General features: G+C 41.3%; 1 protein-coding gene and 1 long non-coding RNA gene across 3 annotated transcripts; one reads left to right on the forward strand and one right to left on the reverse strand.

The window, feature by feature from the left end:
* The first annotated feature begins 12,970 nt into the window (after positions 1-12,970).
* On the forward strand, positions 12,971-41,389 carry NREP (neuronal regeneration related protein). The gene is made up of 4 exons (XM_019450511.2): positions 12,971-13,312; positions 14,629-14,692; positions 35,279-35,356; positions 39,654-41,389. Exons 2-4 carry the CDS (start codon positions 14,690-14,692, stop codon positions 39,777-39,779), a joined length of 207 nt encoding a protein of 68 aa, XP_019306056.2. The 5' UTR covers positions 12,971-13,312; positions 14,629-14,689; the 3' UTR covers positions 39,780-41,389.
* Positions 26,413-31,988, reverse strand: LOC109267607 (uncharacterized). Of its 2 annotated transcripts, XR_008423781.1 has the most exons (3): positions 31,752-31,988; positions 27,724-30,277; positions 26,449-27,489 (listed from the first exon to the last, which is right to left on the reverse strand). It is a non-coding gene; the product is annotated as an uncharacterized LOC109267607 (long non-coding RNA). The 2 variants fall into 2 exon arrangements; XR_008423780.1 differs by lacking the exon at positions 31,752-31,988 and having other exon boundaries at positions 26,413-27,489; positions 27,724-30,717.
* Positions 41,390-72,089: the final 30,700 nt, after the last annotated feature.

A 72,089-nucleotide genomic window follows, 5' to 3' on the forward strand; every position in this document is an offset into this window, starting at 1 on the left:
ACTTGGTTGCTAACACTGAGGCTTTTCACCTTTTCCTAGATGTGGAGCCAGACCAAGTAGGCTCAATCCCCATCCATCACCTCTGACTGTTTATCAGGAGTGCAAAAGAGAGACCCTTGACCAAGTAGAGTGCAAGTGAGATGATAATTTTACAAGTCAGCACAGTTGGAGGGCAACTAAAGAAATGCATTTAAGCAGGAGATCCCATTTGTAAATTTTCACACAACCATTCCATTCCAAGCTTTAAAGTCATAGGATTTTTACAATGTTAGAACCAGAAGGGATTTGGAGACACTTCTAGTCCAAACTCCTTGTCTTACAGACCATGGAATTCCTAATAATTCCATTTCCTCTAAAACCTATCCTTTAATGGTGACATTTTACAGTGGCCTTCATAACTAAGCTATTGTAACAACAGATAGATATTTTTAAATCATTCTGCAATCCTGGTTCATTTGCTTCAATTGTTGAGCTGAAACTGAAGTCGTGCAGCATGTTCTTAGGGACTGGGGTGTAATTTTTGGTTTACATTAGAAGGATGGGGAAATACTAAATTTTGATGGCATGATAAAACCCTGCTTCTAAATTTTCCATTGGCAGATATAGCTATGTAAGGAATATATATTCACTTGTGCATGCATATGTATGCATGTTTGTGTGTATAAAAGTTGTGTGTAAAAGAGAATGAAGCTTCTGGCCAGTCAGTCCTGCTTTCAAATCCTGTCTCTTGTCATTTAGTAACTGTGTGTGCTCTCAGGCAAATTGTTTACTCAGTAATCCCGTATCTGTTAAAATGTATTAAAATCTGTTACAATGAGTTAAAGAATGTCTAACTCAAAGAATTTGTGGAAGTTTAAGGGAGATTATGCAGGTGAATGTGCTAACACAGAACCTCTAAAAACATATACATTAGTAGCTGCCCCTCTTATGACTTATGTCCCCCCTCATGTGTCTTTACCTACTGCTTACATGCAGTCTGCATCATTTCATTCTTTCTAAATGAAGCATCGGTGCTATTCCCCTAACAGCTAGAGGAAAAGAAAACAAGGCATTAACATGGATGAGAGATAGAAGTTTGAAGACTTTTTTGTTCTTCAAGCGAAACCAAAATTTTCCGTATTGAATGTTTCTTTCCTGGGAGAAAAATGGTTCTGTGCATGAGCTTTGGAAAATATTTTGAAAGAAGTCATTCAAGTCAAGCTGGCCCACTTTTTTCTCTTGCTTGCCCAGGGAGAGGGGATTGGGAATAATTCATTATCTTTTCTTCCTGACATCCAGTCAGATTAGCATCAACTCAACTTCAACTTTGGCACTAAATCATACTTGAGTTTGGTATGGTTAAGGATTAAAAAAATAATTATAATGCCTCAAATAAATTCTAAAGTTAAGCATGCCTTGGGGTGACTGGGTGGCTCAGTTGGTTGGGCACCCACGTTTGGCTCAGATCATGATCTTCACAGTTTGTGAATTCAAGTCCCATGTCGGGCTCTGTGCTGACAGCTCGGAGCCTGGAGCCTGCTTCGGATTCTCTGTCTCCCTCTCTCTCTGCCCCTCCCTCACTCATGGCCTGTCTGTCTCTCTCTCTCTCAAAAATAAGTAAAACATTAAAAAATTTTAAAGTTAAGATATGTCTTGATAACCTAAGGAGGGAAACCATAGTTTGTATAATTCTCCACAAATTCTGTGCATCTTTGAAGTTGAATATTGATGATGGAACAAACATTTAGTAAAACTTCGTTATTGTGAACTTATTAGACTCTTTTTTTAAAATTTTTTTTAATGTTTATTTATTTTTGAGACAGAGAGAGACAGAGCATGAGCAGGGGAGGGGCAGAGAGAGAGGGAGACACAGAATCGGAAGCGGGCTCCAGGCTCTGAGCTGTCAGCACAGAGCCCGACACGGGGCTCGAACTCACAGAGTGTGAGATCATGACCTGAGCTGAAGTCGGACGCTCAACCAACTGAGCCACCCAGACGCCCCTGAACTTATTAGACTCTTGAAACTATTTTAAAAAAAATTTTTTTAATGTTTATTGATTTCTGAGACAGAGACAGAGCATGAGTGGGGGAGGGGCAATACAGTGTGATATGTGCTAAACTAGAAGAATGCCTGCCTTTCTGATCTCATCTTCACTACTCTTTTCTCTTACTCATTACACTCCAGCCATATGATCTCAATCACACTCTTCTTATGCCTTAAATACCCCATAGATTGATGCCATAGTACCTTTGCACTTGCCTTCCTCCCCTCTGATAGAATGCTCACCATCTATATCTTTCAGTTACTGGCTCCATCTCATTTTGCAGGTCTTAGAGCTCAAGTGCCAGCTCCAAAACACCTTTCCTAAATATCCTTTCCCCCACCCTGCCCCCAGCCATTCTTTGGCGCATCATTTAAAACATTTTTTTCTTTATCTTATAATTTGTTGATTTGCATCATGAATTGTGATTGTGATTATAGAATTAAGTTCCATTAGGACAGTGCCAGAGTCTGTCTTGTTCACTGTTCTAGCTCCAGTGCTTAGCACTTTCCTTTGTGCCCAATAAGAAGGTGCTCAACAAATACTTAGTCAAATGAACAGTGCCATGAGGTATCACAGGCACCATCGGGGAAGCTCCACACAGGAGGTCATGTTTTACTTGAGGCTTGAAGGGTGCTGTTTAAGATAAAGGATTAACACCAACCAGAGACTGATCAGAACAGTGAGTTGAAGAAGGTTTCCACCTAGAGTGAGTGAATGCATGGAACTGTGACCATTTGCATAAACAGAGAACTGAAGCTATTCAAAGACTTTGAAGAAAATGATAATTTCAGGTTGGGATAAGGTGAGTGTATGATGCCCATGGGACATTCAGGTAGGGATGCATCAGGGACTCTTAGTCAAAAGAGCTAGGTCTGTATAGGAGATGGAGATTTCTGCTACTTTTTACCTTGTGAGGCCACCAAGAGAGTTGCCAGTGTGCTAACTACTCCTAAGCATAGATCCTTCAGGGACTACTTTAATAAATAAGTTCTTTTTTTGTAATCTACAGCACATTTTATGAAAATTATGGAAAATGTGCTGAAGCTAGTCTTTAAAACAGCGAGCTAGGCTTTTGGAAGGTTCAATCTTTATCTCGTTAATTTGTCTCATAAAATCTTCCTTTCATACATGTTACAAAAATACAGTTCTGTCTAATCTCTGTGTAGCCTAACTCAAGTTGAAGCATCAAAATTGTTGACTGCTTAGATTCGCAAGGATGTGATGGTATATCACCAACAGAGGCTCTGTTCCTGTGTATCCTTAAATCCCTGGAGTAGGGTAGATGTTAAAGTAAATTACAATTTGTGGAAAGTGGACGGAAAGAATTCAGGACATTTAAAACTGCAAAACTGTAAATTTGTTGACAGAGGAATGAAAAAGTTTCTGAACTTAACAACCAGTGAAGAATTACCACCCAAAGGATTTATGACAGAAAGAAATGTAACCCCTGCCCCTCATCAGACTCTTCCAGGAAAAGGCACTTATTCACCCCTTTCCTGGGCCTTTGGCTCTTGTCTCCCATTCAAACTAGAAAAGCACCCAACTCCATGGAGGAGAAATCAATGAACTGCTCATTTGAACTTGAGGTTTTGGGGAAGAAGCAACAGAACTCCAGGGGGAGAGACAAGGCTGAAAATACCCAGTAGACAATGAGGGAGGCAGACCCAAGAAGAGAAGTTTTCAGATGTCTGTCCTGGGCGGATTCAGTGTTGGGGAGGATAACAGAGCACCACCTTGCACGCCCTTCTACACTTGTGTTCTCGATTGCCTGAAGATTTCTCTCTTTAGTGAGGAGCTGAGGTGTCTTACCCTTTCAGTTCTTCAGGGTACAGTTGAGAGATTACAGTGCTTTAAGGCGCTGACCTTTTGGTGCAAACTTAGGCAAGTCCATGCAAAAGAAAACCTGGCAATTTGTCCTGGAACTGTCCTGATTTCAGCTTCTCAAGTGCACATTCTCAGAATTCTCAGGGAAGTCTCATGGGCTCTCCTAATCACAGAGTCAAATTCTCACTATTTTATTATAATGCCTTTGAGGATCTACAAAAATAAAACTTTACACAGTTTAAAAGAAATGATTAGGACACCTTTTCTAACTCCAGTAAGGTGTTGAATTTAGAACGAAAGGGCTACATACAAGGCCAAAGCCAAGGTGAACATGAAGTCATGATATGTGTGCACTTTTAAAGGAGCTATAATAATAGGTGTGTATGTAAATGAATACATGTGTGTGGAAGGCGGGAAGAGAATCTTGGTTTTTCAGGGGTGTTTCCTGACAGTTTGTCATTACCAGTATGGAGTGGAGTAACTAGCACATGGTGTCATTCAAAACCATTTTTGAAATAAATTGATCACCTCAGAGGATCACAAGCTGTTTTAGGGACAGTTTAGGTGCCATTTCAATAAACTGTTCTTCCTGAAGAACCATCTCATTTCTGTAAATCACAAAAATGTATGGGGTAGAAGAAGGAAGACGAGTCTGTGAAAACATGAGAGAGGAAGCCAGAGAGTATGGCCAAGAAATTAGGGGAAGCCGAAGAGTGAAGGACTAACCAGTGTCCATCGGATCTGGGTTCAAGTCCCAGCTGTACTATTTACACTGTGCTGAGCGGAGGGCTTACCCTCTCTCTACCTCAGTTTTTCATCTGTGAGATGAGAATGTCACAGAATCGATATAAGGACTACATAAGCCAACTGCCTGCACATGAGTTGTGCTTGTTTCGAATGCTATGTTCTGTAAAACGGTGGGCTTTCAGCGAAAAGTAATGCAATCTAGTCATGATTTAGACAGGCTAATCAATGTTGCTAACTGAGCTGTGATCCTAAGTGACTCCCTTTGTTTTTGCTACCTATTCCCCAATCTTATGTGTATATGTTTTAAAAGTACAACAAATATATGTGATATTATTAGTTAAGCCTAAGCACCTTCATTATTCTTTGCATGTGTATTTCTATGAATTCCAGGGGAATCTGTATCTGAAGCTTCTGACAAGGGCTTACCTTCTTGACTACATCCACAAGGAGAAGAGGTACATTACCCCAAATTCGAAAAGCAGAAGTTCATTCTAAAGGCAAAGAATCTTCTGTCTTCCAATCAGCTGTTTCTCTCTTTGGTCAGTCTCCTCCTTTCGTCTCCAGTGAGTGGTCAGGTGAGGAAGGTGCCTCAGTGACAGTGCCCTAAACTCTAATCCTGGGTATCTCAGGCTGTATTAAAGTCTGGAGAATGGGACAGAATTTTGCTCAGCTCACAAGGTGCTTGAGTTAATTTCAAAATGAGAGCTAGTATGTACAGAATGTTGTAAACACAGCACAAGATCAAGGGATATTTACATCTAGGGACATTTTGTTACTCTACCTCTTGAATGATAAACACCACCTTCATATCATGTAATAGTATATAGTTTGTCAGTTTCTTAGAGCACAATTCTGTACTTCCCTAGTGCTGTGGAGAATACTCGTTGATTACTTTAATCAGTTTTAAAATTCAGAATTTCCCACGGAAAAAAAAAACATTCTTCTTTGTTAAGGGTAATTAGCTAACACACACACACACACACACACACACACACACACACACACACACGGGTGCACACACATTGGGATTTTAAAATAGTTTCCTTTTACTTGTTTTGGAACAGCATTCACCACCGGTATTATTTTTAAAGTTTTGCATCACCATTCAGATAACTTTTAAGGCAAGCAGAAGGCTAATTTTTAAAATGTGTTTCATATGATCTGTTTTGCCTGGTAGGATAATCTGGATAAATCTTCCTTTGAGACATTCCTTCCATTTATCTCTTTGTTTCTGCAACAGCTAGCTTGTTCCTCACCTCCAGGAGGGCTCACTTGACTTTTCCAGGGATTTTCAATTATTTCCAGATGTTGGACAAAATACAAGATTGAGGGTGCCATGGTTTTCAGAAGATCCTCACCTCCTATGTTTGTCCTTTATTTTTTTATTTTTTGATAGAGAGAGAGAGAGAGAGCGCTGGGGAGAGGGGCAGAGAGAGAGGGAGAGAGAGTCTCTTAAGCAGCCTCCATGTCCAGTGCAGAGCCCAATGCGGGGGTTGATCCCACGACTATGAGATCATGACCTGTGCTGAAATCAAGAGTCAGATGCTTAACTAACTCAGCCACCCAGGTGTCCTTGTCCTTTATCTTTTGAATACTATGTTCATTGTTATGTTTTATAGAGTGACATAGGTTATAAGTCATCCTGTATTCACTTTTAAGTTCGTATTTCATACTTTGCTAAATTTACACTATTTTTCCTCCTTTCATTGCCAAAGTCCCCATGTCAGTGGCTTAATTCTTGATGTTTTGTGTTCCTTCCTGAGACTTAGTGAATTCTCAAATATGAAGGCGTTTTCTGAACTATTCTCAGTGTGGGTTTCTAAGTGGTGAAGTGGAGAATCCTTCTCATCTGCGCTGCCTTCAGCAGCTGTGTAAATACAGCTGGAAACTTGCAAGCAGACAGGGTTGAAATTGTAAATAGGTTTCCTTATGCGTTTTGGAATGCTGATCTGAGAACCACGGACCCTGAATTTCAGAGGAGCCTCCACAATGGCAACTTTCAGATACCTATTTAATGTGACTTTCTAGATTTAGACACAGCCTTGCCCTTGGAGACATATTACTTCTTCAGCTTCAACATATTTCTTGGACTTTACATCTTACAATACCCTAAATCTCATAACGAATAGAAATATTATGAATCCTCTACCCTTCTGAATGTTCAGTGCAGGGAAGGTGTATTAGTTTGCTAGGGCTGCCATAGCAAAGTACTACAGAGTGGGTGGCTGAAACAACAGAAATTTATTTTCTCACAGTTCTAGAGATTAGGGTGTCAGCAAGGCTGGTTTCTTTTGAGGCCTCTCTCCCTGGCTGGCAGATGGCTGTCTTCTCCCTATGTTTTCGCAGGGTCTTCCCCATGTGTGTCTATGTCCTCATCTCCTCTTCTTACAGGACACAAGTCACATTGGATTAGGGCTCCCCTTATGACTTCATTTTACCCTAACTACCTATTTCAAGACCCTATCCCCAAATACAGTCACATTCTGTGGTGCTGCGCATTATGACTTCAACATAGAGGGGACACAATTCAACCCGTCCTAGGAAGGAAGCACGAAGAAAAGGGAAATGATAAGAAAATTACTCAAGGCTTGTTGTTGGAAAATTGACTATGTGGGTTCTACATTCAGCAGACATAAAACTGAGCTCATTATCACCCCCTTCTCCTCCCAAATCCACTCTTCTTCTAGTATTTTCTGTTTTAGGAAGAAGCACGATCATCCAAGCAATCACAGAGTCAGAAGTCTGGGATCACCTTAGACTCTTTTCTCCAGTTAATCTGTAGTACTCCATCAAGCCCCCAAGGACCCCTGCAATTCATAATGTAACCCTACCTCCATAATGTAACTTGACTCCTTCTCTCTTCTTCTTTCCCATGAGCCATTCATGATTACTCACCTAGATTACTATAATAGTCTCCTAATTGATCTCACTTCAATTCTTTACCTTCTTCATACCCAAATACATCCTCTGAATTGCTCTAAGAATAATCTTTCTAGGAAAAAAAAATACCTGTTCACATCATGTTCAGATTAAATGTGTTCAATAGTTGTATATTGCTTTAAGCATAGGATTCAAATTTCTTAGTTCAAGCATGTACTATAATTCTTTCCTTTCAGTATGATTGGTTGAACTTAGGTCACATGCTCATCTCTAGCCCATTATCAGAGCCAAACAACTTCAGTAATGGGCTAAAATAATTAGGATGTACTCCTCCGGATCACCTTCCCTGGAACTTGAGGGCTCTAAGGTAGAAAGGATGGAGACTAGGACAAGACAGGATTTCATTAACAAAGAGGAAGAGGACCCAAAGAACAAATATTCTAGTTAATAAATGGACAGAAGATATGAATAGACATTTTTCCAAAGAAGGCACCTGCATGGCTAACAAACACTTGAAAAGATATTCAACATCACTCATCATCAGGGACAAACAAATCAAGATTACAATGAGATAGCACCTCACACCTGTCAGAATGGCTAAAATTAACACAGGAAGCAGCAGATGTTGGTGAGGTTGTGAAGAGGAAACTTCTAACACTGTTGTTGGGAATGCAAACTGGTACAGTTACTCTGGAAAACAGTATGGAGGTTCCTCAAAAAGTTAAAAATAGAACTACCCTACAACCCAGCAATTGGACTACTAGGTATTTACCCAAAGGATACAAAAATACTGATTGGAAGGGACACATGCACCCCAATGTTTATAGCAGGATTATCAACAATAGCCAAACTATGGAGAGAATCCAACTGTCCATCAACTGATGCACATAAAGAAGATGTAGTATGTAGTACACACACACACACACACACACACACACACACACACACACACACATATGCCCAAAGGAATATTACTCAGCCATCAAAAAGAATGAAATCTTGCCATTTGCAATGATATAGATGAAGCTAGAGTATATTATGGTAAACTAGAATAAAGAGAAAGATAAATACCATATGATTTCACTCACATGTGGGATTTAAGAAACAAAATAGATAGAGATGGGGAAGGAAGAAAAAAGAAGTAAGCAAACCATAAGAGATTCTTAACTATAGAAAACAAACAGAGGGTTGATGAAGGGAGATGGGTGGGGGATGGGTTAAATGGGTGATGAGCATTAAGGAAGGCACTTGTTGTGATGAGCACTGGGTGTCCTATGTAAGTGATGAATCACTAAATTCTATTCCTAAAACCAACATTATGCTATATGTCAAGTAACTAGAATTTAAATAAAAACTTGAAAAAAAAAAAGGAGAAGGAAAGAGACAATGCATGTTAGGCAAGTAACCAAAAACGTCTACTACAGTCTGTTCCTTCATGGAATTTACAGTCTGGTGGTGAAGACAGGAAAATAAAGCCAAAGTTACAGCAGTGTGATAAAGGCCGTGGCGAGCTCTGAGCACAAAGACTCCTTTCTAAATTGGGCCAGTGGTTCCAAGCAAGTTTCCTAAAAGAAGTGATACATAACCTACATTTATGAAGAAGGAGCAGGAAACGTTGAAGAAAGGGAAAGAGGCATTGTGGTGGCAGAACAGCAAGTGAAATAGTCCAAGAGTCATGCTGCAGAATCACTCACTGGGGAGCCACACATCATTGAGGCTGAGCAGAGTGACTCTGGAGGTGAAGCTCAGAGAAGATATGGTGCATAAGTTTTATTCTAGAAAGTTACCTATAATACCCATTACTTCCATGTGTGTAAGGCTACCTAGTACAGTATGCAGTTTCACATAACATGGCGCTCTGGTACTACCATATAAATTGCAGTTGAAGAATGAAGAAACAGAGACTAAAAGGTTAAATACCTTCTTCAGGGTCACATAGAGCTGGTTCTAACCACTTGTTTTTCTAACCGCTTTTACATGCAGCCTTTTGCACAGAGCTCAGATTCATGGAACTTGTTACCAGAAGCAGTGAATGACACAGACTGAAAATAAAATTGCCAGAATATATATTTGAGATACATTTGAAAATATGAAGATATATTTTGTCTATCTAAGGGAGGTGGAAGAAAGACCCTGTATCTAAAGTACCTTCTCCTTTTGACCAAATCCTCTGATGGATGGACTCTTCTTTGGCATTCACATTCATGTAAGGGACAGAACACAAGGGTCAGCTTCTGACCTGGGATTCTTATTTTCTGGTATCACCTGGCTGTCACCAGGCACTGATCAAATTCCTTAGCTCACGATGTGCCCCTGCCTCTACCCCAAATGTCCCTTTCCCCCTTCTTGAGTTTGCTGGCTTTTATTCATTCTTTACAAGTTCAGTTTAAGCATCACCTCCGTTACAAAACTTTCTTTTAAACCCCAGTCTGATTGAGAAAGGAGGCTTTATTCTCACAGTGTACCCTGGTGCAGAGCTCTGTAATTGTCCTTATTACACTGCACTGTAAGTTTGGCTGTGGTTGTGTCTCCACCCCTCACCCCAGACCATAGATTCCATGAAGATAAAGACATTGCCTACTTCTTTTTCCTCTTTCCTAAGAGAACCTTGCTTTTGTTCAGGTCTCTGTCTCTTTTGCATGTAGTCCACGTGACTCAGGGGAGGCCACCTCTCCCATCTCAACCCATGGATCTGATCGTTTGAGACAATGGTTCTCAACGAGGGGAACTTTGCCCCTTCAAGGAACATTTGACAATGTCTGGACACAAGTTTGGTTGTCGCACTACTGGCATCCAATTGGTGGAGGCCAGAGATGCCACTGAACATCCTACAAGGAACAGGATATCCCTACTTCCTCCACCTTGCACCTTGGCCCCATCAAAAAATTATGCGGCACCAGAAGTCAATAGCACTGAGGTGGAGACACCCTGGTTTAAGTCAGTCTTTGTGTGACTTTGCTTCCTGAATGATCTAGGGATAAATAAATGCCCTAAGTAATCAGACTGAATCAAAGGACTCCTATAACTGGGAAAGAGACAGATGAGGATGATAAATCTAGAAAGTTGGATTGTGGTCACACTGTGGTGAGAGTTGAGTAGAAGGCTAAAGTGTGGTCTTTATCCTACAATGGAGCAAGGGGGTACGATGATTAGAAAGATATTTCAGGAGAGTGGGTCTACCCTACAACCTGTAGGGCAGATGGGAGCAGGGCAGAGGGTGCTCCCCTGGAGCACTAAGACATTTCCTGAATGCTACATTGCCTGAATGAGGTGGCATGCTGTGAGTTCCTTTATGTCCCTAGTGGTTAGTAGTCTCCTCTACCCAGAAGGACTCAAGAATGTTTCTTGGATAGTTGGATTATAATCATTTTCTGGAACACAGTAAATAGACTATGATTCTGACCCAGTGTTCTTATTTCTTAAAAAAACAAAAAAACAAACACACACACAAAACTATGTCACCCAAATATTTGTGGCTACAATGAAGAAAAATTAACACATAATAAATCCCAAATTTCCCTGTGTTTTTAAAAGACATCTTAGGGAAGCTTTGTATAAATACAAAAGTCAGTGTGTATGTGTGTGTGTGTATATGTTTTCATGTAGAAATAACTTCTGAACATATCTCTCTGGGATAGATTTTTGGTTGATGTGGCAGGGTCTTCTTGGATTTCTTTTTGAACCTGACTCTGAGGTCAAAGATCTCAATGTTGAGGTGCCCTTGACTAGCCTCTTGGGACTCGGACCTACAGAAGCAGCCCCCAGGTTTCTGCCCACTCTCACCTCCCCACTTACTCTTCAGACCATTTCCCTGGTGAACACTGGTGAACACTGGCCCTGAAGGCATTTAGGGAAGTTTGTTGAGTTTTGTGTCTTGCCTTTGTTCCTAGCAATGGCTCCAAGGTAAGTTTTTTTTGCAGGAAAAATGTGATGTTTTAGATTAATTCAGGAAAACTCCTATCTGGCCCCTTAAATGTTACACCCACTGTCAGATCAAGAAGTATTTGTTGCTGCAGTGGTTTTTGTAGTGTGAAAGGAGATCTATAGTGCTGGCAACAAGCTTATAGATAATTTTTTCTTTAGAATTAACAGTGTAAAATATTGCTTTTTAAGGTATGCTATTTCTGTACCCCCCAAAAAACTTATTTTTTTGATTTAAGACAATCTATAAACATGTTTTTGTAAATTCTCCCTCTCCCCTTCCCCCCTCATCTTTCCTGACTGCTATGATGGGAAAACACTGCTTTCAGTGATTAGAAGTAAAATGTGGATGGTAAATTTAGAAGACGTTATGATCTTTTATATCTTTTTTTCTTGGCAAAGCAATTTAATTAGGAAATAATCTTTCCCTCTAACATCTGACATTTACCATAAAATGATATCCTGTTTTGTTGGCAACAAAACCAAGTTGTAGCAAAATTTTGAGCTGTTACACTACTATGAAGACAGATTTTAAATAAACCAATATTTTTTAAAAAAATCAGAAACACAAAGCACTTTTTAAAAAAGCAATCTCCAATTTTAAAAAGTATAATTTTAGGGCGAGGAGCAGTGGGAATAGGCTAAATCCTGCAAGGAAAAGGGAGCAAGAGGGGAGTGTGTCTCGGGCAGATCACACCAGGTCGCGGCTCACGGCTGTCCGCGCACCTATGGCCGTGTGCACACGTGTGTGTGCCCGAGTGTGCGCGCGCAGCCACTGGGGCCTCTGGGCCGGGCCTTGGGGGTGCTTCCGACCCCGGGCTTCCTGCGGGCTGGGGCGGGCACGCGGCCCTGGCGGGGCTGCGGGGCAGACCTGGAGGGCGTGCACAAACGCTTGCGGCGCCACTGTGTGTGTGTGTGTGTGTGTGTGTGTGTGTGTGTGTGTGTGTGCGCGCGCGCGCGCGCGCGCCTCCGCGCCGCCGCGGGCACCATTTTCTGCTTCGCTCGGGACAGGCACATAAAAGGGAAGGCGGCTGCCGCCCCGTCGCCGTCCTCTTTCCCTCAGATGCCCTCTGCTGCAGGTTTATTATTACAGTACGGGCCGCGCCGCCTCTCCCCGCGGCCTGGCGGCCTGCCGGGCTGTGCAGCGCCCTGGCCGCCTTCACGCCTGGCGCGCCCCCAAACCGCCTCCTCCGCCTCCTTATTTGTCTGAAAAGCAACCGCACGTCGAGGCGGAGAAGCCCTCCGGGGGGGCGGGAGAGGCTGGGCCGGGGTGTGTGTGCGCCGTGCTCCGGGGCGGGGCCGGGGCGGCGCGCCGGTCTGCGGGCCCTTTTGTCCCCCAGGGGCCCGGCAGGAGCAGTAGGGGCGGCGGGGTGCTCGGGTGCGGGGTGCCGGGGCGCGCTTGCTGGCCGCTCGCCGACGGGGCCCCGAGTCGCCGATTCCTGCAGAGTAAGCAGTCTGGCTCCGCTGCGGCCGCACAGTGGCAGCAAGGCTGGGGCGCTGGCGCAGCGCCAGCCCCATCAGAATTAGCTCATTGTTCACTAGCACACTGGCAGCGGAGAGCGGGAGAGAGAGAGAGAGAGAGAGAGAGAAGAGAGAGAGACTGAGACTCTTAGAGAAAGACACACACACACACACACACACACACACACACACACACACACACACACTTGGAGAGAGAGCGCGCGAGGCAGGGAGACCTTCCCCTCCTTTTTCCACGGCTGTACTTCTTGGAAGTGAAGCCGGTCTGGGTTTTGTTTCCCTTCCCCCTCCTCTCTCCTCTTCCTCCACCCCTGTCCCCTCCCCCTCCCCTCCCCCTCCCCCTCCCAGCTGTCTTTCTAGCATGATGCCCTTTTTCATCCACATTTGTGTTTCAGGTGTAGAGAGGAGAGAGTGAACAGGGAGCGGGGCTTTTGTCTGTAAGTATATGCCTTCCCATCCCCGGCCGGGAGCGCTGCTTTCTCTTTTGTGTCGGTTTCTTGCCATTGCTCTTAGCTGGACCCTTCAACCCTGCAGAGTTCATGCTTCTTCCCTCTAAATTTTAAAGAGCTGAAGCGTGTACCTTGAAGAAATTCTGGCATTTTGGTCCTGGTGCATTAAGGCTGGAATTTAACTTGAGCTTTTTTTTTTTTTTTTTTAATGCACAAGTTAAGAGGGAGAATTCTTTTGGGAAGGGGTGGGGTTTTTTGCTTGTTGGTATGGTTAATTTTTGTTCTTCTTGCTCATATAGCATTCTTAGGGACTGGTTTGTTTCTTTGCATTAGATGCACTTTGGTGCATGCACCCCCACCCCCTTTATTAAATGAATTTGTATCCCTCCATCCATACACTTTATTACTCTCTCAGCGCTGCTGCCGCCGCCAAGGGTCTTCTCAGGCATTCGATCTTGCAACACTTTTTCTGCATTTTCTTATAAAGCAGTTGAACTTTGGGGGAGGGAGGGTTTAAAAATACATGACTGCTTTTTGCTGGATGATGATGATAACAATCTGATTTGCATTTATGTGTATCTATAATAACATTATAGGAAAACTCTAAGAGCTTATGATACCCTGTTGGAGAACTTTTAGTTTTTCCATTCATCTTAATTTTTGCCATAACTTATGTTAACAAAAGAACCGTGTTCTGACGACATAAAGGTGGAGAGGAAAATCACTGCAGCATGTACATTAATGTTTATTTGGTATAAAGAGAAGGGCATAATGGTGTGTATTCCTGACTCCCCCCCCCCCCCCAGTGTAGTTTTTTTTTTTTTTTTTTTTTTTTTTTTAAGACACGGAAGGTTATGTAATGCAGTGCCATTTCCAAAAATACCCACTCTGAGGCATTACACTACACGGTGGAAGGCTGATTCCTATTCTGCTGTCTTGATTGCAAATATACTGCCAGTAGTATGTCTGGGAACAAAGAGCAGCCAGAAAACAATCTATTTTTATCGCTTGGTTCTACTTTTAAGTTACTAAACCTTTTGAACTCCCGCAATTTAAAGAGGAACCAAACACTAAGAATAGCCCAGGACTCTGCAGAGCCAGGTACCAGGAATTTCTTTGTCCCCTATTTAAGCCTATAGACCCTTGGAAAGCTCTCTGAGAAGCCCCAGTGGTTACAATAATTTGCATGTAACTTATCTTAACCACAGAAAATGGTTATTTGTCTGTAACCTCTAAACCGGCATTTTTCATTTCCTGACCTGCGGTGAGGCGATTTGTCTTCTGTATTTAAACATATTTTGCAGGTTGATCTCCCTGGACTGAAGAGAGGGAGGGTGCAAGGCCAAGACTGTTACGATTCTCAAAATGGTAAGAATGGGTCATCAGAGGCAATTCTCAGTAGGTTCTCGTGTCTTGATTTCATATAAATATCAACCACACGCCTTCATCCCGCCTCAACCCCTTATTGTTCCTACCCCATTTGACCTTTAAAGGGGTCTTTCTCCGTCCGGCATGTGGGAGCTTTGCAGTGCAGCAATTGATATGAATTGGATGTGGTGAATTAGATCTTTTTGATTTGCAGTCATTTTGAACAGAAACTGAAATTCCTCTTTCAGAAGCAAAGATTTATTTAACTTGAACAACAGAAATGGTTCTGTTCTTTAAGAAGAGCGGTGTGTTGTGACATGCATGGAGGGAGGTGGCAGTCGTAGGGCTCAAACAAAGCAATGGGTCCTATTTTAGAGCTCGCCAGAAGTCACCCTCAGAGTAGGGGTCCATGTCCCGCTCATCAAACACCTGGACAGTCTGCTCTCCTTAAGAGCAATATATGTGAAGAGCTTGGACTTTTTTTTACCTTCATATACCCTGCCTATTGTATCTCAGATGTAATTAGTGTTGATACTTTTTGTTGATGTATAACTTCACTTCTCAGAGGCATCTGCTCCGTTTCAGAAGTCAAGCACATTACCTCTGAATGAAAGGGTGACTATTTGTGACAAGCATTGTGATACAGAAGGCAGTTTCATTTTGGATAACTGTGGAAAGAGCGAAACAGATGAAATACACATTAAAAACAGCTGAATAAGTATACTGATCTCCTATGAAAAATTTCCTCCTTGGAAATAAGATTGGACTGCGAAGAAAATAATCGAAATGTCAGGCAACTTTTAAGTACATGTCCTACTGCAGATGTCTACACTGTTTAAAACACCTTTCTGCCACTCAGAATGTGTGATTTCCAAATTTAGTTTTAGGTTTTATTTTTTTTTTAATCGAGGGTGGAATTTAATGAATCAAAATTAAATCTGATATACTTGGTGTTTTCTTTGAGAACAACCCAAGTATAAGCTTCCAGGGAGAAGAATGAATCAGAGCAATTAAATGAGTTCAGTTTGAATCCTATTAGCAAGTAAGCTCTCTATTTTTTGTGTGTGCCTCACCTGCCCGTTCAACAGGTGGGTGGCAAAGCCTTGTGGAAAGTAGCTCTTGCTCGGACTTAGCAGATAGTGACCAAATTAAGGACCTTGAGGTGGACGGGCAAAAGGGATGAACAGAAAAGTAAACTGATCAGCAGGTTTTGTGCAAATGGTTCCCAACTTCCTATTAAGTTCCAATTAGCCACTGTCCTAGAGTGCTAGGATGGTAGTAAAATGAACCGCTGCACAGTATTTTTGTTTATTTTTCTTTTACTGAGACTGGCTGCATCACTTTGTCTTGTCGCTTTTTATCCAGAGTCTTACCTTCTGTGCCACCATAGGTGGACAGACCATGAAGGTTCACATATGCTGTAATATGTCAGGTGACCAGTTTGGTTAAACATAAATTTGACCACTGACTCTGTCAAAACTAGCAGACCTGACTGTAGGTCAAAAACTGACTATAGGTCAGGCTCAAAGAGTAAATACCGTGTTTCTGTATTAGTGAGTGGAATGAGCTTCGTGAAAGGCAAGCGTGTGTGCCAAAGCCGAGAATGAAAGTTGGAACAATTTGAGTGCAGAAGAGTAAATCTGAATTATTATTACATGTTGTTAATTTCTTACAGTTGTCCTTTATGTATGGTGGCAGAATGAGAAATCACAGTGTGTTGCTCTTGGAAGGATTTTTACTCATGGAAAAATTCTCACAACTTTTTGGTGACCCTTTCATCAAGATGTCAGTCCCTTTTGGCACAAGCCCATTGCCTGAAATGAAACCACCGACAGTTATTGTCTGTGGGTGATTCCAAGTAACTTTCTAACAATTTGCTTATTCTGGGAAGTCTGAGCCCTTCAAAGTTTCTGCACCTATTAATGTTAAAAAAAAAAGTTTCATTATATTCTTTAAAAAACTTATTAGAGGCATCTTATACCTCCTTTTATCCTTTTTGGCAAAATGGAGTTATTTTCTTTCCTTGATTAGAACTGGAATTACTTTGCTGATCTCTGTAACTAGCTTACATGAAGACTTAGCCTGCGTACAATGGAAACTTCTTCTAGGGAAGCAGCAGATTTAATACCTGGCCACCTCTGCAAAATATATGAACATGCCTTTTCTGTTAAACATGTATTTCCATTTACATAATTTAAAACACTAAAGAGGATCTAATTTCAGTGTATTTATCTGGTTTAGTTAAGGGCTTATGCCAAATACAAATTTATAATCAGCTCATTCCAGGGTACAAAATTACAGGTAGACTTCAGAATTCAAAACAGAACAATTCAGTATCTAGACATTTTACATATACCCTAAAATGATGATGTTTCACAACAATAATTTCAAGACACTCAAGACTCCTAGAGTGTCTTTGCATTACCAGAAGAATACAACCACTTTGTTAACTCTCCCAGGCACTGATCACAGTGTATTCTGTGTAGGGGACTCTCTGAGGGCAATTCTGGGGGCACCATTTACATAGTTAAAATATATTGTTATACAACTCAGGAGTACTGTCAAAGGTGCAATTTTGAGTTTACTTTGCTGTGTCTTAGTTGACCAGAGTGTTCTTTTCAATAACTCCTTCCCAAACTTTTTAGGTTATCTGGTATATGTGCATTTTTTTCCAGTTGCCTGTTTTATTTTATTTTATTTTATTTATTTATTTATTATTGCAATTAACAAAATATTGCAAGTCTGCAGAGATTTTCAGTATTTAATTTATATTTGGCTTTTTGCTAAATTTGAATATCTAAGATATATTTTGTATGGGTTTTTGGTATTTAGGTGTTTTATTTTAAAAGTACTTGCTTCAGATACATCAATGAGAAGAAAATACTTCAGAATGAGCAGATGATCTTGAATAGCTTGAAAAAATAATGTAATCCAGTGTCAAGGTTAAGTCCTGATTTACAATGACTACCCTCTGTGCAGTAAACTTGCCTTTGCGTATGTGTGTGCATGGACTCACAGTGGCATAAGCATGGACTCATTATGTTTTAATAGAGATCTAGGAATTGGAACTATTTAAGTTCTCTGTAAGGCTGATGCTGAGCTTTTCACAAAGATGAGTTGACTCTATTGTACTGTTCATAGAGCTCTGCTTTTTGTACAGTCTGTGAAGTGGCATTCATGGCTTACAAGGAGACTCTTTCAATAATCTCCCCATTAACATAAGGTTTTCTTATTTAAAAGAGAAAGACAAAGATTGAGGAGGAATGAGGTACTATTGGTCGCTGTGCCATTGGGCTTTGGAATGTAAATTTATAGGTTGCTCAGTTGATTGTGGAGTTGCTGAAGAGTACCTAGGAGGGTAATTTTATCTGGTGCTATTTTACACAAGGCCTTCCAGCGCACTGTAAGGGGGAAATTGGGGATTGTTTGGGGAATTAGGACAGTAGGGATGATCTATCCGGCTTTAACCCCAGCCCAGCTTCATCTTGAGTTATATAGATAATTCAGGTAGAAGGCATTTGAGCAGAAATCTTTGAATAAAGAGTTATTTAGAGTCTCATTCTATTTTAACCTGGTGGAATTCTTAAAAACTTGTATGTAAAGCAGATCATCATAAAATACTAAAGACATTCATTTTATTTGAAATCCTGAAATGAGTACTTCTGAAGTAGAAAAATAAACTTCTAAAATGTGAATACTTCACTAAATTAGATGAGGAACCTCTAGATTACAAGCGTTATACGTTAAATATTCATCCACACCGGGGATGGGGAGCCCTGGGGTGAAATACCGGCTCCCTTGGTCTTCCACATGTTTTTCCTTAGTGCTGTTCCTGGCTGAAAAGTCTCCTAAGGTCTTATCCTCACAGCCAAAGTGAAATGGAGCACTGACATAGTTATCAGAATAATTACGCTTAAAACAAAACAAAAAGCTTGATTTCATCTGATTCATCTTGGTTATTCAGAATGTTCCTGGAGTGATGTAGGAGTGGGAAGGATTTGCCTGAATTATCTGTGTAATTCCTTTGTTCTACGGGAAAAGACTAGGGATAAGGAAATCATATCCGCAAATCCAATTTGAATATACCAGAGGAAAATGTATTGAATGTACTTGGACTATGTCATCTTGGTTGATCACGATATATTAAAAGATTCCAATTTTAAACTGCTCCTTTGCTTTGAACTGGAAAACAGATTAACCATAAATCTCAGCCCACATCTGTAGAAATCATGGTTGCTAAAAATACCATTTATTGGGTCTAAATTTATCTGAAATGGGTATTTCTAGACATATTTTGCAGGTAGGGACAGCTTCAAAGATTTCTATCTTACAGGTTTAAAAAATAGCAGTGACCCTGAAATTGATCTGTGAGGGCATGATTAGCAGCAGCTAATGGTTTAGCAGCTCTAATGGTTTGGGATTTAAGCATTAACATGGCTCTCAACTAAATTCTAAATATCAATTCAGTTATTAGTAGCCATGACATGGTGTTAACCTGGGTGTAACACTAGATTATACTCTCCTGCGTTATTGGTTGGTTGGATCATACTCATTTCTTTCATTAACCAAATAAATTGCAGGCTCCCAGAGGGTTTATAAATTTCACATAGAGCGCTTAATAAAGTTTTAAATATATGTTAGAAGTTCAATAAATATTGGGTTGGACTTTTAAAAATTCATCCTTAAGACTTAATCGTGTTTAGTTTTGGTGATCTGGAAGTAACTTGTACCCTTACCTTCTTCTTAAGAGCTAGGAAGTTGAAGTGAATATAATTTTAGTTTTCACAGTCAATCATTTTCTATTATTTACTAACAAGAGAAAAAAAATTGTGGTTAGTCCAGAAAGCCACTTGCCAAAAGAGAGTGGCTTGCAATTGCTCACATTTACCAGCTTTGGAGCCACACTCTGATCAACCTGGTGATACGCTAGGTTTGATCCAGCTGTGGTAACTTAGAGCTAATAGTAACTTTTCCTGTAGCCATAAAAATCCCCTCCAGGATCCAGGAGGAGCTTTGATCCCAGTACTGGAACTTTAAATCCCCCACTTTATAATCAGATTCTGTGATATTATGAAAATGACCTCGAGAACACAAAGGTGCCGTGACTAGAGAGTACTGAAGAAAATGAGAAAAGTTCTTGGTGAGATTGTGCACCTATTCCCTTGTCAACTGAACAAGTATTTTTTGAGCATTTTATTTGTGCTTGGTTCTTTGCATTACAGAAGATGCACACTTGACCTGTGCCCTCAGTCAGCTTAGATTTTAGTTGTGGAAAGAAGGCTAACATGTGTGACAAATTTAATGTAATGCAATAGAATCTAGTTCTAAATTGTAAGATGCAGAAGAATGATACTATTGAACACTGGGGAATGGGGATTGTAGGGGAAATTTTTTTTTAAGGAGGTAGAAATTAAGCCAGACCCAGAGATGGCAAGTATATGGCATGCATGCCATCACGAACTCCTGCTACCCATGTGGCAGACATTGCTAATCAAGCTTGATATACCCATTATTATTATTCAGCCTGAATCGGATTTCAGAATCCTCAGTATAGAGTTCCGTTAATAATTGGTTGGAGTTGGCACTCAACTGAAAACCTAGGAGTGGACTATTTGCTCCTTGACAGCAGGTGTCATGCCTTCTTAAGCTTTTATCCCTAGGGCTTAACACTAGTCCTTAATAATTATTAAGTGAATGAAGAACTAAGACTATTTGGATAGATTTAGATGGGAGAGAAGCGTATTCCAGATGAAGGGAATACATTAGAAACATATGCTTGCAAGAGTAAGCACGATGCATTTGTACACAGTAGAGACTGTCCTGTTTAGGGCCTCTGTGCCATCAAGCACAGACCTCACAAACTAGATCTAGAAGCCAAGGACTTGATGTGCTAAGCTATAGGAAGCCACCAAGCCAGCATCTTAGAGTTGGCCCCAGGCCATCACTCGGGTTCCAACCTGTCCGCTTCTTTGCCTTTTGATTGTGCCCAACAGAAAAGAACACACACTTCTATATACTCCTGGCTAGATGGTAGCTTATTTTGTTGTTGCATCTCCCTGTCCTCAGGCTGGGGTGGAGTGGTGGAGAGAAGGCTGGCCCCTAGCTACAAGGAATTGGGAAAGAAGAAGGGAGCACTGTTAACCTGTTTCTATTGAGAAGGTAGCACCACTTCCACTGGCCAATTACAGCAGGTTCATTAGCACCCATGTGGCCGGAGAGGGTGTTGCTGCTGCCTGAGAGGAGGCACCACACTTCCCTTCATGAGGCTAACTGGGTGGAGCCACGTGCTAATCAGTTGTAACCACATGTACCCGGTTGGTTCCCTCTTTCCACTTCTTCCTGATTAGTCAGACATACTTACTCAAAATTCAAGCCAACACTGACATCATCATCATAAAATTGTTTACAGTTTGAGGCCTACAGGCTGTTACTAAGTTGGTCAATAGTCTAGTGACCATTTGAAGGGAATCTCATCACATGACACACAGAAGTTGGGGAAAGCCAAGACTGAGAAGGATTTTCCTTGAATTTCTTCTGGTTACAGCCTAGACTCATAGCTTAGAATACATCAGCTTCAAGATTCTCAATGTGAAATGACTTCACTAACTCTTTTAGTCCCTTCAGATGAGGCTGGACTTACCTGATTCTCTTGGTAAAAATAACATAGGTAAATGTCATTCCTTGAATTCTTTATGCCTACTCTCACCTCATACTTTTAAATAATTTATTTTTTAATTTCTGTGTTTAGACCTTCATAAATTTAGTTTCTGTCAGTGGGCAGTCATGTCAGGAACCATGTAAACGAATCTTATTTCTGGCCACAATGGAATATATTTTCCTAGAGGAACCAGGCACTTGTGACTCTAAACATACCCCAGGAGTCCCTCTGTGCCTTTGCTTACTCAATCCTAGAAAGAAGGCTCCTTCTGACAGAATAAAGCCATTCTTCAAGACTGAGTTTAAATAACAGCTCCTCTACAAAATTCACCCCTGCATATCCAGTAGGAATAATCTCATGCTTTCTCTGTACAGTCATCACACAACATTCTACTTATTGGCTGGGTTATTTCTGCCCATCTGTTTTTCTATCCTCCAAGTCTGTAAACTTGAAACAAGAACACTGGCCACTAGTACATAGGCATCATCACCTCTCTCTTTGGTAGTTGAGACTGTGATGCCTTGTGTTTTGTTTTGTTTTGTTTTGTTTTGTTTCCTTTTCCTCTCTAGTCATGATGGTGAATTCAGATGTGGAAAAGTTTCATCACTGAGAGGGAACTCTAGAACAGCTAGTGAAGTTGACTGGCATTCTCTTTCTGCACAGTGGAAGGAAACCCTAACTTTCATTGACATGTCCTAATGGGACGTTGGAACAGATCCCATGTCTCTGAACCAGTGTGATTGTTGCTTCAGTACCTATCCAGGATCTGGCACATCCTTAGTGACCAATAAATGTCTGTGGAATAAATGAATGAGTCAGTAGTTGGGGAAACATGGAGATCTGTTATTTCTGGGCAGAACCAGGCGACTCACCTTGAGATTTATAGCTAGTAACACCCGAATACTCTGCAGAATTGTGACAGCTCAGGTTATAAAATTTGTGGCCCAGGAAATGAGATGAGCACAGGTAGATTTTGAATTTACTACTGAAAAGCCCCTCGTAATAATCATTAAAGGTAGCTCGGTGGTAGGGAGGTAGGGGGATAGCTAAGTGAAACCTACACACAGTACAGGAACAACTCCTACATTTGGTGCTCCTTTCTTTTATACTTCTTTTGACCTTCTTTTAGAGGTCCTAAAAGAGTCCAAAAGGTTCACTTGGAATGGCCTGCTGAAAGAGGAATCTCCTCTCAGGGTAGAGTCACCCGTCTCATCTGCAACATTGCTGTGGAGAGCCATTATGTGCTGGGTTATTAATGCTGTTTTTCTAGCGGGTCCACAGTCTGTGTCTCAGCAACCTGACTGAGGCGGTCATGATGGTAAAGCATAATCAGCTTTGGTTTCACAAGGTAATGAAATCTTCATAAATATAATCATGGCCTATTATTACCTTCGAGTGGCTCCCATTTTAACGTTGTGCCTTAAAAGTGTTAGGATTATCTAGCTGGAGATGTTTTGAAGCCCTTGACTTTAGGCTGTGCTTGTTCAGCATTCATCCTTACTTTCATAGACAAAAATACAAATGGGACTCGTGTTTGAAAAGGAGAAAGAGAAGATACATAAGAGAACGTGGCCAATGAAAGGAAGGTCTGTTTGCCCCTTTTAAGCTGAAATCGGGAACCAGAGCCATTGATTGGAAAGAAAGGGAGAATAGCTCAGCAGTCATTGCCAGTAATAATATGAGCCAAAGACTCCTACCAAAAAGTAATTAAAACAAGAGGGAGATTCATAATGTGCACAGAAGTTCTGGTGTGGTTGTCCAGTTCTAGCTCCTCTCCCTTCTCCACTCCAACCGGTACTCAGATCACCATCACACGCCACTGTCCTTTGATTACTGGGGCAGGTAACAGCCTTCCTGTCTGAACTGCGTTTGATACAATTCCAGCGGGGAAAAGTACTGCAGTCTGGTGGCTGAACAGGGAGAAATCTACAAAAGTTGTTGTGTTTAAAGTGGGTCCAGGCATTTTGAGGACGCTTTTGTTGGATAAAGTCAGTGTCGGATGGAAAACCTGTTCTTGGACAGGAAAGAAGAGAAATTAGGAGAAGATACTGCATCTTAGGCAACCGACATTCAGAACTGTCAAGGAAAAGCTAGAGTTGGTAGTCAGATGGATAAAATTTACTAAGATAGTAATAAACATGACCCAAGTGAGGGATTGCTACTAAGTACTTTTCCAAGAAGTACTGTTTCATGCCCTTCATTAAATGATGGTAGTGAAAGTTACCCAGAAGGCTTACTGGGATCATGATCTGAAAGTCTGTTCTTGTTTTGCCAGGCATTTGCTGAATCTTAGCCTGTCAGTGTGCTGTGTGGGTTTGGCAGCACATGGTTGAACACTTAGCCCAGTGCCTGCTGCATTGTGGGGGACTCGGTGAATGCTGGCTGAAGGAATGAAGAGTGGGCAGGGAAAGGAACCACTCTTTGAAACATGCACTATCAGGGACTTCCAGTTGTTGTATGGTTCAGAGAATTCAGTTTTGAAAACATGACTTAATTACAAGTCCAGTCCTTTCCTGCACAGACACCCCAGGATTTGATGGCTTAGTTCCAAGGGAAAAAAAAAAAAAAACTCTTTTGAAGAAATGTGCTTGCTGCTTTGGCACTTCCAGCCCAAAGTAATGGGATGTACTCTTGGCAAGATGTTCATTCTATAGGATTGAAAGCTACCTACCAAATAGTGACTACCTCACCAAAATTAAGGACACAGCAAATATTTTTTGATTAATTGGTTGGATAATTGAGATTATATACCCAACCAATTCAGTTAATACAGCATCAGAAATTCTGCCCACATCTTCTCTGAGTCCTCGTCATGTTCATAATTTTGATCCTTCCTTAAGTGGATTTGACTGTTTCTGAAGCCTGGATGCTCTGGACCATAACTGAGTGTCCATTTCATGCTGCCCTGTGGAGACTTGGGTCTAATCATACATCATGAAATGCCCCAGGCCCTTGCATATTTTGCTCACTTCTTGATAATAGAATCTTAAATTGTTCTGATCTTGTTATCAAGGTCTGGGAGCCAAGTCTCCACATCTTTTCATCTTTATTAAGCATATTCTTTTTCCTTTTTTTTTTTCATGATGACTGCTTTTAAAGTTTTAATTTTATTATATGAAGCTTAACTGTCTACACTGTCACAATCAATTCAATCAGGGATTCAATTAAATTTGTTCTTTGGCATCCTAGAGCAATTCATCTGATTATTGTGAATTTTTATCAGCTGTTCTTACACTGTTTAGACAAAGCCAGAGGGACGCTGTATTTCTGAGTGGGATGGAATACATTGCATCAGTGTAATCTGAGGATCACCTGCTTTGTTATTTGCTATTTAGTGCCTTCATGATGATAATAGCTAATTGGCTTGTTACCCCGTCTCTGTTTTTCCATTTTTCTGACTTTAGGAATATCTGCATTTCTTCTGCATTAATTAAATGTTTCCAAATGGAGTCAGGTTAAATTTGTTTCTCTTTCTTGAATTACCATTCTTAGTAGTTTATACACTGTCTCTCTGGGCTAATGAGTGTTTCTTTTCTTCCTCCACTAGGATGATTTCATATTTTTATGTAGTAGAGTTGACCCTTGAACAACACAGGTTTGAACTGTGCTGGTCCACTTACATGCAGATTTTTTTATAGATACAGGACAGTAAATGTATTTTCCTTGTGATTTTCTTAATAACATTTCCTTTTCTCTAGCTTCCTTTATTGCGAGAATATAGCATATAGTACATATGACATATGAAATGTGTTAATTATGGCTGTTAAGTTTGGGGGGGGTTAAAAATTGCACACAGATTTTTGCACAAGCCGTTGGTGCCTCTGAATCCCATGTTGTTAAAAGGTCAACTATATATGGTTTGTATATTTGAAGATCATTGATAAAGATAAGGTTCTAATTCTCCTTTAAGCAGTTTGTTTTTAAATTGAAATATTGGAAAGCAAAGTTACGGTGAACATGATTTCAAATACATTTGATGAAAGAAAGATCTTCTGAATTAGACTGTGCATTGCTAGGCCCTCTGGGAAGTTGGTTGAGAGTTCATTTGGGGGTCATATTAAAACAATTTCGTTTCTCAGTAAATGCCCTTTGTAATTAGCTGCAGCCATTGCTAGATACTTGTTTTGTTCTAAACATTTCCTTCCACGGAAAATTGAAAAAAGACAAAAGTGTGATGACCAGTGTAGCTTGGGTTTAATTAGATCCAAAGTCTTAACGTAACCAAGCCAGAGTTGCTGGTCTAAAAGCAGTCTTTCCTCAAGGACTGTGGCAACACATGGATACTGGAGAGCAAACCCTCTCTGCCCTCAGACAGTGCTAATTGGTTTTTAGGTAAGTTATTTTTGAAGGGCAACACAGGCAGCAGAGCAACAAATATTTTTGAGAAAATGCCTCTTGATAGTAGGTGTCAGAAATTCAGCATTAGGGCACTAAGCAGAGATGCTCAGCGCCTCCTGTACTTGGGGTATTGAAAACCGGCCCCGGCACTCGGGGGAGCTTATGTCGGCACTCGAGGTGGCCCTGGGGAACTGGCAGAGGAGGTCCATGTCTGTCGACAGACAGTATTCTATGAGAGGAGAGGCTGGGTTTGCATCCTGCCTTCTCTACTGCTGGGTTCTGTGGGCAGGCTCCCTGATGTGTCTCCCTCAGTATTCTCATCTGTAAAATGATGAGGATGATGGAAATGGCAGCCAGTCCAGATCCCCTTACGTGTGTGCTTCAACCTGTTGCGGCACTGTGATGTATTGGTGAATTTCATCCTTGGAACCACACCGAGGATTAAATAAGCACACCTGGGAAACATGCCTAAAGACATTATAGTGAACCCGTGTGTGCATTTCCACAGAAAACTGGGGTCTCCAGATTTACATACTCTCCCTGTGTGGGTTCCAGCAACTCCTGTGTATTGTTCATAGTTCTCTTCCTTTGGAGAAGTCAAGTTTTAATGATTGGTTTACAAGGGAAGAGAGACTGAGGGGGGGAAAAAAAAACAAAAACATGAGGTCAGAGTATTGTGTTGTTGGAGAATGTAGTCAGGACTTAGAATCAAGGCCTGAGTTTCTTTAATTTTTTTGGTAATGTTTATTTTTGAGAGAGAGAGAGAGAGAGAGCGAGCATGAGTTGGGGAGGGGCCGAGAGAGAAGACGACACAGAATCCGAAACAGGCTGCAGGCTCTAAGCTGTTAGCACAGAGACCAATGCAGGACTCGAACTCACAAACCTTGAGATCATGACCTGGGCTGAAGTTGGACGCTCAACCTACTGAGCCACCCAGGCACCCCTTGAGTTTCTAATACTACCTTTTTCATGTCCGTTAGAATATAAGTGAGGTAATTTTGCCTCCCACGTTGGCATTCCTCTTCCTTTTGCAGTTACCTTCACACTCTTGATGTATGTGTGTCTTCGGTGACTCCCAGCCCTGAAACCCTACATCAATTTGGGTGGGTGGCTGCCCCTTTGGGTCTTGTTTGCTTCCCACAGTACTGCCTGACTGAGCCCTCATCCCTCCTAAATCAGACCATTTCTCCTGCCAGTGAGGTTGAAAATCCAGGTGGTGCACGGGGGCACATCCATCCTAATCTTACTCTTATCCTCTGGTACTTTTAGTTTTTTGCCAGTTTTCGCAGAGGACAGGTGATGGAAACTTCTTAGTGGCCTATGACCTGAGCACTTACAGCATGTGGGTACAGATCTGACTGTATTTTTCCTTTTTTAAAAGCCAAACTTATAAGACAGTCAGCTAGCATCTGATTTAAACTACTTTTAATTATAGCCTCTTGCAATAGAAATGACTTTTTCCCTCCAAATTTGGTGATCTGTTATGATACTGTTGAAGAGGTAGCAGTCTTTAAATGACCAAGGCAGTGTGGGGCAAGCATGGAGCTGCAGAGTGGCTTGGGCTGGGGGATTTGCAGCTGCCAGTAGAAGAGGGCACACCGATGGGAAGAGTGAGTGATTTCTTTGGGAATGAGCACTTGGGGACAAAATGCACACTTTCTGGAAAATTCAGTCTTGAACTTGTCAGCAAAAGGAATGCTTTGATATTTCCACAAACTCCTCAAAAGCAACTGGCTATCTCATCATCCACCTAGAGCAAGAAAAGTCCAAAATTCTTAGGTCTAGATAAAAAAAAAAAATACTAGGGGCGCCTGGGTGGCGCAGTTGGTTAAGCGTCCGACTTCAGCCAGGTCACGATCTCGCAGTCCGTGAGTTCGAGCCCTGCGTCAGGCTCTGGGCTGATGGCTCGGAGCCTGGAGCCTGTTTCCGATTCTGTGTCTCCCTCTCTCTCTGCCCCTCCCCCGTTCATGCTCTGTCTCTCTCTGTCCCAAAAATAAATAAAAAACGTTGAAAAAAAAATTAAAAAAAAAAATACTAGTCTTTGAAGCCTTTAACGAAAGAAACTGATTTTGGAGGACTTTTATGTTGGTGAAAATTTTCATAAGGTTTTCGTGAGTAGCACATACTTTGGGACAAGAGGAAAGAAAAAATGGCATTCTTGGTGTGTAGAAATCAGACTTCTTATAGTTATTTGAAGGTGAAACTCAGCATACCTAACATTACTTAAACCAGCTAATAAAAGCAAGATGAGATGTTTCCTATTAACCTTGGAATGTGCTTGGAAAAAGTCCTGCTAGCTCCAGATGTCTGATATTGGAAAGCATATCAGCAGCATTACCCTCGTTTGTGACAGAAAATACCATGCAGAAATTCACAAGTGCCCTTTGTCATAGTGAGCGCAGTATAGTTTTCTTCTTTTTCTCCCTTTCTCCCCCCACCCCCAGGGCCTTCCTTCTTTTTCTTCTTCCCCTCCCTTCTCATCTTTCATCTTAAAAGTAGGAGAAACATTGCAAAATATAGTGTTTCTAATTTCTTAATTACAAGTAAATCCCAATTTGTATGAAGGAATAAGGTGGTCCAGACTTAGAAACCCAATGTGTTAAGTAAATATTTAGTCTGGTTCCACTCCAGGGAGGTAAAAGATTTTATTAACATATTTGTTGAGGTCATGGGGTCAAGGAAAAACTTATGCTGTGCTTAAATGCCTGAGGGGCCCCCTTTTTTTTTTTTTGTTTTGCTGCTAGTTAACAAAGGCCAGTATTTTTTTTTTTCTGCTGAAAAGAGCAAATATCTTGTTTTGTGGCCTTTACTTTCTTATTGTTCATTCACAAACTGCTTAATCTCAAACCAGAGCTTTAAAAAGCTGCTTTATTTTTTCCCTTTGTTTGGAAAAATCTCTCCTTAGATATCCCTTATGAGATTTGTGTCCAAGCTTTGTTCTCGTACTTATTCTTCTGGTTTACTTTGGGCTGTTATCAGCTGTTTGTACTTTGTTTTGTCTTCATCACCGAAAAGAAAAATCGTCCATTAAAAGTCAAAATTTGAAGCATTCAACTTAATTCCTTGAGTCCAGTCCACAGTTTGGCTCGGATTACTGTACCAGGCTGACCTCCAGCCCAGGGGAGGGTGCCTTGGCAGAAATCTGAGAATTCCTCGATCAGTAACTCCCTTTTTTGGATTTATGGAGTCTTTAGGTGGATTGCTTTGTGCTGAGCATGTTCCTGTTGGAAAGGAATGAGGCAGGGGTGAGAGGAGGAGTTTGCGCAACACACGTTTGCAGCTGACCTCGGTGTTCACCACGCTCAAATTAGCCAGCTGTCGCTGCAGCCTGCCTTAAACCAGGCACCATCAAAGCCTGAAAAATCACACAACAGTCTCAGATAGTGGTGGCAAAGCAAAGTTGGATCATTGTGTTAACCTTTTGTGGCTTGCTCCCGACTTGATTCGTGGCTCCTCTCGAAAGTCTTTGCTATTATTCTTAGAAATCAAAATTTTAAAGACTCAGCAGCTAAACAAGCAGCATATTATATTGTGGAACAGAGTGACTGGGAAAGCTCTTTGCGCTGACGATTAATTTCACATGTAAACACTTTCGTTTTGTTGCCAGCGAGGAGATTTCCTTTTCCTTTCTCTGCCTCCTTGAAATCTAGAAATAAAATTCCACAGCTGTCAGGTTCCCACATATTCATCAGCGGCCTCTCAAGATGGCTTCATGACGAGCAGAGTGAATTTAAAGAATTCTACTATGAAAGTCTACACAGCTTGTCTCAGACACCCCAACTCACAAAGTAAAGAATTCTAAATCTCTCGCCTGCCTGTAACAGGTAGTAACACGCTGCATGGGAATAAAACGTGGACGTTTTCCGTGCCCATAGTGGACACACGCACCCAAAGCAAAGCTCATGCCAGTGGGCTTAGCCAGTGTGAGCTCTCATCATCTTCTTGAGAGCCCGTTGTCTCCTCTACCCCTGTTTCTACAGGTTGAGAACTTGTCGGGCCACAGAAGAGCTGAGAGTGTCAGCAGGTGCTGTAATACAGCAGTGTCCTAAAAGGTCCTGGTTTCCTTTCTAGCAGGACGGCACTTATGGCTGAGTGCAATAGTCAGGTGTTTGCAATGCTTTCTCTGTAATTACCCATTGTTACCGCAGCCAGCTTCTGTGTGTGTGTGGCATTTAGGTGGCTGCATGTTTCATTTAGTTCCCAAACAAGAATGTTTGCCAACTTGGGCACCAACTAACACTTGCTCTGCTTTCCAGAGTGCGCACAGGTGACATATGTTATCTGAATGGCCCAGTGTTCTGTCTTTTTATGTCTTCTGGTTGCAGGGCATTTCCTCCATGGTGTGCTCCATCTCCAGACAGCACTCGCAGGGTTAGGCGGATCGCTAAGACTAGGTCTCTAGAGAGAGGGAGCTGAGTGCATCATCTTTTGGCACCATCTGATCTTTGATGTAATGCTGTTCAGAGAAAATGATCCTTGTAACTCATTTATGGTTTCAGTTTACATCCTGCCCTCTCACATGGCCAGCAACACCTGGGAGCAGACTAGCTTTTGAGGGAGATTCTTAACAGCACCACTTCAAAAGGTATCTGCAGAAATGAAGTACATGTATATGCATATAAATTCTCCTTGTAATACAGTACCCGCTTTCATGACCTCCCAGCCAATTAGTCGGAACAGAACATGTACACACGCAGACACACACACATACTGTTTAGTTGGCAGAGATTACGAAATATGCTACTTTGCCGTTTGAAGAATTAATTATGCAGGTTGGACACCTGCTGCCCTGGTCTGTTTTCCTAATTGCAGGGGGTGGGCACCTGTCCTTGTTAAGTCATAAAAGGGCCATGTGTGTGCATTCCTTAAGCACACAGAACTCCACCAAGGATAGAATAATTGTGGTCATTAACAACCAAGCCATGCAACATCTTCATAGCAGGTTGCTAAGAAGGTATGTTAACCAATTAATAAGTAAGCTCCATATACATATGTGATGTTCTGGCTCTGAAATGGCCATGAACCTTCCTTTGAGGGTCATTTTCTTCAAAGAGCTACTGCTAAAGAGAGAAGTGAAGAGAGGAAAATACAAATTTAGAACCAGGAAACATGTCAATTTGTTTGATTCTGTGTGTGGACCATACTATTGGAAAACATGCTGCAAGATTTTAAATGAAAAGCTTAGGAGAGGTTTAAAGAATTTAAATGATAATCTAGTTTGTGTGGTTTTAGGACCTTGCAGGAGTTGTCTCTGACTCCCCCCACATTTTATTTTTCTAATCTGGATACCAAGTAATAATATATTCAGTGACAAGCATGAACACTCAGCCTTTCCCAGAATTCAAGCAAAACTTTTAACAGTAAAATTTTCCTTGCCTCTGTATTTTCTCAAACTCTCAGGTTTTCTTAATTGTTGAGGATATGGTTTGTTTCTCTGATTCCTGACTTCTGGAAGAATAGTATTCCAGAGGGTTTTGAGGATTTTGCTTGAGCAAGAGCAAACAACTATTAATATATAGAATAATTTAAAAGAATATGTATCTTCTTGATAAAAGAATGCAGTCTTCTATTGGGAAGATTATGGCAAACTTTGGTTTACTTGTTTAATAAAACAATAGTTTTGTACTGCCATGTGTATTACTCAGAACGCTTACATTTCTGAGATGTAAACCACTACCAACAACAGAGAACTCAATGAAGTTTAAAAAAGAAAAAATTCGATTAATTGGCCTTCATGAAAAACATGAACTTGAATTCAGAAAACTGAGTGAATAGAATGAGTTGAAGCCATGTGTCCACCTTTGGAGCATCAGTTGACCAGGACCAAAAAGAATGAACAGGGTTAGGGTCCAGCAGGAACAGATGGACTTCAGGAAGACAGATCAACTTACCTGTTTTCTGACCCATATATTACCAGCACCTGATATTCAGAACCAGGTAAAAGACTGGGTACAGCAGCCTGTGGGGTTGCATTTGTGCTATTGCTATTATGGCCACTGAGAGCTGCAGTGAGACCTCCTGGCCATTGGGTGCTTTCCCACATGGACCTCATTACATCCTTACCCTGAACCCACTATCTTCCTTGGCTTGCGTCTGGTAACCGTTGGATGCCCTCCCAGATCTGCTCACTGCCATCCCCATTTCCTCTGATGACAGCACAACTGGATGGTTTGCTGAGTGTTGGTTTTGTTTCTTTAGCCTGTGGAGACCGGTTCCAACAACTATTGTATTTGACATAACCTATACGTTTTTGTTAATTGCACTTAAAGCACACTATTAATTTGCTAGGGCTGTCAAGACAGAGTATGTTTGTTTTCCCACAGTTCTGGAGTCTGGAACTCTGAGGTCAACCTGTCGGCAAGGCTGGTTTATTCTGAGGCTGTTTCCTTGGCTTGTCGATGGTCATCATCTCCCTGTGTCCTCACGTGGTCTTTCCTCTATGTGTGTCCGTGTCCTCATTTCCTCCTGATAAAGACACCAGTTTTATTGGGTTAGGACCCACCCTGATGAACTCATTTTAACTTAACTGCCTCTTTAAAAACCCTATCTCCAAACATACCCACATTCCAACTGGGGGGTAGGTTTCTGACAGGAATTTTGTATGTGAGGGATGCACAATTCGGCCCGTAGAACACCCTTCTATAAAATGATCTTTTTAGAAGGTCTGTCATCAAGCCCGCCCACCCCCCACCGCCGGCACAACTAGATTTGCACTCCTAAGAGGCAGGAACTGTATTTCTCTTCTTGCAGTCTCTAGAATCTAGCAGTGTCCTGGCACACTGCAGGTGCTTCCCATACTTGAAGTGAATGCATGCATAGGCAAAGGCATTCTGAGGTATTTGAAAGCAAGGGTAATGGTTGTCCTAGATCTTTTCCCTTAAGTCCTTTGTTTTAGAGTCTCAAAACACCACTAGTATGAAAAAGAACCAAGCTGTAATGTAGGTAGTATATTTCCAGTAATCTACCAACTTTCTCCAAATCCAAAAAAGGTTAAACATCCACTTTAGATGCTATAGCCAAGGGTATGCTGAGTTCTTAGAGACCAACCAAGCAAGTTTTAAGAATGTAACTAAGATTTCTCTATCCCTGCCATTTTTGGCTTAAAGTTCTGAGTCTCAAGGAGACTGGAAGAATTTACCACAAGGCCAAAGTGACATTTCTTTTTCCTAAAGAACACAATGATTACTTTATGATTCAAACACTAAAAAATGCCCTTGGTCAATTCATGGCTAAATTAAATATGTTTCAAAAGGACAAATTTGGGTTAGGGGAGGAAGTTTCCTTAGTTGTGGGTTTTACTATCAGATACTCATGTTCCTGAGTTCTTTGGCAAAAAAAAAAAAAAAAAAAAAAAAAATCATTGTTTTTATTTAAAAAAAAAAAGGAAAGTTCTTAGAAAAAACAAATTGTAAAAGTAACAAGCAAAATGATTTATGAGGCAAGCTATTTATCCCTGCAGATTGGACTTGAGCGGCTTTCATAGTGATGCTTTGAACCTGGGAAGTTAAATGCTGAAGCAGTGTCATTTTGTTAAAATGGAGTGTCACAGAAAAGCTCAAGAAAAGAGATATAACATTTACTTGATGTTACTTCTCATCGTGTCCGTGTGCCTAAGTTTTTACATGTATTTGTGTCAACATTTTTGGTTTGCAATGGCACTTCATTTCTCGCTATATGTGTAATATTTGAAATTGTACTTAAAGCCTGTTTTTAAAGGTAGTAATGTAAAAATGTAATCATTTTATATTTATATTAAGTGAATCTACAGTTGGTTCCAGTTGGGAACCTCCTTAAATTAAGCACTAATTGGTACTTTGTATGCTGTGACATTGTTTTAAGCCCTAAAAAAAGCTTATATATTTTAGATTGCAATTTTGTGGTCTTCCCCCATTCCCGGTTAGAGGGAGTGTCAGGGGTGACTTGTCTGTCCCAAATGAGGCAGGTGGTAGAATTCTCCCAGAAGGATCTGAGCACAGGAGGGGAAAGCTGAACAAAAGAAAGGAGGTTCAGGTTGGGGGAACCACGTGGCCCAGAAAGCAGACCTGTCCAGAGTACGAAAATAGGTCCAGTTCTTGCAGGATGAGCTCTCAAATATTTAAGATACAAGAGAGGTGATAGGCAATTTGCATTCTGGGGTGATTTGAGGGCATCGGGGTAGTGGGAAGAACTGATGTTTAGAATCTGGAAATCTAGTTTTAGTTCATGTCCTATTCTCCACTCACTTGTGGCTTTGGGCAAGTGGGTGACCTTTTTGAGTTTTTGTTTTCTCATCTCTGAAATGAGAAGACCTATTTACAGGTTTATTGTCAGGATATATTAGGGTGATATATGCAAAACTAACTGGGATGTGCCATAAACGTTCCTGGAGTATGGCAAAGATGGGTACTGTTAAACTACCCCCAAAGAATCAACACAGCCATCCACTGCTCCTACCTCAGGCCCCCTGACCAAGCGGATTACCTGGGACACTGAAAACATTACACTTAGCCCAGTGACTAGGCTACCACATCTCTGCTTCCAAAACCAAAGATGTTACCTCTGCGTGTTAACCTAGTAGTGAGATGTGCTTCTCAATATTATTTATTAAATGTGAGGCTTATTTAGAGCATTTAGTGAATCAGATCTGGAGGGAATCTTATCTAATTTTCTCCCGTCCTCTCCCCTCCCTTCAAGCCAGGCTATATCAAATGTGAATTAACTCTGGCAGATGGCTGTTAGATTCTGTTTCTAAATTTCTTGAAGGAAATTTCACAGTTTTTCTTCTTTAAATTCTTTCAGTAATTTAACAATTCTTATGCCAAGTCCTTCCTTATAGCTGACCTAAATCCATGTTGTAATTTAATTCCTAACCCCCTACTCCTGTCTTTCCCAGAGATGGAGAACAGCTGGTCAGCAACCTTCTTATGATAATACCCTCTGTATATTTAGAGAAGAATTACTCAGTTTGACTCACGCTCTCCACCTTGTCCCAGCTCTGCCCCCACCCCCAGATTCATCAGCTGCTATTCTCTGAGTCATTCATGGCGATGCTGCCCATCTCCCTGCCTCTCTCTTGGACACTTTGCTACTTTCAGGCACGGGACAGTGTTGCCAGGGGCCACATGGACCTGGGGAGAATGCATGCCGCTTGTTCCTGCCCTCATGCTTTGTGCATAATGTTGAACTTTATAATCAATTATCAGAATAACCCCTAACAGTGTTTTATGGGTGTGTGGCACATTTATCTCACGGAGTTTTGCAAGCATATTTATCATAGGTTGCTTTGAAAGTTAGGCCTCCCCAGTACTTAGTTTGCTCAGCCAGTCATGTCATAAGGCTGCCATTTAGCATGCTAAAGGTAACACTGATTGACATCTTTGTTCTGTTGGGACTTAGTCCTGGGAGACACTGAGCCAGAACTCTCCTGAGTGCAGTATACATTTGGAAGCACACAACAGTCTGAAAGAGGTGAATGGGCTTCCCCAGTGCTCCAAGTTGCCATCAGGAAATAAGTGACACTGAGGGAGACTGAGCTCATGAAGTTGATCCTGTGTGGTTTCAGAGTGGATGCTGTTTTTAATTTGAATGTGTGTGCTTTTATGTCTCTGTAGGTTTATTACCCAGAGCTCTCTGTCTGGGTCAGTCAAGAACCATTTCCAAATAAGGAAATGGAGGGAAGGCTTCCTAAGGTAAGATCCCTACCTACCATTTTGTTAATTTTTTTTTCAATTTCAAGGCAATTAAAAAAAATCAGTGTCTTTTTTAATATCCATCTAGTCTACAATAATAATCCATTGACATGATACTGTTATAACTTTGGAAATAAAATATACTAATATGTGTGTATATGTATATATATGTGTGTGTGTGTGTATATATATATATGTACATATATATATGTACATATATATATATATATATATATATATATATATATATATATACAAGGTTCTTATATATATCATATAAGAATCGTGGAATCAATTTATCCAATGTACATTTTACAGGTTTTCAATTTGTTCCATACTTGGGTAGATAAATTCCTGTATGGTGATTAAACTGAAAAATATCTTAAAGGTAGAAGATGATGACACTTTTGTCTGGTAATAGTGCCCAAATGTCTGATGAAATTCCCCAGGAAACAAAACAGAAGGAACGTAAAAAACTATTATTTTTCTTTCTTCTAATTTTTAGGCCTAAAAATATTTTCTACAAACATGCTTTCATTGTTCTGACATCTTAGGTATGACAATTTTCTGCCTTAAGAAAATCTGTCAAATTTACATTTTGGATTTTAGCACCATTTCCAACAGCAACAGTTTTTAGGGTAGATACCTTTGGACTTTGCTGTTAAGGTAAATATCAATTTGACCTTAAGGAGGAGGACTGTACTTTTTACCACTGACCTGTTGATTTTGCAATTAAGAAAGAAAAAGTGCACTGAAAATAAAATTTCCATTTAAAAGTTTCATAAGTGTAATTGACAAATGGTGAGGCCTTCCCAGATCTTATTGACTTTTTAATGTTTGAGAAATTCTTACTTACACTAAATGGTTTCAGCAGTTCCCTTTTACTGACAGGCAGAACTTGAAGAGATTGTGTCAACTGGCAGTTTGCATTAAGAGAAAACAGTTCTAAATCACTTTTAGTCTTTCAGAGAACTTCTGCCGGTGCAGAGTGAAACCACTAGTAGGAAAATGGGTGAACAAAATGATTCTGGCCATGCTCTAGTTACACTTGTGCTGTCTTATAGAGCTGGGATGGAGGTGAGCTAGTGTACTGGAGCTTTACTTACGACACACACACACCCCATCTCACCAGACTACCTCCCCACCACCACCTACCACTCAACCACCCCCCTAGCACAGCCCCTGCACCATACCGCCTCAACGCAACCCTACCACACTGCCACACCGTCACCTTACCAACAGCAGTAGTGTAACTCTCGACATCCTTTACTGAGAAGCTCAGGGCATAATTCGTCCGAGCAGCTGAGGGTAAGACATGATAATGGAAGGGGTAAAGAGAGTATAGTGTTTTCATTATTTCTGTCCCATTCAGCCATCTGGAAGTCCTTGATACTGGTGACATCAACCAGAGTGACAAGACTAGGCAAGTTCTTCAATGAGGTCAACAATGCCTCCCTTTTTCTTAGAAGGCCCATCCAGGTCATTGGCCTTGCCTCCACTGAGGCATCCTCCAGGAGGTTGGCACAATGAATCCTGAGATTCAGGTCTTCTGTTAATCTCTTTCCTCTCTTCATATGTGAAGAGTACTTTAAGCATATTTGTCCTTCCCAAGCACTTTCTTTGTAGAAAAGCATATCTTTGCATAATAGAGAAAAATAATTTTGACTTACTTGATCTGAGCCACATTACTGAGTAATTGGGGGATTCATACACTAACAGTCCTCAGCAGAGAGGGGCCACCCAGCTTGAGGTAGATGAGTCACAGGAGCATCGGTCTGTGGAAGTCACTGGACACGTCTGTTCCTGCTTCTCCAGCCTTCTAGGTTGCTGAAGATCCTCAGTCCTTGGGAGCCATTATGTGCTGGATAATGGAGGAAGATAGGATTAGTTTTGCCTGAATTCTTACAAGGCCTAACTTCTGGAGAAATAAGACTACATTGTAGTCTTCCCCTTGCTGCAGAAGCCTACAGTTGCTTCAGTGGGTGCAGACTTTATTCTTTTTTTCAAAAAATGAGGGACAGGGATTAAGGGCTAAAATCTAGTAAATTCCAGCCTCCAGAGGGAGGATGTGCATTACTTTTTCTCCCCAGGAGCTCCTCTCCCCCTAGGCTTGTTGGGTTGTGGTCCCTCAGGGTGCTTTGCTAGCACACCTGCCTGCATGGCTTACCGCCACTTCCTTGCAGTGTCCAGTCACTTGGGTATCTCCTATACAGCAAGTTGCTGAAGGGCAGGATGGACAGGGACTGTTTCTGCCTCTGTTTTAATCTTGGTAGCCTTAAAATCTGAGTACTCAAGCCACAGTAGGCACTCAGAACATGAAAAATTAAAGAAGACATAAATGTTTGGGGGGCCTCAGAAGAGAAAAAAACAGTAAAAATGGTACTTTCAAATCTGAAATAATCTCCTTCGTATTTTTTGGTCTGGAAAGACCTCTCCCCAAATTACCCAGAATCCCACCCAACTCTTCATTTGGTTTTGCTGTGTATTTTCCACGGAGGTAAAAGATCATTAAGACAGAGACTTACGTAGAGACAAATGTTCTATATATTCACTCTATATTAACGAACAAAGTATGAACTAAAGTAAGCAACTTTAAGACCGGTCACGTATAGAGTGCAGTTGAGTGAAATAACACTTAAGAACTTTTGATTTCCTTTCCTGGCCTGTGATAATTGGCAGCCATTGAATTCTTCATTTATTCAAAGCCTAAGTCTTCCATATCTTGAAACGTGCTGATGGCTGATAGAGGAGCAAGAACACACATTTTAAAAGCACCAGGATTATAGTGGATTTTTAAAAAAATCTTGGGGTTATATGCCAAAACGTCATGATTAAATTTATTTTCACAACTGTAAAAGACTCCCCAATATAATGATTTTGGAAACTTACCTAGATCCTTAATTGTGAGTGGTAATTATATTTTAATTCAATTTTCTGATTTTGTCCTATTGCTATTTAGTTGTGCCAAAACAACTTCTAAATCACAGTCTAAGACTGGAACACTGAAGTACATACTGAGTAGATTTTCTATACATCCGGAAATGTAGTATGCTCGCAGAGTCTGAAATTTTTAAACCCAAATTTAGGCATACCAGATGTTTAACATGAAAAATCTATACAGTAAATAAGACTTATTAAAGCTAAATTATCTATTACATTTAGTTCATCCTGGGGCTGCTGAAAACATTTATTCAATTTCAAGTTGTTTTAAAGTCCCTGACTTCTGAATTCTTCTTAAAAAGAAATTCAAATGCCATAATTTACAGACCTCAGAGCAAGATTATTACTTTACTCATATCCAGTCAAAATAGCTTGTTATAAATGTCCTATTGGAATATGTCACCTGAGCAAAAAGGGAAAAAAAAAATCTCTTAAAACCATATTGGATAATGTACCTGAGACAACTACAGCAATTAATGGTTTGGCTGACAGACAGACTGTTGTCAAATCACTATTTTCGTATCTGATTGGGGCATACAGGGTTAGCCCTATATTTTTCAATTACACCTTGGGCAAATGGGCTTCCTTGACCTGCCCTCTTGCTGTTTGGTTATGATGGAGAGCTTCTCCTCACGGGTGCTTGATGGAGCATCAGTCACATTGCAGTTGGATTATTCTAGAAAGAAGCACAAACACCTCACTTATCAGGCTTGTGAGGACAGATTTAGAATAGCCCCAAGCCAAACTCGCTGATCTCACTCTCTCCTGGCCTGTGTTTCACACTGTCTTCCTCTTTCCCACTCCCACCTTTGGTACCGCTTGTGATTCTGATTATCAGACCCACATGGACTGGGCCAGGTGTTCAGAGAATGAACCATACATAAATTACATCTGTACAAGCTGTGATATTCTTTTAAACATTTTTTTATTATATGTTGTCAAACAGGCAATTACCCACCTCCACAGCCATTGAATGCTTTAAGCAAAATGTATTAACGCTCATGAGCACCTCTTACCCAACCTCATGTTGGGCCCTGTCTGATACTAGAAACTGTCCTCAGAAACCTGACTCTGGGGAATGCTGCCTCCCACATGGCTGGGCACAGCCATCAGAGAAGCACTTGATTCTACTGAAGCCAAGGCAGCTAGTGTTTAATTACTTCATGCCCCCACAGACCTAATATTTACATTCAGGCGAACTGTGTTTAATATGTAAACTCTGCAAAACATGGGGAGTTCAAGGATAAAAGGCGGGAGGGAGAGGCAAAAAATTTCAAATGGTTTCACAAGCATGACTAAGTGCCTTTTGTGTGTGTGTGTGTCCATCTGTTTGTGTGTGGGTCCACCTGCTTTTCAGGGAAGCCTTCCTGTCCCCAAGGAGGTGAACCGCAAGAAGGATGACAAGATTGAGACTGCCTCCCTGACTCCACTTGGCAGCAGTGAACTCCACTCCCCAGGCATCAGTTACCTCCACTCTTTTTAATCGTTAACACCTCCATTTGTATTACATATGGTGTATGGGTATTGATGAGGTCATGGTATCATATATGGGATTTTTTTCTGTGTAAATCATCAAGTATAAGAAGAAACTATGGGACTCTGAGCCTTGCTTTAGAGAATTTACAGTGGACAAATAGGTATCATCAAACCAGTTTTTAATCATTCTGACTCAAGTGAAAACGCTCAGAATTTCACACTGTGAATCCACGTTTACAACCCTTACAGGTGGGCCTTCAGGCCTGGTTCTCGATGACGATGTCTTCCACAACTCAGACTCCCTCTGCTGTCACACAACCGGTCCACTCCTGCCTTTTCACTCACACAGCTCCCTACTGCTTCTTGCAGAGGCTGAGAGTCCCCATTTTTTTTTTCATTTAGATGTAACAAGCCTAGTAGTTTATGTTCATCAATTGTCTGTATATCTCTATATTTTATCCATGTACTCTTTTGATGTATAGAAGTAGTTTGAAACTCATTGTTTCCTTGTGGTAAGTGACCGAGATGCTGCCACAGGACCTGAGACACTGATGAATGGTGCTATTTTGGACTTTCAACATGCTCCTTGGCGAGGTAGCTCTGACGGAGTTATATTTTATTTCCATGTTCTAAGAAGGTGTTGGTACTCTGTTTCCCTGAATGTTGTTCTCTAGACCGGATTGACTTGTTTTCCTCGTGTCTTCAGTGTGGCTTTCTTCTTCAGCGTGGTAGGTTGGCGAATGCTACCAGAGAGAGTAAGAGACTCACGTCTCATTGGCTGGCGCTCATGGACATGCAGTCAGTGGAGCGGGAGCAATCACAAAACTGTAACTTACTTACCAAATCTCTTCTTTCCGGTAGCCTCGCCTGCCTAGCTTAGAGAAAGACAAGCAATAATTTGACAGGCATTTTTAGGTGTCTCTTTTGGTTCTTTTTGTTTGAAAGGATATGGGGGGGGGGGAAGGGCAAACTTTTAAAATACATGCCCTCCAGAAAAAAATCCAAAACACTGGCATCTGAGTAGGTATATGCAAATTACACCGTTCCCAAAAGTCAAGTTGGAAAACCTATCTATAAAAAAATTTTTTTTAAAAAGGCAGAGCACTCTTTTCCGGCAGTTTTGAGAAGCAAGGTGTAGATTTTACATTTTTGTCCTTGCTCCCAATGAAATGGATAAACAAAAATAAAATCAGACAATACCATCTTCTCATGGATTGTTGTTGTGTTAGCCAGTCTGAAAGCCCACCTTAATTTTTATATAACCGTCTTGTAGCTCTTCCTTTGACAAGGCAGGCTCTGTCCCGCCCTGTCATGCTTCTGACTGTTAACACAGATGATGCATGTAACTTCTTCTTTCTCTTCTTGCTCCCCCACTGGCCTGAGTTTCTTGTGCATTTTCCTCCTCCCTCCTTTGTTAGAATAGGTATATCAGCTGTGTAAATAGAGCAAGAAAACAGTATTCTGCATCTGTGGCATTTATGTAGAGTTGCAGTTGTGCGCTGCTGAAAATGCAGGCTTTTGTAACAATGTGATCTTTACTGATGCACTCACAAGTACCCAGTGTATTTTAGCTATTTTAGTAGTCTTTGTTCAATAAATATGCAAGCTGTAAGGTAACTGGCTTGGCTCATCATTGGAGAGGCCTACTTTTGAATGGTTTCCCTGGTTCATGTTAATTCATGTGTTCTCAGAGCCCCAAAAGTAGACCGAAGGGCAAATCTGGAAAGAGAATCTGCTCTGCCTTTCATGTGCGTTCCCTTCTGAAGGTTTTACGAGATGAGGGGTGAGGCAGTGGCTTGTCGGGATGGTTTTGGAGAGCTGCCTCTGGATACAAAGAAGAATTAAACCAAGACCCTTTTTATTTCTACACTTTTTCTTTCCCCTTTCAGGGTACTCCCACACACCTCAAAACTTACTCTTTCTTACTCCTTGCCATTAAGACCTACCTTATGGCATTCTTTATCCCAAAGATACCAGCCCTCACGTCTTCATGGCATATTTGCACTTAATACACAGATAAAAGGCTTATGCTTGGAAGAAGATACAAATTTGAGACACGATTTTAAGTCACTAATTCATAGGGGTCCAGCTACCTGGAATCTAGCACATGGTAAAAGGGCATCACCACAACTCCTGGAGGTCTCCTGTGACCCTGAAACCCAGAAATTCAGGGGGTTCATCCTCTCCCTGTATGAGAAACACAGCTGCTCTCTTCTCCTTCCAATGACAGTGAAACTTCATTGCCTTACCACAAGGTGCGAAAGTGGCTGGCTGGGTTCAGACACTTGAGTTTCACCTGAACAGAGGCTAAGGAACAGGCCTCTGAGATAAAGGCCAGAGAGAAGGGAGAGGGGCAGAAGGTGACCTTGCCCCAAACTGGGTGATCAGTTTCTGGAGAGGCAATCCGATGCTCTCTGAGAAATCTCGAGTCTTGACGTGTGTGTGTCAGGAAGGACTTTTACACTGGGGAGTTACTTTTGAAATTAATGCACATCTCAGATTTTGGTGAAGTGTCCTATTTACCCTCAACTTTTATTAAGATAAAGGAGCCTTAGGGCAGAACTAAATCCCAGCTGCCTTCCATGTACTCAGAATTTGTCCAATCTGAAAGAAAAGTCTTAAAACGGAGCTACCACTACCTTTTTTGGTAATTCCGTCCAGAGGTTCCTATTTCTGAACATAAGAGAAGTCCTCCTTAAACTTAATTACCTTCCACCTTATAAACAACTGCCATTTTCCTTGCCCAACAGCTTCCCATCACCTGTATGTTATCACAGCTGGGAGGGGATCCATCTTGTCTCCCTGCCCTTGCTAAAGGGGAAACAGAAGTGATGAGGCCAGGCCATGGAGGGGGTACGGCCCAGGCTGCTTTATGCCCATCTCTATTAGTTATCTATTGCCACGTAACACATGACATCCACACCCTGCATCCTGGAACAACAAACTTTTCTCACCTCACAGATTCTAGTCTAGTCAGGAACAATTTAGCCAGTGCTTCCGGCTCAGGATCTCACGAGCTTGCTGTCAAGATGTTACCAAGCTGCAGTCATCTGAAGGCTTGACTAGGGCTGGAGAATCCTCTGTTGGCAGGAGAACTCTATTCCTCCACTCACGGGCCTCCACACAAGGCTACTTAAGTGTCCTCATGACCTCTGGCTTCCCCTAGAGCAAGTAATTCGAGAGCTGGGAGCGAGCCACAATGCCTGTGACCTATTCTCAGAAGTCACTATCATCTATCATATTCTATTCATTAGAAGCAAGTCACTAAATATAGCCCACAATCACAGGGAGGAAATTATGCTCTACCTCCTAAGGAGAAAAATATTGAAGAGTTTATGGCCACATTTTAAAAGCAGCATACCATCTGAAGTTAAAGCACTCAGGGTAATTGTAAGCCAGGGGCTGCAAGTGAGCAGGTTGAAATAGAATCATAGCTACTTTCACTGAAGAGGTTTTTACAGTCTTTAGAGATCCAGAGAGAAGTTTCAACTTTCCAGATTGAAGGTGTCTAAGGATAGCATCCAAGAACTGTAATATTGGGGTTGCGTAGCCTCCATTTATTAAGACTAGTATTGTCACCCCCGAAGGGAAGATTTGGAGAATGTATTGGAAACTGTAAAAACAGGAAAGCTAGAATAAATGACGTCTAAAGTTCTATTCAACTCAGTGGACTTCAGTTTGCTGATGACAACTCCCTCAGCCTCCATGAAGCTTGAAAGATTCCCTTCACTTGAAACCTTCGGGACCCAGCTATGACTTGCTAAGCTAAGGGTTAATAACTGCTGAGGCAGAGGTAAAAAACTAGTGCGCTAGCTGGAGTCCATGCGGGAAACACAAACTCTGATTAGGAACCACTCTGTTCTCTCTTTGGAGGCAAACAACCATGTCACCTTTGGGCAGAGATAGCTAACCAACAGCCATGGATCAGATAGGACCTGTAGACTTGTTTTGCCTGCTGGGTGTTTTATGAAAACGTTAAATTGCCAGCATTTACAAATTGGAAGATTTTATGTGAAAATGCAGCTTTTTGTCTTCCCTTGAAAACTGGAAGATCTGGCAACAGAGGGGTTGGAGGGCCACCTCTGGCCCTCTTGGCCACTACCCCTCCAAGATCCAGTGCTCATAACCTCTTCTTTTCTTATAGTACGTGCCTGCCACCGTTGGCTTGTGGGTTTGCAACACAAATCCCTGGTTTCAGGGAACGGTGATGTGCTTATTCACCAACAAAGGGCCAGGGAACCTTCTGAGACCTTTTAGTTTGGTAGCTGGGGAACATGCAGTTCTATATGAACACCAGACTGGGAACAGGCTTCCCTTTACTGTTCCCAGAACAGGGGCTGCTGCCGTCCCATCTGCACTCCCAGGTCCTCTTTTAAACTTCTGATGACCCTGCCTCAGTGACTGAGAAGACCATGGTAAAAAAAAAAAAAAAAAAAAAAAAAATCTTGGACTGGGTCAGGTTAGGCTACACAGGGGTCTGATAAGTTCATGATTTTTAAACTAGGGTATGTGTGCTTCAGGGCATGTGAAGTGTTTCCAAGGAGTATATGCTCATGGAGAGTTCTAAGGGAATTAATTTCCAAATCCCCTAAACCTATCAGACTTTTTACTAAAATTGATCTACTGAGAATCAGTCTGTATTTATATTAGCCCTTTCCCCACATTCTAAAAATGAAGATATAAGTTTCACCTATTCCAAATCTTAATATGACACATTGCCCTTAATATGACCACAAATCTCCAGATGTGGCAAAGAGAAAATTTCCTTTAATGGAACCTTTGTGGTCCTTTAAAGGTTCCTTTAATCACAAATCCATAGAACTTTTGGCTTCCCCTTCTTAAACACATGTTAAAAGTGATACATTAGAAAAACAGAAATAAGGTGTTTGGATGCTTATATGGTTTTTTAGAATTCAGACACATATGGTAAAGTGGAGTGATAGAAATAGTAACAATTTTTATATCATACCATTTCCTCTTCCACATCCTTACTCTCTTGTCAAAGAACCCCTTGCTTTTGAGGGAGAGCCCTGAGAGAACGAAGCATGGAGAAAATCAGTCAGAGACCTGGAATACCAAAAATGGCCTCTTCACGTACTCGTAAACAGTTATTTTCCACAGTTCTCCTTACTCATCCCTAGGATATATCTTAACTGGGAAGAAAAGCAACTTAGGGCAGCTAAAGCAACATAGGTTTGCAATGCTGACTATTTTCAATGTAACTAGAGAGGCTTTAGGGAATACCATTGGTTTTTACAAGATAAAGTGGATAAAACCAAGGATAAACTTTCCTGTGCGTTTTCAGGTTTGATGCGTGTTAGTTAATACAGTTGTCAAAACCTGTTGCATCAAACCACAACATAAAGTACTCATTTCAGTTATAGTCCATTCTCATCAGATTCTATCTTATTAAATGTTTAATATTTTTTTCATAATAAAAAAATTATGTGCTGCCAGACTGATTAGTAGCCTAGGACCTTTCTACATCATTGTGGTAGTTCTGATTTTTATACTAGTTCTTCTCCAAAGCCAGTCAGCAGTGTTTAATATACGGTTTTACCAGAGATCTACCATGCCTTTTATCACTGTTCTTACTTTCTATGAAAAAGAGTCTTTTGATTGTCTTATTTTAATAACTTAAACATGGAATCATTATATTAGATCTTTATAATTTTAATATTTGTCTTCAGTGATCAGTTTCACAAGATATGCTTTTAATCTTCACTGATCTGTATAATAATCTTCAAAATAGCCATGTGAATTGAAAAGCGAAGTCAAAGTTTTTTCTGACAGCACATCTGAGTTGGCTACTTGGTTTGGCAACAAAGCCTCGTTCTGCCAATAAGGTTTGTGACAGACATTTTCTGTGAAGGAGCTGAATTTGCAGCCCTCGAGTAATAGTAACATGCTTAAAGCAAAAAATAGGTCGAAGCATTTTATCAAAAGGCATTATTTTGGCAAAAGTGTAATGAAATGAATAATGTACCTGTTTTTCCTATCTTTTCTGAAGACACGGAATTTTAAAAGGTGAGTCTAAGTGAAAATGTTAACAGCATAAAAACAGTGATAAGTCTTAGCAGAGCTCTTTTGGTGTACTTCCCATAAATTAAGAAAGTGAATTATGCTAATGACAAGAACAAAGCTCTTTGCAAGTCACGTGCTTTCCAATTCACCGCTTGTAAGAAAAACGAAGAAGAAACTAATCAAGTTGTCAGGTGACAGAAGATTAAAAATATGTTTTGCAGTAGATGAATTTTGGCATCTAACACAGAAATTAAAATTATTGAATTGCATTGCTATAATATACTTTAAATTCCTGCAGTTTACATCTATAAACACAAAAAATTGAAACAGAATTGAAGTTGACCCATCTCCTTCTAGCAATAAATACTATTCCTCTACAGATACATGAACTAACTGAAGAAAGTTCATCTCATCAAGTGATGCATTTGCAATAGATCAAGCGATGCATTTGCTTTTTTTGTATTTATTAATTAGTATAATGTATTCATGTTGTTTTAATCAGTAGTGTATTGCTAATCGTGATAATTCAATCACACAGATTTTTTTTTTTTAATGTCTATTTTTGAAAGAGAGAGACAGAGCATGATCAGGGGAGGGGCAGAGAGAGAGGGACACACAGAATTTGAAGCTGGATCCAGGCTCTGAGCTGTCAGCACAGAGCCCTATGTGGGGCTTGAACTCACGAACCGTAAGATCATGACCGGAGCCAAAGTCAGACACTTAACTGACTGAGCCACCCAGGTACCCCAGTCACACAGATTTTTTTTTAATGCTTAGAGTTTTATGGTCACAGAACATAAAAGTTAAAATTTTTAATTTAGATTACATTTTTATTAAAGATAAATGTGTAATTAATAAAATCTTTTAAACAAAAATTAAAGTAAAATTTTGGAGGACAAATGGAATGAAAATTTGAGTTCAAGGAGAAAAGAAAGTCAAATTTCTGCAAGTTAAATAAGTTTGTTTTTAAAAATAGAATGATAGATTATCAATTGCCTTGTTTAGATTTGATTATATACACTTACCAAAAAAAATACAACTTTTATTTTAAAATGTTAACATTTATAATATGCTCCCAATTATACCCTTTGAAAATAAACTTGTGAAGAAAAACTTTATTAACTTAAAATTGCATGATGATACAGACTTTACTAAGATTCTCTTAGTATAAGAACCAAAACGTTTGAAAACCTCTGAGCTAGAAAACTACCTATTCACTGTTATTTTGAGGAACTCACTCTTGGCCAGAAATTCTTCCCACCCCACCACAATGCCTGAATTCCCCCATTGTTCTGATGGAAGCCTTTAAAGTAGCTGGCCATGAACTTAAGGCACTGCAGAGGGTAAAACCCTGATAAGACATAGCACCAAAAATTTTTGATGGGGAAGCAAAAGATTCAGATTGCCTATCGATGGATGGTCTACTGAGGCACTAACCAACCACATGGGGGAGAGCCTAGACATCAACCTTCCTGAGCTGCAAATTCCATGAGTCTGTAGAGATTGGCAATTCTTCTTAGAGCCTTTAATTCCGTCACAAGGTCAAATCTCTTTAGTGGTAAAATCCTTTTCCCCCAGATTCTTCCAAACATGTCATTCTATCTCTATCCAGGATATCCAAAAGAGCTGGGTTAACGGTCACAGGAGGAGGGGGTGGGATGGTAAGAGAAGTGGGCTTGTAGAGCAGACTCCCAGCCTTTTAGTCCCGGAGACCCCAGCACTCCTGGGGGAAAGCCCAAAGAGCAGCAAGCAGCTCTGGAATCAGGGCAGAAAAAGGGGGTCACCGTTTATTTTATTGCGTGTGTCCATTAGGCTCACCCCTGAGCATAGCTACTGGAAGCAGTACGAAATTAATCTCTTCCCTCACACAATGCACAGTCCCATTAATGCACAGCTTAGCTATGTCACCGAGAGACCCATGTGGCTACGTGAAAGCCTCATGGAATAGAGAATTTTAAGAATGCATTAATTTGCTGATTCCTTCAAGTTGGGCAGCTTTAATTATTAGTTGGAACCTTTCTGAGCCCAACGCCTTCCATTACTTTCCACCCACCCTTTGGTCGTAGCTGGGCTCTCAGAGCTGCACAGACTAAGCGGGCTCCTCCTTCAGCACAGCAGCCTCTCACGTCCTGCTCCCCTTGCCTGTTTCTCCTCCAGGCCAAACTGCCTCAGTTCCTTCAGCCAGCATCCCTGTGATCCATTTTCTGGATCTCTCACCACCCTTAACGCCCTCTGGCCAAGAACGCTTGTTCATAGCTGACCCAGCTTCTTTTCAGAAATGATAGGGTCCGTGGCAGAGACTTCCCCTATGACACAGCTAAGCTGAGAAAGTGGGAGTCCTGGTTTCTGCCTAACAGCTGTAGGGAGCCACCCAGTCCTGCACAGAGTTTCCACTATGCTCCTCACCACAGTGCTGTTCCCATCGCCCCTGAGAAGGAGGGAGTCAGCCCCTTCTTTTTCAGAGGCCCTAGACCACCTCCTGCTCTTTGCTTGAGCTGTTTGTGCCTAAGGGGCTGGCTTTCTGGGAGAGGGTAGCAAGCCAGAGTGCCTCCTCAGGCCCCTGCAGGGGCGATCTCCCTGCTGGCTCACGCCTTAAAATGCCAACACTAGTTTCTGAAAAGCAGATGTTCCCTACAGAACTGAGGGGCACTGCTTTCTAGGAGAGAGGGGTGACTAGAACTCTTTAATTTGTCATTAACAGCTAGGATCTGCTTTGTCAGATGTGATAATGAGGGAGTATTTGATGGGAGTTCTCCTGAAGGAGGATGATTAGCTCAGAGGGTCATGTGAAAATTGTGGTGGCAGGCCCTGGGAAAGGGTATGAAAGAGTCCTTGCTCATTGTGTGCGTAGGATGCCTGAGGGGCTATCATTTATATCACTAAACATATGGACCCTCTGCAGCACTGCGTGGTCAAGATCAGTAGTTCAGCTGAGGGTTAATTCACTGCCCAGAAAGAAATGTTTTATCTAAGATGGCAGAGCCTTTTCCTGAAATCGTTACATTTCCTACACACTCATACACTGTTGGGGGAACGTCAAGTGGGGCAGCAGCTTTGGAAAACAGTTTGGCAGTTTCTTTAAAAAGTTAAAACATGGATTTAGCATATGACTCAGCAATTCCACTCCTAGAAATATGCCCAAAGAATTGAAAATAGGTGCGCATAAAAACTTGAATACAAACATACATAGCAGCACTATTCATATTAGCCCCAAAGTGGAAGCAACTTAAATGTCCCTCAACTGATAAATAGCTAAAAAAAATGTGGTTTATCCACACAGTGTAATATTATGCAGCCATAAAAAGGAATGAAGCACTGATACATGCTACAATAAGGTTGAACCTTGAAAACATGTCCAGTAGGGGTGCCTGGGTGGCTCAGTCCGGTAAGCATCCAACTTCGGCTCAGGTCATGACCTCCTGGTTCACAAGTTCAAGCCTCATGTCGGTCCCGTGCTGACAGCCCAGACCCTGGGGCCTGCTTTGGATTCTGTGTCTCCCTCTCTCTCTGCCCCTCCCCCACTCACACTCTGTCTCTCTCTCTCTCTCTCAAAAATAAACAAATATTTAAAAAATGCTAAAAAAATAAAACAATATGTCAAGTAAAAGAAGCCAGTCACAAAAGGCCACATATTGTATGATTCTGTTTGTTATTAAATGTCCGGAGTGGACAAATCTATAGAAATAGAAAGTAGATTAGAAGTTGTCAGGAACCAAGGAAGGAGAGAATGGAGATTGATTGCTAACAGATATGGGCTTTCTTTTTAGGGTGATTAACATAAAATGTGATGGTTACACAATCTTTTGAACACACTAAATTATACACCTTAAAGAGATGAGTTTCATTCATTAATTATATCTCAAGTTTAAATTATACACCTTAAAGAGATGAGTTTCATTCATTAATTATATCTCAAGTTTAAAAAAATTTAATGGTAAAAAAACAATCCAATTAGAAAATGGCACAAGGCACAAAGAGACATTTCAATGTGGAAAACATAGAGACAGCAAATAAGACACAAAGGTACTCGACATCATTAGCCATTAGGGAAATGCACATGAAAACCACAGTGAGACTTCACTAGACACTATCAGAATATAAACTAAAAAATAGTCACACGACGGCTGACGAAGATGAGGAAGAACTGGCTCACTCATACTTCATTGGCAGGAACGCAAAAATGTACACTCCTCCGAAAAACAGTTTGGCAATTTCTTAAAAAACTAAACACGCAACTGACATAGGACCTAGCAATTGCATTCCTGGGTATTTACCCCAGAGAAACAAAAAGTTATGTTCATGTGAAAGCCTACGTGTGAATGTTTACAGCAGCTTGACTTATAACAGCCCCAAACTACAAACACCCCAGATGTCTTTCGATGGCTTAGCTAACCAGACTGTGTATATCCCTATCATGGAATACTACTCAGCAATAAAAAGACATGCATTATCGATGCATGCAACAACCCAGATGAATCTCCAGAGAACTCTGCTCAGTGCAAAAATGCCAAACATATACAAACAGGACAGATTAGTGGTTGCTAGGGGCTGAAGAGGGGGTGTGGGCAGGAGGGAGGGTATGAAAACTCCACATGAATGATCCTTGCAGTGACAGAGATATTCTGCATCTTGACTGTATCAATGCCAATATCCTGACTGTGATATTGTGCTAGAGTTTTACAAGATATCACTGGAAAAACTGGGTAAACTAAGTGTAAATGGGAACTCTCTATTTTATTTCTGACAACTGCGTGTGAATCTACCATGATTTCAGATTTGAATGTCTGCAAAACAGTTGTGACAAACCTTACCTATTACCTACATTGGACATTAATATTGTTTCCTATTTTTCACACTCTAAATAATGCTGTGACGAACCTTTATGCTCCAAAAGCTCTGTATGTATCTGTCGTGTTTCCTTTTATATTTTGCAAAGTGCTTTCCCAAGAGTCTGTACCAAATCACCCTTGATCAATAGGGTAGTCTGTCTGCCCTAGGACACCCCCATCAGGCTTGCAGCGCATACCTAGTTTGCAATCTCCTCTGATTTCATAGGTGAGAAGTAGTACCTCATTGCCTCTATTTTCTATTTTACAATAGTGTGGGTGAACATTTTTTAAATTATTTAAATCCCAGTTAACATATAGTGTAATAATGATTTCAGGAGAATTTAGTGATTCATCACTTACATATAACACCACCCAGTGCTTGTCCCAACAAGTGTCTAGTGAGGGTGAACATTTTTAATGTTTATAAATTATTTATATCATTTTATGATTAGTCTATTCATCAAGGACCAAGGGATGCCTCTGACTCTTCATGCATGAAGCAATGGGCACAGGAAACATTATCAACTGGTTAAAAATTGATTCTAATTTTTTAAAAGTTACAGTAAAAGTGACAGACAGCTTTGGGTGTTAGGGGAATCCTGAGGTGAAATACAACCAAGGAATGGACAGGATGAGCAGGCACAGCTAGAGGTCAGAGGTAAGGCCCAGACAAGGCAGAATTTAAGTCTGGGTGAAGTCAGCAAACAATTTCTGTACAGAAATCAATAGTACAGGGATGGGGGTGGAGGTGGACGTGGAGGGGCTCAAGAATAAAGAGCTGCATGTAGCCTTTCCTGGTGGAAAAAAGGAGCCAGGGGGGCCGATAAATACACAAAAATTATGTAAGAATCAAATGGCATAAAAAAACAAATGACAGAAAGCTAGAGCTAGAGAGATAGCCCAGGGTGCAATTTTAATTCCAGAACCAAGGTCCTATTGTTTCAACAGAGACCTATCTTTTAGAACAAATATGGGGCTAGGGTTGTTTGAAGATGTTTATGACTATGGACGTAAATCAAGAAATGGGAAATGTCCGACTGGTGAAATGTGTATGAGCCTGAAGAAATGTGAAAGCAGAAAATGATTTATGCTACTTGTAACGAATACAGATGCTGTGAAGGGCTCCTGACTGGTTTTCAGGACAAGGGCACAGAGTTAGAAATGAAGAAAAAGTGGTTGCTACAGACCAGCCTTCTCAATCTGTAAAAGACAAGAGAACCCTCCTGTGACTACACATGGATAATCACATCTAAACCATACCTATGAGGAAAGAAAATGGGCCAATATTATAGGATCTGTGTATTGCAGAGAAGTGAAGAGAACTCCCTACATCCAGTCTTCGACCGTGAGCAGGAAATGCTCCCAAAGCCTTAGATAAATAAATCTCTGATAAGACCTTAGATAGTTTCTTCTTGGATACTGCCCTTGATGGGAATTTATTTCTGCAAAAGATAGCTTAATCTATTTTTATAATACTTATAATTGCCAGAAAACTTTTTTTGAGTTGACTCACTATTTGCCTATTTCTGATTCTTACCGATAAATTCTAGTTCTCCCCCTGGAACCACACAAAACAATGACAACAATAGTTTATATTTAATGAATGTTGTCTATTGGCTACTGTGTACAGTATATGCATTATTTCCTTTAATTCCAATAGCATGTTTTTTTTTATTACCCTTGCCTTACAGATAAATAAATGGAAGCAAAAGTGAATATGTAACATACCAAAGTTAGTATATGGAGACAGCCAATATTTGAACCCAGGCATGTCTGTGTCTCTAGCTTTTTTCTCTTCAGTGTTTTGTTAGGTTCTGCTAAGGGGCTTTGAAACTCTAAGCCTTTGCCCTTGTGACAGTCCTGTAAGTCTTGGGAGCCAGCTCTTCCCTCAGAGCTACAGATTTCTGCCACTAAAATATCGTCCTATCTAGAGATTTCTCCACGAAAAGTATGGTCAGATTACACGAAAGACAGAGAGCTGGCATTTCAGATTGTATGAACTGTTGGCAGTGACTTTGTCAGGAGGTAACTAATCTCACCCACTTCTAAATATTACCTACCAAAATTATCTATCATTATTCACAAAGCAAATAAATAAACAAACATACTAAGAAAAACCTCAGATTCAGTGAATGATCGAACTGGTATAGGACAGTTAGCAATTCAGTAACAATAAGGAATGTTTTCTCCCTCCTCATCCTGGGAATTCTGGAAGATCTCCTTAAGCTTATTGTCGAGCTGCAGAAACACTGAAAAGGGTCAGATGTAGACAGTAGTAGAATTGTGACATCCTAATGTCACTAAGAAACATTTTTATGTGACTACTGTCACATTGTGGAGGAGAGAGAAAATGTAAAGCAGTTGATTTCAGGAAATTTAACAAGGGGTACCATCTCCTTCTTGGCTTTCCATTTCCTCTGGAAAAAAAAGATGCCTTGGTCTCTAACCAACTGCCCATTACTGACCTCTCTCATTTGCAGGATTCACATAGCATCTGTTGCTGTATTTTTCAGAAATAGGTTTCTTTCCCTTTTTCCAACAATAGAAGCAAACCGTAACTGTAAAATCATGTTCAAATATTCAGAGAAGGTGAAAACGTTCCAAAATCACAGATCCAAGAGATAACGTCTTTATCTTCCAGATATTTCTATTATATATATATTATTGTATGTATATTATGATTTTGTTTTCAAAAGCCAAACAGTTATAGATGTACTGTATGCAACTTGTTTTTTTTTAATTTAACAACATGTTGTGAACATTTTCCATGCTAGTTTATGAACCTCCCTCTTGTCTGAATGTCTGCTTACTACCCCCTTTTTGTTACTATACCATAATTTAATAACTAGTACCATACTGATAGACTTTTACATTGTTTCCAATTATCCATTGCTATAGATACTTCTACAATGAACATAATTGTGTAAATAATCTTTGTGCCCATGTGTGGGCATCACCGTGGGAGAGAAAGGTTGGAATGTTCCTTGAAATGAAATCATAAGGAAAAAGGATATGCACAATTAAAATGTTCAAATCTGTTGCCAAACCATTCCCTAGAAAAACTGCAATAATTTATATAGCTACCAACAGAAAATATGAGAACTCAGGTGTATTTTAGTAGGTTTTCTCTGTGTAGATACATCATGCTAAGCCACTCTATGTGCTGAGATGCTACATCACACCTCATGGGTACATCACACCATGTGGAGCTGTAAGCCTGGAATTCACAGGGCCCAGAGTTCACAGGGCCTCATGTACAGTCCAACTGTTCTGGAACACGAGTCAGTCAGCTGCAAAGAAGGCAAATATCTCTATGGCCTGGCTTTCAAGCCAAAGAAGCACTTCTCAGTAGTAGAGCTTTACTGGCTGAGCTTGGGGCTCTGATTCAGAATATAAAGACAAGACACAGTCTTTGTTCTCAAAGAGTTTATCCTAACCTAAATAGGATTACTTTACATGGTAAAAGGGACCTTGAAGATGTGATTAATTTAGGGATATTGTGGTGGGAGGTTTCTTGGAATATCCAGGTGGTCCCAATGTCATCACAAGGGTACTCAGAAGAGGGAAGCAGGAAGTTCAGACAGGGAATGCAGTGTCATTCCAGAAGCAGAGAGGTATTTCAAGATGCTACCCTGCTGGCTTTGAAGATGGAAAAGGGGGCCACAAGGCAAGGGATGCCACGAGTTTCTAGAAGATGAAAAAGGCAAAGAAATGGATTCTCCTCTAGAGCCTCTGGAAAACACACAGACCTGATACTTTGATTGTGAAAGCCATTTCAGACTCTTGACTTCTAGAATTATAAATTTGTGTTGTTTTAAGCCACTAAGTGTGTGATAATTTGTTACAGCAGCCTTAGAATACAAAATATTAGAGAATGTTTAATGGAGGTTAGTATTTCAGCTCAACTTTGATATGCACATAAGATTCTAGTAGGCAAAAATGAGAAATAGAATTCCAAGCAAGAGAACAGTGTGGGCAAAGGTGCAGAGGTAAGAAGGGCGAGGCAAGGTGTGTTCAGTAGGCATGAAAAAGCATGAGAGCCTTTAAGAAAGGAGAAAACTGGGTGATGTGCATACAAAAGACAATACCAGACCTTATATACTCTGGGTTCAGGGAGTGCTTACACAATGTCAGAGAGGATGTGGAAGGGATCCCTCTTGAGCAAAACCTGGGAAAAAGAATTTGGGTCTTTGAGGTTCAGCTAGAATTCAGTGAAGAATAGCATAGGATGGGCACTTTGGTCAAGGGGAAAAGGATAGTGGGGGGGGGGGGAGGGCAAGAATACAGCAATGACAGGGACAAACAGGGTGAGGAGCGAGTGAGCAGAAAGGAAGTAGGGAGGTTTAGGGCAGGCTAAGGGCCGCCTCTAGTACTGAGGCAAGGGATTTGAACTCCTGTAGGGAAACACTGAAGGAATTTGACGAGACCAGTAATATGGTTTGATTTTTATATTCTTTTGTTCTCTGTAGAATGAGGGTGCAAAGTCACGAGTGCTGGCTGGTGAGGAAATGGACGATTCTTGAGTGGAGAGGAGATTATACTCAGGTTTTTTGGCTGCACAGCTCATGTACTCAGACATGTTATTTTATTTTGCACGCAGCAAGCTGACTTGGACAGTTTTGAGGTTTAGGGTGGCACTGTAGGTGAAGGATGGTGAAAAAGCCCTTGACAGCCGCACAGTATAATGTCATAAACAATAAGCTGGAAGTCAGGGGACCCAAGTTATAGACACAACTTTCCAACAGTGACCTACATGAACTCTGGCAAATGACCACGTCTCTGGGACTCGGTTTCCTCACGGACACAATAAGGGTCTGAGCTGGGCTAGGTGTGGCAGTGGTGGGGGATACAGTTTAACTATGCCAATGGCTCTGAAAGCATTTCTACTTTCTATGCCCAGAAACCCAGGGTTTTAACGTGTAATATTGTATAGCCCAAGTCCTTCCTTGGCCACTTGTCACTATGCCGTGGTTTCTTTTTTGCAAACAGCAGATCACGGAACAAACTGCACTTCCTATTTGGCCAAAAGCACAGGCTGGGTTGCAGGACCAGAACTGGCTGATACCATTGCTAAGCTGCCACTTGGGCTGGTGGAATCCTTAAAAATATTGGTCTTTGTCGAAGATGTAAAGGAAGCAAAATGGGAGACCACAGAAAGAAGGGAACATAACAAAGTATGGTTTGATCATCAACACAAAGACATAACAAAGTGATAAGCAAATAGCCCAAAATAAGCAACAGCCAAATTTCTAACACGAAAGAAAAACAACTGGGCTTCAAAAAAATCGCAAAGGGTTTCCCTGGAAATTCACACTTATGACCACCAGCATTAATCTCCAGATTTCAAGGGATTGACCATATGAGTCATTGATTAAGCAAGAACTTTTAGATCAGCCATAGGCTAAATGCCCTTCTAACATGGCCATGACTAATGCTGGAAATCAAGATTTCAAGGGTAACCCAGGGTCACCGTTCAGAGTTCAGTTTGTGTATTTTCTGGCAAAATGTTGGAACACCAGGCCTTTTTCTGAGACTGGATATCAGTCAGGAGACATGGTGAGAGTTACAGTTAATTCAAGTTCGGACACTGGCAAGGGAGTGACTGACACAGGAAACCTTTCTGACAGCAAAATATATAGGAAACACTGCCTTTCTGCCCTGGAAAACTCTGATTGTTTGGTTGCATTGAAGCTTTCCTGGAAGATTTAACTGAACAGTTTCTTGGGCTCCTGTCTAACTTTATGATTTGATTAATCAGATAAGTCTCCTTAGATGTCATCTTCAGTCATGGAAACCAAAGGAGAACCTGGGGCGATGCCACGTCATATTACCAGGTAAGGATGAGAGCTAAGGGAGGGAACTCAACAGGAACATGCTCATATTTGCACTTCATTGTTGCTATTGTCATTGTTGACTCAGGGAATTGGAGAAATAAGCCTGTGCCAACTAAACTTATTACTACATGGCCATTAGTTGCTAACTGCTAAAACACAGATTGCTCCTGACCTGAAAATCCAGAACTTGCTTACCACAACCATTAAGAATAATTGCATGGGCATGCTTGATGTCTATGCCAGTAATATTTGTTCTAGAAAGTAAAATTCAGAAAACTCTGAGGGAACTTTGAAGTAAACTGTGAGGTAAGTAGCAAATCAAACATCATGGATACCTTGTGTAATTTTCTGTCACCATTAACAAGAAGAATGAAGCTCTGGAAACCTGCCAGAGAAATGTTCAGCAAGCATTTGAGTGCTTCGTCTTGAGTGTGTTTGAATCAAGTACTGGACACCCCAGAGGTGGCTGGGAAGTCAAATGCAGAAAGCAGATTTGCACACCACAGCTTGTCTGTTAGCCAAGGTCTTACTGCTGGGCCTGGAGACCGGAGGCTTTGTTCATTTCATGAGGTTAGCCCTGTGGTCCTTTCCACCACACCATTTCACTGATCCCTGATGGAGAGCTGTCTGTTAAAACCTTCTAGAAAGTTAGCATTTAGGACACAGCCTAGGGTTCTCAGAAAAACCACCAGTTAAAAATGATGCCATGCTTTGCAGACAAGAGAGGGGATCAGAGTAGAGGAGGAAGGCTATTACCCTGACACTGATGTCAACTGCATCTCCTTGTTTTATTTTTCTAGACTGTAGGACCTAGATGTTATTGCATTTTGACATACGTATTAACCCCTGAATTGTGTCCCTCCCAAATTCCTATATTGAGGCCTTAGCCCCCAGCACACCAGCAGAATAGGACTGCGTTTGGAGACAAGGTCTTAGAGAGTGATTATGAGGCCGTTAGGCTGGGCCCTAATTCAACAGGACTGACGTATTTACAAGAAAAGCAGGAGACGCCACATATGTTGGTGTGCAGAAAAAAGGCCATGTGAGAACACAGGGAGAAGGCAGACATCTGCAAGCCAAGGAGAGAGGCCTCAGGAGAAACGAGTCCTGCCCACACCTTGATCTCAGACTTCTAGCATCCAAAATTGTGAGCAAATTAACTGTCCTTTAGGCCACCCAGTCTGTAATGTTTTGTTATGGCAGCCCTAGCAAACTAATGTAACTCCAATGTTGGCAAACTCTCTAGCTTTTTGGGCAATTCTTTTATTTAAAAAAAAAATAATGACCATAAACAAACACATCGATAGTCTAGAATCCCATTCTGTGTTATGTGGAAGTCTGGTATTACCAGATTCTTATCCACCCTACCGCCCCTACTAAATTTTTGAGAATTCACTTAGGAATGTTTTCATGTTTCATTAAACAATTTGGTGATCCCTGTACCCCTCAGCCAGTTTTCTTGCTCTGAATGACATTCCTTGTTTATTAGCCATTCATCTTTTACCATCTCCTAACTTGCTTCCTCCCTAAGTAGGAACACTGGATCCTCCCACATGGATACTGGCTATTCCTCCAAGTACCAGCTAAGACTGTGTAGCAATGTTTAACAAAGGATTATCAAAGTATAAGCTGTTAGGCAATAATCATGCAAAAAGCACAAAGATTCAAAACTAGCTTCTAGACAGAATATCTATTAGACTCCCATCCTAGGGACTTCCAACTGGGCTCTTCCATAGGTTATCTTGGCCCTGAGCTGCCATGAAGGGACCACCGTACCTCTATGCACAAGAAGACTGACCTTGCTCTCCTTCAGCCAGCACTGAGGCCTCCAACGTCATCTCATTCCTAAGAAAAGGGAATCGCCTTGGAGACAGGATAAAGGAATGACTTTTAATATGCCCTGGATGGCTGGCAGGGGGAAATCTCCACCCTCCAGAGTACACACCCGTTGCCACGGACAGAGTGTGGGCTCACCCACAATAAGACAACCTCACAGTCCTTGTGTTTCATTTTTCAAAATCTGGTAAACAGTTGTGTAACTAAAAGGAGCAGTTACACAGGAGATGGTTCGTTAAATTAATTCATTTAAAATTAGCTTTTAAAAGATCACAAAACGTCTTTGGTATGCAAGAGACTCCATTCCTTGATTTGGTAGAGAGCTAGAGAATCATGCCTCTGGTTATTGCTTTCTCAAACACTTTCTTCACGGTGGTTGGTAGTTGTGAACTAGTAAGAAAAAATCTTTCTGCACGAAAGAAGAACATTTAGGGTAAGGAGAGACTTCACTCAAGAGTACGTGCTTTTCTAATATTCTTCTTTCCCAACTATCATCTCCCAATACCCCTACCACAGTGGTGACAACCATAGATAAATTTCCGGACCCAGACTGGTAACTGCGCTGCACCGTAAGAACAACAGCAACAGTAACAATAGAGGCGCCACCTATCTGGGTCTCACGATGTGACAGACATGGCATTACTGCTTTACAAACATTTTTTTTTAACGTTTATTTATTTTTGAGACAGAGAGAGACAGAGCATGAACGGGGGAGGGTCAGAGAGAGAGGGAGACACAGAATCCGAAACAGCCTCCAGGCTCTGAGCGGTCAGCACAGAGCCCGATGCAGGGCTCCAACTCACAAACCATGAGATCATGACCTGAGCCATAGTCGGACGCTTAACCGACCGAGCCACCCAGGCACCCCAACAAACATTATCTTGAGTATCTTCATCACAACCTACTCTGAAGTAGGTAATATTACCCCATTTTCTAGATGAAGAAACTAGGTTTAGACAGTGAAGTGTTTTGCCCGTTAATCTCGCTTCTCAGAAAGCTTTTTTTTTTCTTCTGAACCTTTACTCTTTTTACTTTTTTCACTTTAAGCTGATTCTACGGATACCCTTTTGTCTAGGAGACCATGATGCTAATGATATTTAATTGGTTATTGGCATTGCTCTTAGCCAAGATCGTAAGTACTGACAGTTTGTTTTTCCCAGGAAAACCTAATATCCTCCATCGGTTTTGGAAATGTAAAATGGTTTTAGGGTCAACTTCTCTTAGGTCGGTAATTTAATTCATTTGGACCGGGATTCGGTGAGAGACTAGAGAGGCCACTCTGTACATTGTGCTGTGGAGATACCAAGTAGAATAAGATACTGTCTCTGCTTCCAGGGTTCTGCATTAGTATTGTTAACTAAAGCCTCCTCTCTGGGGACAGGTTACATGGTAGGTGCTCTCTGTACAATGTTTCGGGCACGGAACTTTGAGGTGCTAAGAGAACAGAAATGACATTCAACCACACGATCCATTTTAAATATCGTTTGGAAACCATTAAGGACCGGCAGCTCTTCCAAACGGCTCATAAGTGGTACTTCTGGCAGCTGGCAGCCAAATGTTTGTGGAGAAGAAAAACTCATCCTTTGTAACCACAAATGAAAATACAGGAATCACTAGCCTGACTCCTCCTTAAATGTTCTTTCGGGGAAGGGCCAGGGTGGCAGACTGTGCAGGTACACAGGTAATTGGGAAGCATATACCCTGTGGCAGTCGCTGGTCTAAGCAATACCCAGCTGACTGGCAAAACATTAAGAAAAGGAATTTGCAGATCGGGCAATGATAAACAACAGGCAACCAAAGGTTGAAGCTACTAAGATTCTTGGGTCGGAAAATGATGTCAAGAAATTTCATGGTGCACAACAGCATCCTATTTCAAAGAAAAAAATGTTCTCATAGGCCATTCAGAAAAACTCACCAACACTAAAGGATATTTCTAGTGGCTGATATCTATCTGGTAGACACAGCGTAATTATTTTTATCATTTATGTGTATTGGTTTTTTAATGCTCATAATCTTAAGAGGCCTGGTTTCAAGGTGAGGGAACAAAGACATTCCAGTGCTGGGGCGGCATCATTCCAGTCTGGAATACAACGTGATTATCCCAATCTGAGCCATATACAACTGTCACAGTCCTTAGGGGCTTTTGCCTTTGTGGCCCCCTTCTCCACTTAAAAACTAAAACTAAAACTCTCTTACAACTGCAGTGGTATGGAGACAAATACAATCCAGACTGGATTTATTATTATTCATATTTATTACATTCTTTTTTACTTCTGATTCTAAAAGGAAGTGAAACTAAGATTTTTTAGGCTCCTAAAAATATGGTGGGCTCAAGGTACCATGCCAAAGGGGTATATTGGCCCCATGCCCAACTAAAAATACTCTTTATGTGACTCTCTTGCAGCCCTGGGGAGCCTTGTAACATCAGCTCAGTTTCTTGCAAATTATGGAAAGGAATGATGCCTCCCTCTTCCTTATTCTTTCTGTCTAGAATTAAGGACATGAACCACACAGCTGTAGCATCCATTCTGGACCCAGGAAACCATAATGTCTTCTTATTAAGGAGAGTAGAGCAGAAAATAGAAGGGGACTTGCTCCTATTGGTATTTTGAGTTGCAGCATTAGCAAAGTCTTGTTAGATGAGGAAAAACAAGATAAATCCTACTTGTTTAAGGGGGAATTTGGTTTTCTGTTATGAGCAGCTAACTTCTCTCCTAACTCATGCATTGCCGCAGGGCCTCAGCACCGTTCTTGGGTTAGGTACAGCGATGGGACTTCCAACAAATCTGTTCGGAACATTAGGAAGCAGCCTGAGGACCTGGAACTCACTGCAGTCGCCATGAGCACAGAGGGTGAGTATAAGACTTACTAGCTCTCTGAGAATAAATGCAGTGTGAAGAAACTCTGCCCTTTCCAGATGGGACTATAGAGCCACTGGACTGTAAGAAACCATGCTTGTTGTCACAAACCCACAGAAGTGGTCACTCTATCACAAGACACAGGACCTTGAGACGTGGGTTTCAGCTGCCTACACTTGGCTGACTCAGCTACATTTGCAGCTGCTGAGAGGTCTGGAAGGGAAGAATGCGATAGCAAAGAAAACTGAGCCCATCTTTTCTAGCCCCTGGAGGAGCTCCCTCAGCAAGGGGGGGAAGGCCACACCCTAATGCTCCAGGTCCCGTGCATATGAAGAAGGGAGCTCCCCTGTGGGAAAGGTTCAGCACACGTTAGGGGTGGTCCCTGCACCCGCTTTTAGAGCCCCAAGAGCTGGCAGGCATATGTCCCTGGATCCGGCATTGTGCAAGTAAACAAAGTCATTGGGCAAGATTCCTTGCCCATGGTAGCAAGTGAAAAAAATCAACTGTAAAATAAAACCTGTATCAGAGAAGTTTCTTGATGGAATTCATAAGGCAAAAGGTCAGAAAGTTGAACATGTAAAGAGAAGCAGTTCCTATAAGCCTATTCTGAGAAAAATCAGACAAATTACTTTAGATAAAGGGCTTTTTGAGAGATCCTACTCTACTGAGGGTCGGTGGCCTGGGTAATGTCTTAGACATATTCATTTTGATTTTGATTTTTGTCATTTGTTTGTTTATTCAACAAACACTAATCACTAGTGCATGTAAAACACTGTGAGGGAAACAAAGACTCCATCCCTCCCTTCGGGGGGTTAATGAGCTGGCAGGGCAGATTAGACAAAAGCAAAGACAAAAATAAGCAAACAGAGAGGACCTATAATGAAAATATCATGGAGGCATGGGAGGTACCTTGAGTGTTTAGAGCAGTGGCTCCTCAGCTTGTTTACATATGAGAGCCACTTGGGGATCTTTAAAAATCCCAAAGCCCAGGCCATACATCAGATCAACCGCAATCTCTGCAATGGGATACAGGCACCAGGAAGCACCGGAGTTCTCCCAAGTTGTCTGAGTTCAGTGTGCAGACAAGTTTGGGAACCACCGACATGGAGAAGGAAAGTGGGCCCTCTGTCTCCCAAAACAACTAGGGCTAATCTGAGCTGAGCCTCACAATCATGATGCTCAAAGTGGGGACCCTGGGAGCTTGTTATAAAAGCAGAACCTCAGGATTCACCCCAGGCCTCCTGAACTAGGCCCTGCACTTAACAAGACACTTGATGATTACAGACACAACACTGGAGAAGCCCTGCAGAGCAGTACTTCCAGGTGTGATCCCTGGATCAGCATCTCCTGGGAATGTGTTAGAAATGCAGATTTTTCATCCCTCCTGAAGACCTACTGCATCAGAAACTCCAGGAGTGCAGCCCTGCCCACCTACAGTTTAATGAATCAGAATCTGGGTGATTCTGACGCATACTGACGTTTGAGAACCACTGGCTCAAAACAGGAGTATGTTTTACACAGATGAAGAAGAAAAGTATGTTAAGAGCACAGACTGAGGAAACCTCAGATAGCTGTTAGGGAACCAGACAAGAGGGATGGCATGTGGAGGCAAGAAGCAGGAGCAAAAACTGGAGAGGTTCTCTGGACAGCAAAGGGACGGCCCTCAGTACTCTTCCAAAACGTCCCTTGAAGATGATCTGCCCATCGTATTTCAGACATTCTATTCACTCCTAAAGAATACAGATTTGCTGCAACTACAAATACCCAGAAAAATGTACTGAGGACTCTAGACATTCTAAAATATTTTTTTTTCATCTTTACGGGAATTTTGAGTCTCACTAGGTAACTGTTAGGAAAAGGATAGCACTCATCTGTATATAAAGGCTCTGGTGTGTGTAATCAAGAGTCAGCTTAAAGAGGTCAAAGTGTCATTAGTCCATATAAATTTTACTCCAGCACTTCCTGATGAAAGGATGCATTCTAATTCTCTATGGCTAATTGTTCTGAAAGGAATTGTTTCAGAAGGGCTTTGGTCTATGTATACTGTGCAAATATAAATGTGAATATGCAGGTATTTATTTGTGCATGTGTGTTAACAATTCAGAAATATGAAAACAGTAGTTTTTGCTTGTTGGTAGCATTTTAGATAATAGGTAATTCTTGCTTTTATTCGAGCACAACTATAGTTTCTACAGTAAGTATTTGTAACTTGTATAATAAATTTTTTTTTCAAGAAGAAAAAGATGTTGAAAGATAAACAGAATGAAGTTCTATTCCATGAAAACAAAAGGTGAAGAGGTTTTGAGCAAGGAGTTACCAGTACAGGAGTGGAGCTCAATGCCATACTACCCTGCCCCAGGGCTGTTAATTTCATCAAAGTTGATCCCCCTTTTAATCTACTTTATATATTGAGATTCTCGGTAAGCTTAGAAAAAAGACTTGATAAAAATAATGTCTGAAAACCTTTGATGTGGATAGATGGCTCCCTGAACTATCCTGAAATGTCACTTTTCTTGACTGCAGTAATAAGGGCAGGACAAGGCGAGCTACTGTGGAATAAGCCAACGTTGGGTTTTTTAAGAAGGAATACCCATCTGCTTTCCCTGTCAGATCTAGAGGTAGTGATATGGGTCTCCACTGGAATTCTAAAAATTCTCCAGAGAAACAGAGTAAGATGTATATATGTGTATATGTGTGTGTGTATATATATATGTGTATATGTGTGTGTGTATATATATATGTATATATATATGGGGGGGCAGGGAAGGAGGGAGGGAGGGAGAGGGAGAGACAGAGACAGACAGAAAGAGAGATTTATTATGAGGAACTGGCTCATGTGATTATGGGGGCTGACAAGTCCCACGGTCTGTGGTAGACAAAGCTGGAGACTGAGGAGAGCTCACGGTATAGCTCCAGTTCAAAGGCCAACAGGCTTGAGATCCAAGAAGAGTAGATGTTTCACTTCAGGTCCAAAGGTGGGAGGCAGTGGAAATGATTCTCTGGCTCAAAGACCATCAGGCAGGAGGAATTTTCTCTCATTTGGGGAAATGTCAGCAGTTCGGTTGTAGATTCTATTCAAGCCTTCATCTGATTGGATGCGGTCCACCAGCCTTAGGGAAGGCAATCTGCTTTATCAGTCTATTGACTTAAATATTAAACTCACCCAGAGACACCCTCACAGAAACACCCAGAATAATGTTTGACCAAATATCTGAGAACCTGCAGCCTGGTCAAGATGACTCGTGAAATTAACAATCATATCCACTTAGAGAAATGTGACCTAGGTGGGGGCCAGACCACCCCTATAGGGTCTGAGCTTTTCCTGGATTACTTTTTGCTTACAACAAACTTGCCTTCCAGGTTGTTCACCTGAGACAATCCTGACTGCTACATTAACAGAATCTGAGGGGCCCAAGGCCAACCTGAAGACACTTCCTTGAAGTGTCATCACCTTCTATGTCATCTGGGGCTCCAGTATCTGGTGTCATCATAAAAGTGGCCCAAAAGGCAGCACATTTATTTCTATCTGGCAGCACCCTCCCTATGGTCCACCTCTGCGACCAACCTGCTGTTGAGAAACATGACATTTTAGTCTTTTTCTCCATCTGTGAATTGGGAATACTCATCATAAGATTTTGTGAATCTTAAATTAGCACAAATCATCAAATGCTACACAAGTGGCAATTCCTATGATTAAATTTTAGTAGTAAGAACTAAAAACATATAACAGAATCATCAACATATCACCCTTTTTTAAATATTTAAAAAAAATTTTTAACGTTTGTTTATTTGAGAGAGAGAGAGAAGAAAGTACACGCAAAAGTGGGGGAGGGACAGAGAGAGAGAGAGAAAGAGAGAGAGAGAGAGAGAGAGAGAGAGAATGAGAATGAGAATCCCAAGCAGGTTCGAAAATGTCAGCGCAGAGCCTGATGTGGGGCTCGAACCCACAAACTGTGAGACCTGAGCCAAAATCAAGAGTCAGATGCTCAACCAACAGAGCCACCCAGGTGCCCCAATTTATTACTCTTTTTACACTGACAATGACTGGCACCATAAACTCCTGGAGGGCAGAAACCAGACCACAAAGCTGCATAGCTGCTAGGTAGCCACCTTCCTCAGTTATGTGCCTGGTACAAACACAGCTGATGATAAAGGAATCGTTTTCTAATCTTTTCCAACTGGCTTTAAGTACCCTTATTTATTGCACATTCAACAGATCTCCAGAAATAGGGCTGCCAGATAAAATTCAGGGTGCCCAGTTAAATTTGAATTTCAGATAAACAATGAATACTTTTTTAGCATAAGTGCCCCATGAAAATCATTTACTGTTTATCTGAAATTCAAATTTAACTAGGCGTTCTGTATTTTTATTTGTTAAACCTGGCATCTCTATCCAGAAAGGCAGCTGGCAAACTTTTATGTTAAAATTAAACACTAACATTTTCTTAGGGGATGAATATTTAAATTATATGCCATGTGAAAAATATCATATTTAAGAGTTTCTAATGGTTCATATGATTGTTTGGCATTTAAAAATGATTTACTTAAAAAACTAATGGACTTAAGTGGATGTCTTGACCTTAGTTTTGTCTGTAAGATGAAGGTAATAATATCTTGTGGATGGGGCTGTTTTGAAGTACGTGTGAGAAAGTTCTTTGTAAATAAATCCCCTAAAAAGAGACTCAGTGGAGCATGAACTTTATTGTTGGACATATCTCTGACAGAGTCCCAATGTTGCGACTTATTGCTCTGTGCTTTGGAAAAGCTACTTAACCTCTCTATACCTCATTTTCTCAACCATGATATGGGGAGAAAAATAAAAGCAACCTCATAAGATTTCTGTGAGAAGTAAAAGAGAACATGAATATATGGTGCTTAGTGTATAATAAAGCACTTCTTAACTGTCCTAATTTATTCAAAATCTAGAAAGGGTGCCTTTCTAGAAAATCACTAATGTAACATAGTAGGAAATTAAGGGCTTAACTCCAAGGGTACACTCCTCTGAGCATCTGTTAAAATAGAGAACATTTTCCTCCTGTGCCGTCAGGTCCTTAGGCCACGGTGTTGAAGGAATGAGCAGACACATGAGTGAGGCTCTTCCTGCTGGGATTCCTCTAAAATACCAAGAATGGTGACTCTTTATGTACTCTGAACATGTCATTACAGGCTTTCGTGCAAACGCAGCAAGCCTCAAAAGGTTTAAATCAGTTCAGATCATTCTTAACTCTGTAAAGAGCATTAACATCATCATCAGGAAAAATACAGCAAGGTTTAAAATTGCCACCTTGATCTTAGGAATCAGCTTGGTGAGGCTGTAATAGTAGCTATGCAGTCATGCTCCTCATTACTGCAGAGCCTTTCGTGTGCTTCTTCTACAGAAAGAAACCTAAGGAAATCATTAAGAATGAGAAGTTCAACTGTTAGGTCAGGATCTCAGACCTCTAAGCTGAGCTCAGGGGGCATGAGGGACTGTACTGGGCTCGTCCATCTCTGAAGAGGGTTAAAGGTCAGGCTTGAGAGCAAAGACACAAGATGAAAGGCCACACATCTTTTTATTTTTGCCTCCATTGGATAAGAACAGCCTATTGTGTTGCTCTTACTGTGTTGGAAGGTTCCTCAGTGGCTGGTGAGTATTTATACTAAAGGCATGGCCAATGAATATATGTTCTAGAGTGTTCCACCTGGAATGATTCAGGTGTTCCTGATGGTTCATGAAGAGTGATTAGATCACAGTCCACCTACTAAGGCTCAAGTTTATTTGATTCACTACGGGATCAGCGGCCATTTGTTCCAGTAATTGTGCCATCTCTTGCTAACCCTGTGATCATAAATTCTGCATCTTAAAAAGTAAATCTCACTACTTAGGCAGAGAGACACGTTTTATTGGCTGACTTGCCAACTATTTAAAATGGAGCGTTTAAAAAAAAAAAGAAAAGAAAAGATTAAATTGATAGAGCTAAGACAAAAAAGTAGTTATGTTCTCTAACTCCTCTTCAGGGCCAGCCTGGCTGAGGATGGCACCAGAGCCTTCTCACATCCCCGTCGGCCCCGCCCACTCGCATTTCTCCACGCAGCTGTGCCAGGATTTCATACAGGGAAGGCCTTATGCCACGCAGCCCTTTCAGACGTCACATCTAAATCATCTTCATTAGCCTTGAAAACTTGGATCCCTAGCAGGGTTCCTGGCGCCCCAAACAGAGGAAGCCCTGTGTGTGAGCGCGAGGCACGAAGCCACAGAGGCGACAGCACCCTCTGGTTGAAATACGTTCTCAACAACTTGTGCACCACCGAGCTGCTGCTTTTCTACTTCTTTTGGTGAAGGGAAACTTCAAAATATTTTGAGCATATGAAATTTACAATGCATGTTGAACAGAGGGAATCATGCATCATTTAGACATTTTTTTTTTCTGTGCCTAAGGAGACATATGGTGGTCGTGCTTTCTAATTTAAATATCAGAACCCTTGTCTGTATTTGTTGAAGGGACAGAATATCCCAAATCAGGACAATCTCAGAAAAGCCTCTGTGCGAATGATAAACACGCCTCTCAGGAGTTTCTAGACCAATGACCTTTCTTCGCTCCAGGATCAGCTAAAAAGTCAGTCCCTCCCATCTTTCCCTTCAACTCTCTCAATTTTTCTAATCTCTCTTCAGTATTTTATGTTGATAAAAGTTCTTTTCTCCCCCCTGAATTATTTGACCATCATCCAGGCCCCAGGGGGAAACATCAAGATATTAGCATCCTTCAAGCTGCTGGGAACCTCACTAGTTGAAAACCTCATATGCTTCCTAAACATAAATGTGGCTGATAGGAGCAGACTCCATAGTCCGTGAGACGTGCACTGCAGAATCAGCTGTCTGCCCCTCACTCATCGCTGACTCTACCTGCAGATGGCCTCCTTCTGCATAGTGAAAGCAGTCCTGATAATGAGAATGAGAAAAGCTGACATATAGCCAGGGCTTCCTAAGTGCTGGGAACTTATTAATTCACTTAAATATCCACATAGCTTCCTTTTCATTCTTTCTGGGAGTTTTGAGAGTTTCCAGGAGGATAATGTTTTCAAATGTGTAGACTAAAACCTTGCTTTATTCTTAAAAGCAATGCTTAGGATTATAGGAGAAAACAATCCAAAAGCATGGGTAACCGAGGCAAAAGGAGACGCTGGCAGTGTCCACAATCTCTTGCTCTGTGCCAGCAAAGGCTAGATGGGAAGTAGTGTTCCCCCAAGGCAGGAGTGAGGAGGCAGGCCCTCCCCCGGGCTGGGAGTCCAGAGGTCCTGGCCAGATGCCTCTCAGGCTTGCTCACTGAAATCCTAGCCCTTGGGCTTCGTCCCCCATCTCCTGCATTCCTCCTGTCCCCAGAAATACCTGGAAAACTGTGGAGAGAGGGGGTGGGTCCAAGATGTCTGCACAGGAGGATTTCAACATGGCAGATGAAATGTGGCTGTGGTGGAGCCACATTTGCATAGCAGACACGCTGCTTTTACTCAGTATGTTTTAGGAATGTACATAACTGATGTCAGGACACCGACAAAGACTATGGTGGGGCAAAAATCCTAAGATAGTGCTTTTCATTGGCTTGTGGTTGACCTCACTAGGGAGAGAAACTTTACAGCCGACTATGCCCAGAAAGAGCGCCCTGAGCCAAGAGAAAAAGGGCAGCCCTGGAGGAAGGAAAGGGGCCCAAGACAATGACTCTTATGTCATCTCCCTGCCTGGGGCTGGTTCCCCCAGGACCTAAGCAGCAGCAAACTCAGCTTGCTTTCTTTGTCCTTATTGAATTAGAAGGAAGTCAAGGAAGCCTGTATGATTGTAAATCAGGGAAATGCGAGTGACTTTTAAAAGCTTGCAACATCAAACTTTCCCATTGGAATGGAGCCAACCCAGGGCAGATGTGTCAAATAGCTGCTTTTGTCTGCCTTGCTCGCTCACTCCAGGAAGTAGTGGGGGGGTGGGTAGAAAGGGGTGCAGGAAGATGAAAATGTAACCAGTCATGTTGCATGCAGTCTCAGGATGGGAGACCTACAGGTAAATGGAGCCCCCCTATTGCCAAGAACAGACTAGGAAACCAAAAGCAAAAACAGAAAACCAACAGCTCTCTGCACAGGAATGAGAGAGGAAAGAGGCGAACTTAGTGGAAAGTCAGGGCTGCCTGGAGGCATAACAAATAACCACAGGCTGGAAAAGTACAGTGGAGGGGAAATGTGGGCCAGGCGAATTCCTCCCTGGGCTCAGGGCGATTTTCCTTGGCATCCCATCAATTATGTTACTGTTGCCTCTTTGAATTTAATCATCTCAGGCTCTAAGTAAGCACACTCTCCCTATCTTCACAAACCTGGAGTGGGAGAACCGTCTATGGCTAACAGGAGGCCCAGAAACCATAAAGGAAAAGGCTGACAGATTGGAATGATTAAGAAGCCAAAACCTCTACTTGGCAAAATCAGTTCACATGAACGCATTTAAAAGTCAAATGAGGACTGTGGGAAAATATTTGCAACACATATAAAAGGCAGAGAGTTAACGTCCATCATGGCTAAAATGCTCCTACAAAGCAGTATAAAAAAACCAAAGGGGAGGGGGAAATGGGCAAACGATAAAAAGAGGCATTTTAGGGCAGAAAATTACAAACGGCCAATAACCTTTGAAAAATACTCAAACTAACAGTTACAGTAATTTAAATTGAAACAAAGGAGTTCTCTCTTTTTTTTTTTTTGGTTAAGTTGGCAAAATTTAAAAATATTTTGATGACATATAGTGTTTCTAAGAGGATAAGAAGATAAGCCCCTTTATATTCTATTAATGGGTGTGTTAATTGGTATGACATTTTTGAAAGACAATTTGGCAGAATTTAGCAAATTTAAAACAAACATTTTCCAACCAAGCAGTCCCACTTACAAGATTCTATTTCAGAAACGTTTTGAGTCTAGAGGGAAAGATGTGTGTGTGTGTGTGTGTGTGTGTGTGTGTGTGTGTGTGTGTGTGTATGCGCGCACCCATGCACATTGTGATGTTATTGTAACAGCAACAAATTACAAGCAACCCAAATACCATCGATGAGAAAAGAGACGAATCATAGAACACTCATACCCAGGAATATTATGGAGCCACCAAAATGATGTGGCAGATCTAAATGTCCTGACATAGTAAAATACATTAAATGAGAAATAAAGACTCAGAAAAATACACACACATATATAGCATATGTGTGCATATATATAGAGACATGTATTGTATAATCTCATTTCTATAAAAATGAAAGCAAATACAGCTCTATGTGTGTACACACACTAAAAAAACCCCACCATATACAGAGAACACATACACACATTCTAAACTGATAAGAGTCATTAAATGTAAGCAGGGGTGAGGCAATTAACCAGCAGAAGATTGGTTTTTATTTGTTCTATTCCTGTGTTGTTTGAATTTGCTGCTATATTATCTACTACTTTTATAGTTAAAAAGCATGATCAACAGATGTAAACAGATGCACACATGCATTCATGTTACCCTCCTATGGTAAACACCAAGGTAATTGTAGCAGAAGAGTATGGTGTACACAGCAAGATCCTTTCTTGCTCCTTCAATGTTTTTATTTTTTTGAGAGAGGGACAGCCAGGGAAGGGCAGAGGGAGGGAGGGAGAGAGAAGACCAAGCAGGTTCCACACTGTCAGCACAGAGTCCAATGTGGCGCTCAGTCTCCCGAACCACAAGATCGTGACCTGAGCTGCAATCAAGAGCCCGATGCTCAACCCACTGAGCCACCCTAGCACCCCCTTTCTTGCTCCTTCAAGATTCTTGACTGGCAGAAATGGATAATTTTGGAGACAGCTCTAAACTGAAAACAAAAGGAGCTGGACACCCTCTGCCAGGGATGTGAAGACCAGGCATTTCAGCAGAACCCATGAAGCAGCCGTCACCATATTCCCACCTTAGTGTCCGTAAAACAACAACCACCAAAAGTCACCTTCTGTAAACTTCCCATTTCTTTGGATTCCTTATGAGGCATTAATGAGGGAGTATGCAGAGTGTTTGAAAAACAGTTGGCATGTGATAGGGGACACGTAGATGATGTTATTATTGACGCAGTAAGTACCCCTCTCTACCTCACCTCCCTGTGCGGAAGGAGGTCCAATTCAATGCACATCTGCTTTCCCAAAGGCAGAGCTCTTCCAAGACTTCCCTAGTGAAATGTGGGCAGATGACATAAAGTGGAGGCTGGTGTCTCCCTGCTTCGGGATGGTGGCAGGTGGTGTTCCTGGAGTACTGGAATGGGTCTTAGGTGAGGTGCACAGAAGGGTAGTGAATGGCAAAAGGGCAATGGTCACTCCTCATTCCCCTGGTTTCCTACGGAATCAAGTAAAAGGTGAATCAAGAAATTCTTAGGTTTCTCATAAACCTGGGTCGACTACAGAAGAAGGGGGCCAGGAGGACCTGCTGGTTACTCTGTGGGATTTCCAACTGAAGTTAACAAATAGGTAGGAGGGTGAGAGAGAGAAAATGGCAGTGATGAGTGGAATCCTCAACAAAGGACGAGCTGGGCCCACAATGGCGCTGGTCAGTGGCTATCATAGATACACAGCCTAACAAGTGTTGACGTGACCTGCTGGCTGCCCTGGTTCTAAGAAGATCATCATTTGAATCAGCTGGCAGATTCCTTTTTTTCCCCAGATTTGCAGCAAAGGGTTAAAACTAGGGGGTGAAGACTAGGGAAAGATCCTGGAGATAAGAGTATTCTGGGGTTGAAATTATAAACTAGAATTCTTTAAGTATTTGGGAGTAAAAAAAAAAGTAAGTTTACTTATTTTTAAGTAAACTAAGTTTAAACTAGAATGAAATAAAGATAAGAAACCTGTTCTGGGCAGATTCTGTAGTGTGTGTCTGTGTGTGGTTAGGAGGAGGGCCTGAAGGAAAATGAGCCAGGGGTCTGGGGCCAAGAAA

The sequence above is a fragment of the Panthera pardus genome, unplaced genomic scaffold, assembly GCF_024362965.1.
Source record: "Panthera pardus isolate Hobbes unplaced genomic scaffold, ASM2436296v1 HiC_scaffold_2, whole genome shotgun sequence".
In the NCBI taxonomy this organism is placed as follows: Eukaryota; Metazoa; Chordata; class Mammalia; order Carnivora; family Felidae; genus Panthera; species Panthera pardus.

Bases quoted from the DNA above. Each gene is read 5' to 3' on its own strand.
- NREP (XM_019450511.2), top strand. The intron at 35,357-39,653 runs GTAAGATCCCTA...CCTGCTTTTCAG, and splicing joins TGGAGGGAAGGCTTCCTAAG to GGAAGCCTTCCTGTCCCCAA.